This window comes from Dermacentor silvarum, chromosome 3 (assembly GCF_013339745.2).
Source record: "Dermacentor silvarum isolate Dsil-2018 chromosome 3, BIME_Dsil_1.4, whole genome shotgun sequence".
NCBI lineage: Eukaryota > Metazoa > Arthropoda > Arachnida > Ixodida > Ixodidae > Dermacentor > Dermacentor silvarum.
In genome coordinates, this window is record NC_051156.1 from 161,445,450 (window position 1) to 161,517,538 (window position 72,089).

The 72,089-nt window shown below is 45.9% G+C and overlaps 3 protein-coding genes and 1 long non-coding RNA gene across 4 annotated transcripts; 2 read left to right on the forward strand and 2 right to left on the reverse strand.

Moving 5' to 3' along the window:
• The first annotated feature begins 3,775 nt into the window (after nucleotides 1–3,775).
• LOC119444088 (uncharacterized) lies at nucleotides 3,776–6,024 on the forward strand. The gene is made up of 2 exons (XR_005190448.2): nucleotides 3,776–3,943; nucleotides 5,908–6,024. It is a non-coding gene; the product is annotated as an uncharacterized LOC119444088 (long non-coding RNA).
• Nucleotides 6,025–20,177: 14,153 nt separating this feature from the next.
• LOC119445988 (evasin-1-like) lies at nucleotides 20,178–44,765 on the forward strand. The gene is made up of 7 exons (XM_049663778.1): nucleotides 20,178–20,208; nucleotides 28,769–28,836; nucleotides 29,538–29,565; nucleotides 31,077–31,103; nucleotides 34,102–34,166; nucleotides 40,281–40,349; nucleotides 44,602–44,765. Exons 1-7 carry the CDS (start codon nucleotides 20,178–20,180, stop codon nucleotides 44,743–44,745), a joined length of 432 nt encoding a protein of 143 aa, XP_049519735.1. The 3' UTR covers nucleotides 44,746–44,765.
• A 6,529-nt stretch (nucleotides 44,766–51,294) lies between these two features.
• Nucleotides 51,295–53,207, reverse strand: LOC119444969 (CRISP/Allergen/PR-1). The gene has a single exon (XM_037709305.2). It carries the CDS (start codon nucleotides 52,598–52,600, stop codon nucleotides 51,689–51,691), a length of 912 nt encoding a protein of 303 aa, XP_037565233.1. The 5' UTR covers nucleotides 52,601–53,207; the 3' UTR covers nucleotides 51,295–51,688.
• Nucleotides 53,208–64,313: 11,106 nt separating this feature from the next.
• LOC125944040 (uncharacterized) lies at nucleotides 64,314–66,188 on the reverse strand. Its single transcript, XM_049663779.1, has 3 exons — nucleotides 66,108–66,188; nucleotides 65,953–66,033; nucleotides 64,314–65,485 (listed from the first exon to the last, which is right to left on the reverse strand). Exons 1-3 carry the CDS (start codon nucleotides 66,152–66,154, stop codon nucleotides 65,254–65,256), a joined length of 360 nt encoding a protein of 119 aa, XP_049519736.1. The 5' UTR covers nucleotides 66,155–66,188; the 3' UTR covers nucleotides 64,314–65,253.
• Nucleotides 66,189–72,089: the final 5,901 nt, after the last annotated feature.

The following is a 72,089-nucleotide window of genomic DNA, read 5'->3' on the forward strand; positions in this document are numbered from 1 at the left end:
GGAGCAAGACGTGCGTTTGTCCGCTTGTGCTTTTCAAACCGCTGCAGCGCAGCCTTTCGCCTCTGGAAGCTGCGCAGTTCCATTGTCACACAAATAATCTTCCGGGTTGTCCGCCATTTTAACGCTGGCATCACGTGATGCTGCAGCTACTTGCGCCTCCCGGGCGCGTCGCCGGCGCCGCCGCCTCCGACGCACGATGTACGGCACCTGGAAGCGCTGGTTGCACCTGCGGTCGGCCGTCGGGTGCGCGCCTCCGCAGATGGCGCACTTTGGGTCACACTGATGATCTTCTGGTGGGGAAACCATGCCGCAACCCCGGCATTTCCTTTTGTTGTCGCCGTTAGGGCAGACGTCTGCTCTATGGCCGAGCTCTCCACACATGTAGCAAACGTCTACTTGCGTGCGATACAGGGCGCAAGGCAACGGGACCGTCCCGCAGACCATGTGATTCGGCATCCTCTGTCCTTCAAAGAGCACAACGATCGTGGGGGTCTTCTTGATTCTGCGTACTTCCAATGCCTCGGGGTTTCGGTGGTTGACGATGAGCGCCTTTAGATCGGCGTCGCTTATCCCGGGGTCCACGCCCCGCACCACTCCCTTGCAGGTGTCATCCGATGCCGCAATGTATGCTGCCACGTCGAAGGGGCCCTCCTTCGTGTGGATCCTCTGGATCCTGGCGTAGGCGCGCGCATTTGCCTCATGCGGCTTGGAAAGAACTAGAATGTTCTGGATGCCATTGGGGCACACCGTGTCATCCCGCACTTGCTCCGGCGCCAGGGCCACCGCCATGGCCAGCGCCCGAGCGAGTTGGATCAAATCCGGCTTTTTCAAGTCCAGCCACCTCGAGGTCGGACGATGATCTTGAATTGCTCCCTCGGTAGTCTGGGGAGCCTCGAGGCGTCCACGATACGCTTCAACACGCTCCGTGGCGCGGCCGTGTAGTGGCAGCCTTTCTCGCCTTTTTGCTTCGCTTCGGGCCCCGGCATTCTTGGCTCACCCGGTCCGCTCTTCTTCTTCCTTTTGCCCAGCGCTGTTACCCAGGCTGAGCACTCCGCGTCCTCCGGGCTAATATCCATGCCTTCAACAATCACCACGCTTGGATTGGAGGCCATAGCACCACGTCTCGCCGCGACTCGCCGAGCGTCTCGAGCGAGCGTCTCGCCGAGCGGCCACCGCCCCGCCGCTATAGGCTGAGCGCGTTAGATTTAGCGGCGCGCCAGCGCGGTCCTCCAGAAAACAGCTCGGAGAAAAGTCACACAAGCACCCACCGGTGAAAGTTCGGTGTCCTCCGATTCCTTCCGACAAACCGGGTCGAATGATGGAAATGTGTAACGTGGCAGCCAAAGAATCTGCCGAAAACATTTAACAAAGCGGGAGCCGATATTCAGCCGTCCGCACTGGTCGGCTTCTTCTTCTTCTTCCAGTGTAGGAAGTTATCATTTTTTTACTTGTTGTAGAAAAGTGTAGCTCCACTGACTGCACGAGGCCATTTTTGATAACTGTAGCGTAGCATAAAAAAAACACAACATATCCACGAAGTGAATGATCATGAGTGGGCGAAGCACCGGGGGATCATTCGGGTAAACCACAGCTACGGACGAGAGATAAAGAGAGCGCGCGTCGGGAACGAGAGAGAAAATTACGCCTTCTTCCCTTAGGGGAACCCTGAGTAGTATGCGAAGCAGCCATGGGGTCGACTCAAGGTAGTTTTATCAGCTGTATAAACCTGGACATGCAGCAGCACCAGCAACGTGCAGAACTGTTGTCGACGCCGTCGGCGTTTTGCCCGCGTTCGCATCGAACGCGCGCAAAGTGGAACCGGAACCGGAAGTGGAACCGGAACCGGAAGTGGAAGCGGAACCGGAACGCCATGTAGTGAACACTTCAAAAACTACAGGTTGCTACGGACACACAGCGCCATCTATTTAGCAATTAATAAACTAGAGGTGGCTACATACTACTACTACTACTACTACTACTACTACTACTACTACTACTACTACTACTACTACTACTACTACATACTACTACTACTAACTACTACTACTACTACTACTACTACTACTACGACAGAGGAGGGAACGACCCACACCCGAAGGAGCTTCGCCCCTAAAACAAGATTTTCTACTCTGCGGTTTCGATGAGTGTAGGCACCAGACGACAAACAAACAGGCTGGCGTTGCAAACTAGTCGCGCCATTTTGTCTGTGATTTTCGGCGCTGGTATAGCGCGACGATATTGAATATTTACCGCAAGGACGTTAGCGAAGTGCTGGTGTGACTATGTGTCATGGAGGAAGGTGAGCTAATCTTTCAAGAAGAGAAAATCTTGGTGCTCACGGATGGTGCGCGCTGCTTCAGACTCCACGCTGTGTTATACGCATTGAGAAGATGTGTTCGTGCACTGCGCTTTCGCGATGTATTTCGCTCTAGTTTGCGTCGATTTGTTGGCGAAAGGAAACACGTACATTGGCGTTTAGTTTCAGGCAATGGCATATACGTAGCCAGTAAGTGCGAAGTCAGGTGAAATTGTGGCAGTCAGGCGCTTTTCGTCTGCTGATGCAGAATACGACAGCCTGCCCCGATTGGCTACAGTCCAGCTAGCCAATTGCGGGCCACGGCCGTCATAGCTCCTGCCCGGCACTAAACTCGTGGCCACGAGCCTGATGATGTGTAGGTAAACAAAATACTCCTTATACTAGTGTAAATGCAGAGGAACTTGTGAACGCGCATAATCGCTACCAGTTTCTTGAGGTGACCAAATCGAAACGCGCCAAGCGTCTGTACACGCTGGCTTGCCCGCGAGAAATTCTAGTGGTGTTTCATGCCCCTTGTCAATACATGCCTTCGTGGCGTAATGTTTTCAATAACGGGCTTCTGCTCTAAGTCATGAAGCCATAATAAAGTCAGAAAGACGAAGTTTAGGCAAATCCATGCAGTGGCCAACATTCCCATGCTGACTGAAGCACCCTGCTTGTGGCTATCGTGCACACTAGCGCCACATTTCCCTCTAGCAATTATTGTATGAAGCTCCATGCTTTGGGCTTTCGCCGGATTTGTGTCGGCACCTGGCGGCGTTCTGTCAAAATATTGTGTTGGCGGTTCGTACGCCCACAAGTACATAGCAGTAAGCGCACAGGAGTTTGTGCATTCGCAGGAATTAACCTATTCAATCCTAGATGGCACTGCGGGTTTTTCGAGACACGAAAAACGGAAGGACGAACGGAACGGAGTAGAAAATGAACCGGGCACCTATGAAACACGGCAGTTTGCCTCGATACGAGGAATCGCGCTTTTCCTGGAAATCGGCTGCGCCACGTAGGGGGTTTGTCTTTGTATTCCACTTTTGAGCGCGAAAGCAGTGTGCTGGTAGATTGATTTGACGTTGAATATCTTCGGACACATTCTGGTTACAGAATGGATACCAAGAGAAGGGAAGCGCAGTCGAGGTCGGCAGAAAACCAGATGGGATGATGAAGTTAGGAAATTTGCAGGGGCAAGTTGGAATACGCTAGCGCAAGACAGGGGTAATTGGATATCGCAGGGAGAGGCCTTCGTCCTGCAGTGGACATAAAATATAGGCTGCTGCTGATGATGATGATCTTCGGACCCATACGCTTTAACTAATACAGTGCTTTATAACCAATATGTATAGTTTAACTTTAAAGTAATTTTCTTGCTATCTTGTTTGCGCAAGTTCAAATGACAGCTGAAGAATAAACTTTTCTGGAGAGACCTGTTCGATGCTGCCTTATTTGCAAAGGAATAAATCGAACATTACCAGATAAGACTCCTTGCTAGTTTAACTTTAAAGTAATGTTCTTGCTATCTTGTTTGCGCAAGTTCAAATGACAGCTGAATGAACTTTTCTACAGAGACCTGTTGGATGCTGCCTTACTTGCACAGGATTAAATCGAACACTACCAGATAATACTCCTTGCTACGTGAGTAATCGAATATTTTTAATGCAACCACATTCTAATATTTCTAGCAACGGCCTCATAATGCTGACATCATAATACCTGTAGCAAACCTGTGGCTGTATTGGTATCTGTAGCGAGTAAAACAGGGGCGGTATTCTCGGCCGATCACTTTCGTAGATACTTTCATTTTCGCGAGATTTCACGCGACTCACGCGGACGCATAGGGGTATAAGTGTAACCGTACAGCCTTTGAGCGTTTATAAAAATGACACAACTAGTAATTTTTCCGCATTCTTAGCGACTGAAACCAGCTTTACGGTAAACAAGTAGCACGTACCATAAGATTCCTATCTCATTGCAACTCCAGTAATAATTTTATGCTGCATTGGTCAGGATGTTGTTAAATATGATTCCAATCTCTTTGTTCAGGCTTCAGAAATAAATAAACCATTTATTGGACCCCAACTGACACCTGCAGCTGGCTCATTACCTTTAGCGAATGAAAGCTGCCTGCCAATGAAAATTTTAGGCAAACCATCTTCGCATGCTCCACCAAAATAATACTTTCAAGCTATGTTCTCTACCTACTTGCTTGGGACGGGCAAATTCCACTAATGTAGTTTAAAGCAAAAACCATTGCTCCAGGAGTTAAGATCTTTGAATTGGCAGAAGCACTCAATTACCACATTTTTCAAAGAGATCTTGAGAGAATATTTTCAAGCAAGGCCGTTGCTCTATCTACAACAGTTTTCGCACCTCTGAAGCATGAAACATTATCAAGAATCTTACGCTTTTTCTACACAAATTATTAAATGTCTTTGTTGGCTTATTCTAGAAGAAAGTGCTCTTCTTATACAAATAATAGTGCTTGTATGATTCTATTTCTTCACGTATATAACGTCATAGCAATTATATGAACTTTGCAGGCAAATGTTTGGCTTCGCCATCGCGGTCCCCACGACGTTCAGTATATTCAAGGCCAAGTGGGATTACAATCAGCGCTCCGTGCGCAGTATGCTGTGGTTTAAAGGGCAAGCGTTCAAGTGTGATCTGAGAATGACGTGGTAGGCTCCCTAGGACGTGGGCTTGACTCGCGCCCTCTTCCAGCGCGCCCCACATGTGATCGAGCACGCGCTAAGGAAGCAGAGAGCGCGTCTTTTCATATACCCGGGCCGCGGTTGCGCAAGGCTGTCTGCGCGACTGAGCGCACACGCGGCACGCCCGCGGTAAGCATGAGAGAGCAGAGATGGCAGCATGTGTGCTGAGTTCTCGATACGCGAAGCAGTTCAAGTAGTGAAGCCAGCACCAGCGCGAAGCGTTCATTTCACGCTGCTGGCGCTCATCGCGCCTGCGTTGATGTAGCGATTGCTCACGGTCGACCAGTCACGACGGTTTATGCATATTATGCGCCCGTGAAATCAAGCTTGTTTAATTATTAAGCGAATGTTTACTGCAAGTTATGCGGCTTACAAAACTAGGAATCATAGTCTGTGTAATGGTCTAATACTTTGCTAAGGCTATGAGTTCATCTATTTATTGTTATAGACAAATAACAAATCATTCAAATTTTCGCAATAGCGTACAACTTTCAAATATGCTGTCATAATAACTGTCACAAGATATGCATGTACTCCCCTTAGGAAAAGTATACGGAGCAGGGGTTTCGATATAAAGCCGATTTCTTTTCCGCGGTTACATGTGTAATTTGAAATGAGTACTACAGTTCAAACTTGATACTGCAAACTTTCCAGTTAGTATTGCAATTTCAGTTTACGCACAACAATTGCGAGTGAATTCAATTTTCTTTCGGTAAGTCCATGGTCCGTATACTTTTGCTCATAAGTGTGCATAACACTATCCCCCAGTAGCGCTTTTTCCTGTAGCTACGCCCTCAAACATTAACAATCATGCCGAGAATAAATTAACTTGAAGGTAGGAGAAGCTATTTTGGAGCTGACAACTTACTTGTATTGTTTCCATTCAAGGCCCTCCGAACTGAAGACGCTAAAGCGATAAAACCATTCGCACAACGAAGTTGCCCCCTGGGACAGTGCGAAAAAGGGGTGTGTTCGCCAACCGGAGAATACGAGCTGTGTGGAAGTGCTCTTGGATGAAGTGTGACTTCGTCTCTATTTGTATACATTTCTTCAGGCTCACCAGATAACCAAACTTACCGATTGAATAAACATGTACAACGGCGGCGTTATTCTGTTCTCTTAGCTACGACGCCAGTTTTGCTGACGCAGTGAAGCAGGTATTTGTTTATGTAGACTTGGTGATTATTTGAAGCCACCGCGATTGAAAGCAATACAATTATCAGAAGTCATCATCATTATCATTATCAATAACAAGAAAGATGACCTGCTTTCTTTACAAGAACACTGAGAATTCATTCAGTTTCTTTTGTTTAATTCATTAGCAGGGAATATTCACACAAGCAAATAATCACACACAAAAGGAGGTCCGAGAGGATACGGATGTTATTTATAGTAGTAAAAAGGAATTCCGCACCGCTGCAGCCACATTACTGTTCATCTTTCAGTAGCAGAGATCTTGGTATTTGATCCTCTACCGGACTGCGAAAATGCTGCTATGCCTAGCTATTCACCCGCCTCAGTTTATTTATTTATTTTTAAATGTGAAGCATTTCTTGGTGAGCATTTGCCACTTTGACAGTATCTATCTACCTATCTAGCCGTATACGTCTTGGTGCTGTCATGGTCGTATCGTTAACTTGGTATTTACCAAAATCAGCATACTATGAGAAGAGTGTATGGCGAACATAAATGACAGGTCATGACATGAATACCATCACACGTGTGTGATGAAGGTCATGAAACAGCTGCCTACGTCTTGGTGCTCTCAGGGTCGTTTCGTTAACTTGGTAGTTACCGAAATTGGCATAGTATGACAATTTATAGTATAGTATAGTGTATAGTAGAGCATAGTTTAGTGTATGACGAACATGAATGATAGGTTATGACATAGATGTCATGACATGCGTGTCATGTAAGTCATAAGTGAGCCGCCTAATCAAGCATCAACAGCAGCAGCAGAAGCTGCTGCTGCTTCTGCAGAGAGGAGAAAACTGCGCTTTAATGCGTTCCATAAGCCTGGGAAAGTCGGCAGAACATCACTAGAAGACAACTGTTTGCGAAGTCCTCCTGAAAGATGGCTTGGACTAACGAAGCTGAAGTAGGGTTGGGGTCACAAGCACCCCAATAGAGAACAGTGGCTGCCGCGTCAGAAGTCTTTCAGATGACGATGGATATGGCGATTCTATTTGGCCCACACAGGAACACGATAAAGAAGCATTGGGACTCCAGCGAATGGTTGCGCAACGCACCGGCTTGTCACTTGCCCGAATTGCTGGTGTGCTTTGATAATGGTATCCACAGTAGAACAGATTCTGCTTATGAAGTTGAAAGCATTAACAGCAATATCCTTCAGTAAAAGTTTGTTTTGCATTGCGAAATTGTTTTTGCGCCAGCAGGCGCAGACATAAAGAAAGGGGTACAAAGCACACAAAGTGCTTCTTACTACTCGCTTATTTCGAGGAAGAACGTGCCCTAATATGCAAGACAATGTAAGCGAACTTTCAGTATGTACTATTCTGCACATATTCAATTTCTGTGTTGGATTGACAGGAAAGGCATTCTGCAGGTAATCCCTGCAACAAATGGCAATATGTCATTTACATGGGTATGCCGCCATAAACAGGCGGGGAAATGTTATGGGCGCCGAGAACAGCACTTTAAATCCTGCTTGTTACCCGAACTTCTTGCATTTTGTGACACACGTTAAATATAGGTCACAGCAACCACCTTCTGACTTCCCCTGTTAACAGGTTGCCTATCATTTTGAATACCAGCGCGGATGACGCTGATTCGTTTAAGCTTTCCCTTGAGCTCTGTCTATACTTCGAAAAGGAAATATCAAGCACATTATGACATGACTAATTGGGAGCGCTTGTGTTACACAAATTTTCAGTGGTGGGCTTCAGCAATTTGGAATGAGCTGTATGATAAGATTGGAGCCGCACAGCAGCTCTTGAGCGCTCTAGCATACGTGGTTATTAAAAAAATAAAGCTTATGATCAAAAAAGTTGATTGACTAATTGGCAGGTCATTCAAGCGTTATTTATAGAGACGTTAAAGCCTGCTTCAAAACAGGTAACACGTCAACTGCATTATTCTCAAAAGGGAGATATATATTTAAATAGATGGTGTGGTTCGAGAATCATGAATAATAATTATGCAGCTGGGACCTTTGTAAACCAAAATTCAACGAGTTCTTGTGCCAGCTCACAGGTCGCATTATTCGCGTAAAAAATGACGCTGCTCAACTGAACGTTGACGGAGTCCTACATCGCATTTGAAGAGTACATGCTGGCTCTGTTAGTTGAATACGACAGCAACATCACATACGCTGATCACACGTCTTCAAGCAAATTCTGAAATGAGTTCTGTGCTAGCATACAGGGACACAAGAAGAGGGTAAAGAACACACGAAGCGCTACTTACAACTAATTTATTCGGACAAAGAACAACCGCTAATATACAAGACATGGTATACGCACTTTCAGTGCACACTATTCTCCAGGTAATCAATTTCTGGTTGGATAGCGAAAAAAACGCATGCTTCCAGCATGCGTTTCTTTCAGCAGCCTTCAACCTTCGGTTCTGCAACAGTGGGTACGAATTACAGCAAAAGATCGAGTACTTTAATCGCGCTTAAGCGCCTTGTCCTGTCTTTGTGCCGTCACTGTTGCCGCTTCATCTTTAGAAAGCTATGCACCAACTAGCCCCACAACGTGTTTTAGCTGGAATACCTTAATCGAGAAAGTGTAAAAGTGGTGTTGAAGAGTAATATGCAGAAGACAAAGATAATGTGAAAAAGCCTGGCAAGGGAACAAGAATTCAGGATCGCCAGTAAGCCTCTAGAGTCTGTAAAAGAGTACGTTTATATAGGTCAATTACTTACAGGGGACCATGATCATGAGAAAGAAATTTACAGAAAAATGGCATTGGGCCGTCATTGCCAAATCGTGACTGGGAGCTTACCACTGTCGTTGAAGAGAAAAGTGTACAATCATTGCATTCTACCGGTGCTAACATGTGGGGCAGAAACTTGGAGGTCAACAAGGAAGCTCTAGAACAAGTTAAGGACAGCACAAAGAGCGATGGAACGAAAAATGTTAGGCCTAACGTTAAGAGACGGGAAGAGAGCGGTGTAGATAAGAGAACAAACGGGGATAGCTGATATTCTAGTTGACATTAAGTGGAAAAAATGGAACCGGGCAGGCCATGTAATGCGTAGGATGGATAACCGGTGGACCATTAGAGTTACAGAATGGGTACCAAGAGAAAGGAAGCGCAGTCGAGGACGGCAGAAAACATGGTGGGGTGATGAAGTTAGGAAATTTGCTGGCGCAAGTTGGAATCAGCTAGCGCAAGACAGGGGTAATTGGAGATCACAGGGAGATGCCTTAATCCTGCAGTGGGCATAAATATAGGCTGCTGATGATGAAGTAGTGCTTCGTGTATCCTTTACCCTCTTTTCGTGCCCCTGTGTGCTAGCACAAAACTCAATTCAGAATTTACTTGAAGACGTACTTTAACCCATCAACGTATGTGATGTTGCTGTCGTATTTAACTCACAGAGCCAGCATATACTCTTCATATGCGAAGTAGGACTCCGTCAACGTTCAGTTGAACGGCATCATTTTTCACGCGAATAATGCAGCCTGTGAACTGGCACAATAACTCTTGGAATTTCTGTTTAAAGGGTCACAGTTGCATAATTATTCTTCATGATTCTCGAAGCACACCATCGCTTTGCCTGTCAAGCGAGCGATCACGTTGGCTACCGTGACGGTGGGATACCACTGGTAGGGGGTACTCATGGGCTCAATACGTGCAACCAGTTTCGAACTTCAATGCCACCGGAGCTGTAGAACGTTCCTCGATGTCGATGGCGCACCAGGACAACTGATGGTGATGGTAAAGCAGAGGCCGTATCAATTATCAACGGGCAAAAACTGGAGCCAACTCCACTGCTTGCCTGTATTGTCAGCCGCAAATACATTTCACCTCCTACCATTTGCAACGGGAAGGCAGGAAGTGTACATGGTTTGTATGAACAGACTACATGGAGATAGAATCAGAATAACAGGACCAGTATGGCCGACCCAACATTAGCCCTTCTCGCAGCCCAAAGTGGCACTATTCCTAATTCAGGTGAACGCTTGCATAACCGCATCACTCTAAAACAATATTATTGTGCCGTATACGATTGACTCTATATATATGCTGGCGCTGCCATCAAAGAACCATTACGAAAGCTAAAATAATGTCAGTCGCAGCCCATTGTTGCACAGTCGAAAAGTAGAACAAGGAGAGTCGACTTTGCTGTGGGAGCGAACACACCACTGAATATGCAAGATAGTGCGCGTGCTGGAAGAGCGGATGGCGTAAAGCACGCAAGTGCAGATTAACAGGTATGTACAAGCGAGGGTGGGGATTTCATAACAACCGTTAGTTAACCCTTCAAGGGCCGTTGACAAGTGTTACTCTGTTATAATTTCGTTGAGCAGAAAGTCCATTGGACAGTCTGTCTCGTCGACGTGTTTTGAGCGCTCTAAGTGAGGTGTAACGGAAAGAACTTGCTCTATCGATTTTGACGTTGTGTCGAGTTACCTCTTTGGCTGCCAGGGGGCCTACATATTCCGTTCTTCCGCCGGATATGTTGAAATGGAGACTGCCAGTTGCGCGTTGCCGTGCCCATCGCGAAATCGCGGCCTAAATTTGATTGAATTATCAAGGTCGGAAGATGATTACAGCAGCCTCTGAGATGATTTCGGCAGGCAAAGAACGCCCAAGAAGGTGGTGCGTTGTCTGTTTAAACGTCGAAGTGACACTGGCAATAAAGTCCGCAACGCAACAGGCTTCTGGTGCAAGCATTGTGGTGTGGGACTTTGCCTCCTACCGTGTTGTGAGATATATCATATTACCATGGGGCAAAATCAGTGAAGCGTAGGTGTACTTACAGTGTATGTACTTGCAATTGCAGCAACGCTGGATACACAAGATGGCTGCCCGAACCGGCCTTCTTGCCAAATCGTCTCTGTTCATAGGCACAGCGTGCCCCACTGCTCTGTAACAGTAGGAAATCAATGCTTTAATCATGCATAGCCACTTTTCAAGAACTCCCTTTTCGCATTTGCAAGCCTGTCTAAACAAATGTTTGCTTGAAACATACATCAAGCATCGAGAGCTTGTGACGGAACTGAACTCCTGTCAAATCTAAAATTTCTAGTCAATGTACATGCTTCTTCTTATGGCGCATTTTCGGAAAAAAAGTTGTGAGTGTACTACTCGCGTGTTATATATATTTCGAATCTGCAAAACGTTTGCTGTCCAGATGTGCAAATAGAAATATAGACATTTTCTGAACGCTTTTTTGGATTCTTGGCTGGCACATGAAGGAATAGTAAGGCTACTCCAATCATGCAAATTTACAACAATAATTTGCCGTTTGCCGTAAGTACTGTGGTATTAAATGATAGCGTTGGGTCAGTTTTGATAAAAATTATTCGGTAAACATGAAGACACAGGTGTTTTTAACAAGCTGATGATTTTTTATAAGCCCGCGTGTAACTATGTTCCTGTGGCGGATAAAAACCGGAGAAATGAATGCTATTCAATTAGTATTATTATTACAAATGTTATTTTCTGTAGTAGTGGTCACGGACCGCCATTTGGATTCTAACCTTTCTATTTTTCTGTGTCACGCTGCTGAAAATTTTCATTCTTTTTTTCCTAGCTGGCCTTCTTAAAAGAGCAACATATGACACTCGGCATCGGAAAGTGGCAATTTATTGTTGCCAACAAAGGTCTATGTTATTATGATCATTAAATACCGCGGGAACCAAATAAAGTACATTCTTGTAAGGTATAGTTAATTCTGAGAAGGTGTCACTGACGTCTGCGATGCGATTAAATTTATAAAATCGCATTATTAATGTTTCATGATAAACTCTCCAATTCCAGCGCTATATTACGCTAAAATCACAAGGCAAACAAAAGTGAGAGCGAAGACTTAAAAGAGAACAATTCATTCCGAGAATCTTAAAAACCCAACGAAACGCGGTAGGCGCTAAGATTTTGCCCTGCTAATTTAATAAAAAACACAGGCAATGACAATAAGGCAATCGAAATATGCATACGTGTTTGTTTGACTCATCAACCTTTATGGTGACTAATTTATTTATTAACAAGCTTGTAGTAAAAATAGCCAATATTTATTACGTTGTAAGCCTGTTCGATAGTAGGCATGTGAATAAAAGAGTAATTACACTAAAAGTAGTAATTAGGCTAAAAAGCTTGAAAAAGAAAATAAAAAAAATAATGAGGCATTATGCAAGAAATTCCGTATGGACGTTCTTAGGAGACACGTTATAAATAAATGAATAGTTTTATTGCAACTACGGTCCGCAAAAGCACTGCTGAGTTACACTTGAAGACGACACAACACGTTATTCATTCAGCTATATGAAAAGCCAACAGAAGTGACTGTGTTATATGATCATATTCTAAAAATGACGGTTGCTGACATTGCCATCGTAGTTTTTGGTTCGGGAACTGTCGATGTGCTACATGTTTTTGCTTTAATCTATAGCTCCTTTAAGGATGGAAATCGCAAAAAAAAAAAATCCTGCGTTGCGGAAAGATTGCATAGCCTGCTGTGATAGCTTGGACGTGCACTGGTCAGTTCTAGCTGCGCCACTTCTGTGCGCTGTTTTAATGCGAGAGCAATTATAACGACACTCTGGGCGCATTTCTGCCATCGGCGTTGTCGTGAGGTTCCGTATAAAGTCTGAGGGCGATAAAATCGTCGGCGCGTGCCGTATGCTGTATGTGCGAGTGAAAGAGTGCGAGGGTGAGGCGGCGATCGCGGCTCAATCTCCCGCACGCAAGGGAAGGAAACGGGGAGGAAGCGCGCCGTCTTCCGTTGCGTGTAAGCCTCCAGGGGTAGAGTAGGAAGAGTGGTGGGGTGAGGGGGCGAGGGGCGTTCTACCCCGGGTGGCCTGAACGTTCCCTGTATCTTGAAAGCCATCTGCGACGGGGACAAAGTGCGCCCTGCGCTGTGTTTTTCCGCCTCTTAGTTAACGTTTATGAGAGCGGCAACTCGCAGGTCAATACGCTTGCTGCTGCTGCCCCGTTTCCTCTCTCCAGCGTTTTTACAGCGAGCTTCCACTGTTATCGAGTGAGATGTGTTCATGTTTGCTTGTGCGCACGTGACACCATGCCTGTCAGTTTAATTAGTGTGTCTATGTTTACAAGTATACGCGGCCGATAAAGCTACTATCCTTACTTCGTATAGTTGTCCACTAATTTGCTATTGCAATCGATGATTCGCCTTTCCGGCAGAACTGCGACTTTTTTCAGACCGCACCTGTGAAAGAAATGAGCTAATGCGCAGGTAGCAAAACCCACAAGAATGATCGGATGTTTGCCTGCGTGGTCCCTTTTTTCGACACATTCCACCATCCGTGACTCAGATGGAAGACCGTCGTCTGGTATCTTCCCTAGAAAAACATGCAAACGCCATTCCTCGAAATATAGAAGCAGCCTTTTAGACAACTGACCTAAGTACTCTGTAAATGTATAAAGTGACACTGCAAGCTCAGCGTTTAGCCGTAGCTCAACTTGATTACTGGGTAACATCACTTTCTGTTCATGCCTGCGTATGTTCCCAGAGAAGTACAAGAAAGGCAGCCGTAGTGCAAGCAAGTGCAGACAAACTTGACTCCCTAATCACTTTTCTATAATGCTCTTCGGTTCTTCATGGGCCGAGAATACGAAGCACTTTTACAGTTAAACGCTAATGCCAGTTCCAATCGAACTTTGTGCAACGGCGGTGAAGGCCGGTGTCAAATATCGATATATCGTGCACTGTAGTCGATATCAAACTTCAAAGAACAGCTGGCAATGAGCCTGCGATATACCCATGAATATGGTGAAAACATAATTAACGAGTGTTCTAATGTAAAAGTTGCCTTGCTTACCTGAATAGACTTCTTTGTGCGGTTTACATTAGCCAGTAATCCGTAAATTTTTTCCCTCACGTCTCATTCCGCGGCTCCACGTTAGAGGTCAGCTAGGAGGAGCCCAATTTGACAAAATTTTTTGGGGTATTGCACCTGGGCTTTATCGCTAAGACCAATTTTATCTAAACAAAATGTTTGCAATTACCAGTGAGCCGCGGTGGTCTGGGTTTTGCCGGACACTACAACATTCTCCAGAGTATTGGTGGCAAAGACATAGCTGCAACTTTTCGACGATCACCAATATGCTAGGAAGACGACTGCTGTTTTACTGAAGTAGCACCCAGAAGAAGGCCTTCGCAATTGAGCGCCTCCGCGCCTTAAACTCCCCTCGAAACCCTCGTGAGCCCAGAAAAAAGAAAGTTTGGGCCGCTCCCATGGCGCGCATTTCCCATGTGGCGTCCCAATGTACATATAGCTGAGGACGACCCCGGGTTGGGGACAAACTCTCCTTTCCAATAGTTTAGGCCTCATAATGGGCTGGGATAGCGCTTGTGCCTATTTCATTGGGAGGTACCCGGCGGCAGCTATAGTCTGCCTTGCATAGTCGCGGTGGGTGCTCTAGAACGAAGCCGTCTGTGACCGGCTAGGGGGCGGCCTTAATTACTGTTTTTTTAGAGAACGCTGCTTTCGGTCGGCTTACATGTTTCGAGGCCCAAAGCTGCGATGAGTGCTCGGACTGGTCATGTGTTCGACATTCGCAGTAGCTTGACACAGTGTGCGCCAGTACAAGAGTGCCATCTGAGCTGCACACATAGCGACACCACCTTTGATGTTCGAAACTAATCTCCCGAAGGGAACGGTAGGGTTAGCAAAGATTCTCCAAGCCCTGAGGAAAGGCGGGGCACCTGGTTGGGAGACGCTTATTTCGCCTGATTTGTATGCCGGTGGGTGTCCGGCGGTAACAAACAAACTATATTCCACAGTCGAACCCGACGCCCTTCTTTCCGGAGTTTTACGTGCCAAAACAAGTTCTGATTATGAGGCACGCCGTAGTGGAGGGCTCTGGGTTCATTTTGACCACCTGGGGATCTTTAACGTGCACTACAACGCAAGCACACGGGCGTTTTTGCATTTAGCCTCCATAGAAATGCGGCCACCAAGGCCGGGATTCGATCCCGCGACCTCGTGCTCAGCAGCGCAAGGCCTTAGCTAACTCAGCAACCGCGGCGGGTAGCCGACTGCCCTAGCCACTATGCCAAGGCTGCGGTGGATGTGGGTCACAGTGTAATCTAGCCTCGCGTGAGTAGTGTGGGTCGCCAGGTAAACGACTGTGCGTGTCATGCCGTCCTGTCTGGCAGGCACGTAATCGCCATTCTGCAATGCACGGTGCAGAAGGTCAACTCTTTCACAGCACCTAGTTACTCACTTCACATAGATACATCCTTATACAATGGATCTGTGTATTTCCTTTTTCGATAGGACCTTGCGTACTGTGGAGAGGGACATTGTACGTAGATGTCAGATTGCAGTTCACCAAATCAGGTCCGGTAGGCGCGGAGACGTGCTCCCTAAAGGGCTGCTCAAAATAGCGTCTCTTCCTCTCAGTTATCACTCTCTCTCTCTAAAATAATGTCGCTGGTCTGCTGTGACTTCCTTTGAGGTTCTTAGCAAGCAGCCCTCGAGGTTTAGATACAGGGCTCTCGAACTCTCGCTGTCGCTCGGGACGTAAGTGCAGTGGTGTTCCCCTTCGGTTCTCCCAAGTAGGCCAGGTCTAATACCCACCTCGTTATATATACGTTGTAACAGCTGTAAGTAAAATGGTCTTGTCGATGTTGTCCCATCTCCAATAAACAAGAGCAACAATGGTGGCAAGAACTGGGTTAAGTACTGTCATCCAGAAAGATGACAAACTCGCTTTCAAGAAGCAGCCGCCAGCACAAACGAATATAGCTTTATTGAGGAAACTGTTTTATCAATAACGATACTAATAATCGACAGTCCATTGCTCATGTGTAGTGTTTTGAATGAAAGTGTCCGGCGGTGAAGAACCATGTTCCACAGCAGGATTGAAAGTCGTCACCTTATTCCACCTCTCAAAGCTGACAAGTCACCTTCGGACATTTACTCATACCGTCCGATCGCATTTGCCAGCTGTGTCAGAAAAACAATGGAAAGAATGATTTTAACACGTCTGGAATGGTACTTAGAGTACTATGAAATCTACCCAGATGCTATGGCCGGATTCAGGCGCGGCCGTTCGTCAACAGACAACGTTGTTGACTTGGTAGCATTGACTTGGTACTTGGTACTTGTTGACTTGGTAGCAACACCAGAAGGTATGTAAACGACTATCTGTTGCTCTGCTTCTAGAACGTTAAAGGGGCTTACGATAATGTCACCCATGAAGCCATTCTTAGCACGTTAGAAGCAGTAGGACTTAGTGGCAAGACATATATGTGGGTGTGCAGCTGCTTACTGTGTGTGCAGTCGGCTCAAAAGATCCGGCTCGCTCCTGAGCGCTCAAAAGCGAGCCGGATCTTTTGAGCCTCTCTATTGAAGAGCCGGATCTTTCGAGATGCTCTTTTGAAGAGCGAGGGAGCCGTGGTTCAGTAAGTGAGAAGCAGTACTTTCGGAGAGAGGAAGGCGGCTCTCTCTCGTTCAGTGAGCCGTGAGGAACCGTTCCTAGAGAGCGCTCGGGAGCGAGCCCGTTCTTTTGACCCGCTCTTTTGAAGAGCGAATGAGCCGTGGTTCAGTAAGTGAGCGGCGGTTCTTTCGGAGTGAGGAAGCCGGTTCTCTCTCGTTGAATGAGCCGCGCCGAACCGTTCCGTCGGAGCCGGGTCTTCTGCTGGGTTTCGATTTCTGACCGACGAATGGTGGCTGGTATGGGCAGACTCGCGCTACTGGTACTCGCTCGCAGTGTGTGCGTGTGCGCAGCACTCTCTTCGGTTTTTTGTGCGTCCTATGGTGTGGCACCCGATGCCACCGAGGGGAGAAGTAAAGAAGCCTTAATTGGCAAAGGATGGTACCGTTCGTTGCCTGCTGCTGTTCGGACGATGTCTCACGACTCTCACCGATCGCACATCGTGCGCAGGTCCAAGAACACTTCGAAGACGGTCTTTCGTGTCCTATAGACAACAGGTGGACGTACAGTTTACGTCCTGGTCTTCATTTGTGCCAATTAGTGTAGTCATGAAAATGTCGCCCGTGACACCCACTTCAGTGTATTTTCTGAGCGTGTATCATTAGCACGTCATTAAAACGAGGCGAATGATCTGTTGTGTTGTAATAGAACTTCATTTCTTCTTTTTTCTTTTGTCCTAGCGCATGATGGCATGATCGCCAGTATCGCGCGTGCGCTCAAGAGGAAAAAAAAAAAAAAAAAAACGAGAACAGAAAATAAAAAAACGAAAGGTTCATGCGGCAGTGTGGATCTTTCGTATGATTTTTGTAATTGTACTTCAAGAAATGATTTCTACATTCATTTTGCATGGCGTTACAGCTTCACTCATATTAATAGTGAACGTACGTATGTGAATAAATGAATAAAGTTGAAAGATAATGCACAATAATTTTGTGTTCTTATTTTGACTGAAGTTGATTTTAAAGTACCACAAAAACAGACAAGCTTCTGTACTGACGATGAAGTAAGATATCTTTCTCTGAAAAAAGTACGTCACATTCTGCCTATTACAGTATCATAAGCATTTTATCCCCCAATATCAGAAAAGAAAGTTTCATTACAACTAAAAATTCACGCTTTTAATATGTGTAAAAATATTCTCTAAACATAGCCAAAATACCAATAACACGGTTATTAAATTATGCATATATCATTTTTTCAAAGCCAGATAACTTTAGAATATGCATAAAACAGGTTACACGTTTAAGTGAACCGGTGAGCCGTTCAAAAGAACCGGTTCATTTCAGTGAGCTGAGCCGTTCCGTGCCGCTCACTGAAGTGAGCCGTTTTGCCCATCTCTAATGCATACCGCGGCGGCCCGGGGAGGGGAGAAAACCGAGGAGGATTGAGGAGGAATGCGCGAGTGCGGAGGCGAGTGTCGCTACTTTCAGGACCAAGGGGCTTTACGTTTGCCTTGCGTTCAGCGCGTCGTAGGACCCAAAATCGGAAGTCGCGGCGTTGCGGTCACATCCAAAAGGAAAATTCAACTGCTCGTCACGGTGAAATATATAGAAGACGGAGCGTTGTGACCACGCCCCACTCCACCGTAGCCTTCGCAGTGCAAGACATTGAAGAAGGAACGGGAACACAGCGGGGGGCCGTGTTTGATTTCCAATAACTCCGCTTCTGGTGAGCGCATTGAAGTAATTTTTGCGGCAAAATATTTCTGAAGTATGTATAAGCTGCTGCTGCTTCTGATGATGATGATTTCTTAAGTAGCCTATTTTCACTTCAGATGCCTTTCTACACTTCAATAAAAAGTGGTTCAGGGCCTCTTTAAGATCGGGTCGCTCTTGCTTTCATCAAATGTTCAATATATGTGAAGACGCAGGTATTATTCCTCTTTTTTACAAGCTGATTAAAGTTTTCATATCTTAGTTGATTTTTCAACAAAAATGCAAGGAACTAATGTTATTCGTATAGTAAAACTATTTAGTCTGTTTTTGTGCATATCAGTGGTCCTGAACCGTCATGTGAATCCCGGCTTTTCCATTTTCTTTGTAGTCACGCTGCTGGAATTTTTCATTATTTTTCTTTGCTATCTTTCTTCAAAAGAGCGCAGCCTATTGCAATCGGCAACGGAAAATGGCAGTTTATTGCTGCCAAAATGTTTTTTTATCCCTAAATGTCACAAGAGTACCACGCAGTAAGGTTTTGCAAAGTATAAACAATTTTCTGAAGGTCTCACTGACGTCTGCGACACCTTTAAAGTACTAATGGCGCATCTTCATCGTTTCATCGAGATCTTTTTAAATTTTTGTAGTGCTCTACTATGAGAAAATTATAAAGGTATCTAAGTGACACTGAATAGCTTGAAAAGAAAAAAAATTGTTCTACAACATCTAAAAACTAGACGAAACACGATACGCAGTGATATTTCACGCTATAATGGTAATAAAAAATACTGCCAATAATAATTAAAACTTGAAATATGCACACATGTGGGTTTGTTTAGATCCTGATGTTTCATGTTGGCTCACTAAATTTTCTTCAAGCATACAGCAAGAAATCATAGATTTATATTGTGGAAACCACGTTTATAGCAAGCATGCCAACGAAATATTACTGTATGCCTCCGGCTGAAATATGAACACCTGGCTTATCACTGATTTATTAGGCACATGGAATGAGTAAATGCAAAAAGAAAAGCGTACCGCACAAGAAATTACTTGAGGCAGTTCTCGAGAGGCATCTTATTGGATATTTACATGCAGCGTCATAACGAAAGCTCTAATTATGGTGGCCACAGCCATAAGTAAACCCAAATCAACCGATGGCAACAATGGGCCGTTAACGCTCATGCTAAGTAAACAATGGCAGACGATAACAATTACATTAATATTGTTATAAAAACTGACAACGGGAGCGATTCTATAATTTGCGCAACTTCTCAGAATGGCAATTGCCCGCTTTACCCCTGCACTCTTTTTTTTTTTTTTATGAGCTGCTCATGTGCCGCGTGCTTTTGTCTATTACTATATAGGAGGGATCCTTGGCAGGCCATAAATTGCACAAAAAAGTTATTGCGCATTGTGCAAAGCGTGCATAGCCTGCTGTGATATCTCACTTGTGCACTGCTAAGGAGTAGCTGCACTATATCTATGTGCAGCTTTTCAGACCGCACAGGTGAGAAAAGTTGTCTAATGCGCAGGTTGCGACCCCACAACAACGTTAAATGTTTGCCTACGCGGTGCCTTTTGTCGACCTGTGGCACCAACCGTGACGCAGATAGAAGGCTGTCGTCCTTTACCTCTCCCCGAAAATGCATTCAAACGCCCTTCCTCTAAACCTACAAACAACATTTTAGACGACTCACGTGGGAATTTTTTGAGGCTATAAAACGGCACTGCAAGCTCGGTAAACGGCACTGTAAACGGCACCGCAAGTATACTCGGTAAGTAATTTTCCTTTCCGCTCACGCCAGCGTATGTTCACGAAAGAGTACAAAGATAGAAGCGGGAGTGCACGCAGTTTGAACGAAGTTGAGCCTGGAAGCCTTTCTCTGGAATGCCTGTTTGTTCTTGATGGACGCGCACAATATGAAGCCATTTACAAGTAAGCTGTTAAGCCGAGTTCCAAACAGATTTCTCGCGTAGGTGGTGGAGCGCGACGGGAAGTGAACGGTATGAATTGTCACAGCAACTCAAGCTGCGTCGCACCCCTGAAGGTGTTTGAAACGTCATTCTGGAGAATTCAGAAATAAGAGGTACCTTGCGTGTAGCTCATTCAAATATGCGACCTCTTAGTGAAGTTTTTCTTAGCCAGTAATCCGTATTTTTTATTTTTCACGTCGTGGTCCCCCGGCTCCACGATAGATGTCAGCCAGGATGAGCCCAAATCTTTGTTTTGGGCATATATTGTCAGCGCTTTAATATTGCTGAGATAATTTTCTAGTGTATGTTCGTGAGATATTAAATGAAAAAGGCTACGTCTCGATAGAAATATCGCATATAAGGAAGAATACGAAAAGGCTCCGGCTTGTCAAAGGAATTGCACCGGATATATTGGAGGCGTCTGCAAAGCCTTGATTAGATTTCGGGCAGTGGCAAAACACATACCTGGGACTTCCGAAGGGTGTGAGAAATTCCTTATACGGCGTCACTATCTTTGATGTATGATTTGCTAGGATTATCATACACATAACCCGCCGTAGTAGCTTAGTGGCTATGTTGTTCGGTTGCAAAGCGCGAGGTCGCGGGATAAAATATAGGCCACGGCGGTCGCAATTTGATGGGGTCGAAATGCGAAAACACCTGTGTACTTCGATTTAGTGCACATTAAAGAACTCCAGGCGGTCTAAAATATTCCGGAGTCCCCCAATACTGCCTGTCTCATAATGAGATCGTGGGTTTGGCAGTAACCCCCCATACTTTAATCATACAGCTGCGAAATGTTTTTTTGTGTTGATTAGGTATTCTACACGTCGTTCTCTCAATACATGCTTCTTCCTGGCCTCATCATTCATCTGCTATAATCACCATATTCTCTCACGCTTCCAGTAGAGACTAAGGCCAACATTTTTATTTAAAAGCAATGATACTTTTGAAGCGACTCCTACAGCACAGCACGTTGCTTTTTAACTTCTATAGCAAGCATGCAATAAGCAGCACAATTGGGCGCAGTCTAATGTTAATATGGGCGCTAAGGAACATATACCTATATATATGTATAGTTACTACAGTTGCTTAGGTATTGAAATGATGGCAATTTCAGCTAAGCCGGAACCTTAGAACAACACGGCACGTGTAGCAAAGTATGATTAGCATTTTTTTGTACTACATTGACCGCATTCTCGCTGTTTCGCTGTGGCCGGTGGCCGCACCGCGAGCTGATCCGTTGCCTAGCAACCGCCGCAGCTGGCAGCGTCGCTCGCCGCGCCATCTGACGTCGTCTGCTCGAGTTACCACGGCGCGGCGACGCGCCGCCGCCGCCGCTACAGTTGTGTTGCAAGCGTTCGCTCCTTGCATCTGGCATGACGTCAGACAGAGGAGGAGCCGGTGAAACCGCGTTGCAACAGAGGAGGAGCCGGCGTTGCATCGTATATAGTATATATATATATATATAGAAGGGGCAGCTCGGTGCGATTCGTCGGCAGATATGGAAAGTGAGTCGGAGAGACTGAAAGAAGCCAGGCTTCGTCGTCGGAACGAAAGAGGAGGCAGCGAGCCGAGGAGACGGAGGAAGAACGAGCCGCACGCCTCGAGAAGCGTCGTAAGTACGAAGAGGCCAGGCGAGTGGATTCAGACGAGGATAGCACCCGAAACGTGTTCAAGTCACTGGACGACAACCCCTTATCCTCCCGCCTCAACGACCATCGGGCCGTATTTGTGGCAATTGAGAAACAACAAGATAAAGACTTTCAAAATAAATGCGTTACGCTTTAAAAATATCTAGTCTTTAATTTAACCATAACTTAACGAGAGGTAGCATCCAAACCTAAACACTCAGACGTACGAAGCTAAACGATAAAGATGTAACCGTAGAGAGAACCAAGCTAAACAATAAGATTAACCGTACCTCTCGCTGCGCACACCCAGGCATAACTGAGTTAAGCCACAGCGAATTTTTTTCATCTGCCCAAAGTGTCAAGTGCACGCACACGACATGCACGACACTTTATGCTAGGGGGATTAAGCACACGAAAACATATTTATTTAAATGACGCAGGTGCTCTCTATAACGTACGTATTGCCAGTATTTTGACGTATTTGCATGAGATGGCACTCGATGATAGGTACCGAGCGCCACATGGAGACCGTTTTCTTTGGCAAATGGTACAGAAACACATATGCCTTGCTTTTCTTCGTACGTTTTATTAATCCACCTGATACATCAGTGTTTTTGCTTCAATATTAGGCTTAAATGACGTATTGTTACTTACCCGTTAGCCTAGGCTGTTTAAGGAACGCCATTTTGAAGGCCCTTACTTCGAAGCACTGCCTATATTTTACAGCAGAGGATCGATTTAATCTGACGTCATAGAAAGGAGAGCACCAGCTTGAGGTTGCAAAGAACGTACGTTAAGAACACGCGTTGAGAGAAGTTTCAGACAAATCGACTGTGACATGAAGATGGAATCACAAAATATGGTGGGTGGTAAGGTCAGCCTAGACAGGGTGTGCAGACAGCCACAGTAAACGGTATTTCCTTTACCATGTGAAGTGTCAAATATGTGCAAGTGCTAGAAAAAAAAAAGCTTTGAACAGGTACCTTACATAAATATTTATGGCTGAAAAGTTAGGTGCTAATTTCGCCGCATGCATCACATAGACAGCATTTTGAGCACTTAGATAGGGTTTGGTGGACAGCTGAGTGTCGCTTGCTGCACTTGAGAAATCTCTCCATCACGCTGTTAATAGCACCTGGCTTCAAATTGTCGATTTCTCTACATGTAAGAAGCAAAGCATTCAGAATAGTGAAGGAGTGAACAGCTATTGAGATACTAATGTGATTACGTTAGCAGTTCTGGGACGCGTCCAATAAACATGTTAAACACATTTAACAGCGATCTAATAAAACAGCAATCTTGGAAGCCAGGAAAATATTATGCAGGGGCATGCATTTTATCGTGTATTTTCACTCGGAGGCAAGTAATGTAATGAGATTTTCAAATTTATTTTTGTACTTATTTTTTTGTAACTGTGGACTCATTTGCACGTAGAAAATGAGTAGCACGATAGGGTGTTCGAAAGTTGAAAATTGTCAGGAGGCACACCCGAATAAAAAAAAATTGATAATATTAAATTTTAACCTGCAGCAGTAAGTTGCTTAGAGACATTGTACATAATTTTAAAGCGAACATTTTAAACATTGTATAGAAAGAACCACGGACTACACAGAAACAAAGTAAGAAAAATAAAGCAGTAAACAAAAAAAGAATCCAACCAGCTTAAAACTCCCGATGAAGTGCAATAAGTTGTATGTTAGCGATTAAACAGGTATTTTTTCTAAGGCGAATTTTCGGTGTAATCAATAACATAAATGCAATAACGAACATGATTACAGTTCACATGAGATGCTATTCCATTTTAATTTCCCAGAAAGACGGTGGTTTCCATCCAATACGTAGTTCTGCTTTTGACACTAGAAGGCTATGTTACTCTGCAAATCCCGTCTTCTTAGCATTGTTGAGATTTCCAGCAGTGAAACTTTCAGCGATACCTCTTTGGGTAGAGTATGAAAAACGAAGATTGATTGCCTATGAGAAAACAACTAATAGAGAGGAAGAAGTATGTTTCGGTTTCTATAAATCGGGGGAGATTGGCGCATTAATGGGTTGAATATGACAAGTCTTAGAGCCTAATTTTGAAAGCACTGAAGGAGTTTGAGGTGTGTGTTATATGAGTATCCCCAAGCTACCCCTGCAACCGTGTCGCATGTGTTCTCGACAGCCCAGACACAGCGGGAAGAAAGTTGTTCAAAGAAAACTGTAAGGAATCAACAGGTGCTGCTCACTGAAAACTTGGGCTTCAAGTTGGCCAGCTCCGCATGTTGGGTCCTTGTCATATTTTATCCCCGATATGTCTGAGGGTAGATCAGACAGCTCTGTTTTCCATTTGACTCTCCGGCATCACCAGAGAGAAGGGGCAGGTAACATGAGAGACACGGGGAGGGATGATATGATGATCAACTTTTTTATTCGACATGCTGGCAACAGGCAGTAGACGGGGCCACGACAGGCAAGGGAGAGGAGAGATGAATGACAGAGAGAGAGGAGGGCTGAGCCCCATGATGGAAAACTCTTGGAGTGGGGGGGGGGGGGGCTCAGTCCCCCCTGCTCCCCCCCCCCTCTCCTGGTTCTGGAGTCCTTGCATCAGTATAATGATGCCGCGCACTTAGTGCCAGGTGCCAGCGTCTCAACAAAAGCGAACTTTGAAAAAAAAAGAACAATGACTGTGCCCACCCTCCAAGCATTCAAGGAGGACAAAATGGTGTGTCGTTATGGTGGGCTGTAGTGCTTTGTACCTGCAGCAGCGACAATAATGGCCCGGCGCTGACATTAGCAGCGTGCCTCTTACATACTTCAGACAGCTGCTAACAAAATCCGGGAATCTGTAATGATCGATAAATTTCGTAACCCACGTTGCAAAATTATCAACCTGGTTTGGATTAATACAAATGCTGTAGCAACGAGTAAAGCTTTCTTACTGTTGTTTTCATTTATTCAAATAGTTTAGCGTTCTATTACACTGGGGTCCTTGCCCAATTTTGTCCCCGATATGTCTGAGGGCAGATCAGACATATATTTAGTCCATTTCACCCGCCGCCATCATCAGAGAGAAGTCAAGTCCCACGGTGATGTCATGAAAACCATGCCAATTTACCGGATGGTGTAGTCCGTGGTCACGTCTCTAACATAGGTCGCATAGTAATTGACTCATTGCGTCTTGCCGTCTTGCCGGACAGGAACGTCTCCGCTATTCTACAATACGTGGGACAGAATGCAAACGGTTTGATAGCATTTACTTAACGAATTTAAAAAACACATAGATATCTTCATGTAGGTTAGATCTGCATGACATTCTTTTAGTAGACTGTTTGTATTGTGTAGAGTAAAATTAGTACTTGAATGTCTGGTTGCAGTTCACAAAATGAGGTAACTAGTTTGCTATAATTGTCAGGCACAGGCTACACGCATGCTCTCCTGGCCGACCCGGCCTCCTTTTTTTTCATTAGCATCTTCAGAGGATTAGGAAGGAGCCATCGAGGTTTCAAAAGAAGCTCTTGAGTTTTCTAGGTTGTTCTGAACGGACTTATGGTGGTGTGCACGTTAGATCTTCCCGATCACGAAAGACTCAATGTCCGCGTCGTCAATCGTATGTAACTGCTTTTTTAAAGTGAACAATGACAATGTTGAAGTTAAAGCTGCTTTGGTACCCCATCTCTGTTGATCGGAAGGAAGATTGGCAGCAGAATCAGTAGGAAATACTTCTGCCCAGAAAGCTGACAAACTCGACTTCGAGGAGAGTCAAGCAGCATACGAATGCGAAAATTACAAGGGAATCTTTTTTAGCAATTGAAGATACCATAAATCGACCGCCAATTTCTCATCTTGAATTCCAGTGTGAAAATACATGGTTTGGCCGGATTTTTTTCGTCAATAGAAGGCGCTGCATATTACGCCTACAGGAAAACGTATACAGACGCACCAGTCATGAATGGAATAGCTGATGCCTCTAACGACGCGTGGTACCGCCACAAGAATATAGTAAAAAGCCTTGGTATGTACGTTGCCAGGAAGCTTCAACTTATCTAATGGAGCAAAGGGAAATCAACCATTCGCCAAAGATCACGAACAAACGCATTTGACTGCATTGTAATGCGTTACTGACGGAAGGAGCATATTTGTAGCGTTCAATTTGAATAAGCAACTTGCAAAAGCATGCAACGGACTGCACACAAGGAAAGGATGAACTACAAACAAAACGGCTGTGTGATGGGTGTAATCGTTATTTTGCTTATGTCCTGTACTTTGGAAGCTTAATTAACAATTTTGCTTAAGTTATGACCGTGTTGAATTTGTGTGGTTATCATTGCGCTCTGCACATGAAAAAAAAAATAACACTTTCACAGTCTTGCGCGGTGATCAGCCAGACCTCTAACGCACCCTTATGGCACAGACTATAGAAGCGACTGCTAATTCTTGCATCGCCAATTCATCTCACAGATTTCTACCTTGCTGTTCGCGTGCTTAACGTACACATGTATTTTTTCTTCACGGGATAGCCTATAGTATAGTGTACAGGAATAGGGCAGTGCGTTGTCCTGGCGGCAAAAACGAGGCTATTTTTCTATGACGGCCTGGGTTGCTGGAGCACTCTGATCTACTGTAGCGTCATCTGTCGCTGCAACCTGAAGTCATTGCTGGCAAGCGGAGCCTTAAGGGTGCAACACAAGGCCTCAGGGATCAACAGTTGCGGCTGTCGCGGAGGTCACGCATGTGCGTGCGGAGCTCTCCGATTGCTTGTTGCGGTTTTCCCTGCCACGTTTGCCCATGTTTTTATTTACACGGCAAGCGCTGGGCTTGTAAAAAAATTAAGGGGCCATCATGGTTCCTGCAGAATGATTATAAACATTACGGAATTAGCTGTATACATTGGCTGAATTCTTGCCCAACGGCCCCCCTTAGCAGAGCGAAATGTCCAGACGATGGTGGTAGCATTTCTCACAGAGCATTAGTTTTTCTTCAGCGAAACTTGCCAACCACTTTTCTGGCTGATGCAGCGTGATAGGAATCCAGTGCAATGCACCTGGCTCAGTGCAGGTGCTCCTTCCGGGAAGTCTCACCCTTGTGTGTTTGGAATACTTTGATAACAAAACGAAATGCAGCAGGTCTAATGAGTTCAATCTATATGCAGCGAAGCACGCACGCACGCACGCACACATATATACACACACACACACACACACACACACACACACACACACACACACACACACACACACACACACACACACACACACACACACACACACGCACACACACACGTACGCACGCACACACGCACACACACACGCACACACACACACACACACACACACACGCACGCACGCACGCACGCACGCACACACACACACACACACACACACACACACGCACGCACGCACTCACACACACACACACACGCACGCACGCACACACACACACGCGCACACACACACACACACACACACACACACACACACACACACACACACACACACACACACACACACACACACACACACACACACACACACACACACACACACACACACACACACATCCCCCCAAACCACACACGCAAGCGCGGCCGCACACAAATTATGCCGAGTCTTTTGCTGAACGGAGTTGCTGACTACTAGCGAATAGGACGGACGCCTTGAATACAACATCATGGTTTCAGAAGCATTATGTGCACGTGCACGTAGCGCAATTCGAATTCATTCTAACCACAAGAAGCGTTTACTCCCTCATTACCCTGCAACAGCGGATGTGAGGTGGTGAGCGACAATGGTGGTGGAAGGAAACCCACGGCGCGCGCGGTACACGTACTCTGTTTTGATTGGTTGGCCTATTCGGCAAGAGAACAGCCAGGCCGCATCACCTACGGTAACGGAACCCGGCAAGGTTCGCAAACCTTCGCTTTTAAAACATTCACGTAAATATTGAACGCAACGAGCAGGCGAGCGTTTGCCTTCTGCAACCTAAACACAGAGCAGACGACCATGAACCCTACATGGTCTGTGACTGGAATCGTGCAAGCTTAGACGGCGTTGTTGACGTATCCTAACAGTTTGCCGTATTTTTTTGCAAAGTTTAATAATTTCAATTGTGTCTTATTTAATAATTTCATGGGGTCTCAGCTGCAGACGCTGATGTCTGCACCTAATTCAACTCGGCTAACACGGAGCGCTTTGCTTTTAGACGGTGAGTAGTACGGTTATAGAAACCGGGAAGGAAACAAGCACCTTTGCCGAATCTGGCAAAACCCATCTTATGACGAATGTCGACCTTAATGTGACTAGCATTTTAGAATGCATCGACACGCCGTACTGCAACTGCCGAAACGCGTCATGCATGAGACACATACTAAGTGGTACATACCCAGTGACAGAAGTTCGGGTTAGAAATGGTAATTGAAGAGCGGCACATACCGTGCACGGTGCACAAATCAAGTGACCAAAATTGACATCCGAGACGTTCATTGAATTGCGGCACATAACAAGCTTCACATAAGAGGTGGCGTGAATAGGTTAATGGAAGAGCAGCACATAATTAAGTACTGACCAGCAACACGATTTACTGTGAAACGAGTTAACTGATCAGCAGCGCATACCCAATATCACATGTCAGTGACCCAAGTTGTCCTAACAAAGGGTCTCAAACGCAGTTTCCTCATCACAGCAGCCCGACGCTCTAACTATTGGACCGTTCACTACCCAGTGACCAATGATGGCGTGAAAACGGTTAGAGACAGACATAGACAGAGTGACATGCAGTCTCCCTAAAGTGCGTGAATTACCGTCAGAATGCTAATAGCATTAAAAGCGTATATGATTGAACGTGGAATACATACTGGCAAAAGAAGCTGTGAAAAGCACAGATCAGCAATTCATGTAACTTTCTTTACAGGTTTTATTAGGACCATGAACGCCTTTATCTACGCCACAGCGATATGTTTTGTACTTCTGGCGGCTTGCGGTAAGTACCGCTGTGTTGCATCACAATTGAATTTTCGTTTACCAAGATCAAATCGCCCACAAAGCTCACACACATACACACTGTGTGTGTATCGGTGTCAAGGCGTTGGACAGCCAGCTACTCCTCCAGGTCCGAGCGGGACATTTGTGCCTCCCACTGCTTCAGGTTTAGGATTTTCTGTATGATTAACTGTGTGTTAAATGTCTGTGACTTTTGTGTGCAGTCCCATGATACAGATAAGTTTTGTGTCTGCATTTTTGTCCGCCACAGTGCGCCCTTCAGTTGATAGTCGGCGTTTGTGTGGTCTAGTTCGCTTCTCTTGTGTCCGTGTCTGCACGCCTTACCTTCTTTCACGGTCAAAGGAATAGCCTGACCCCATAAGGCTTGTGTGAAGGGATAGGCAGTCTCCTCGGTTGACGCTGTAGCTATAAGTAATTAAATATTCTCAAACATTGACTAAATAAAAAGACGAACCACATGCTAAAAGCAGACACGTTCGTAAAGAAACCGTGGATTTACACAATATGCAATCGTGATGCCGGACAGAACAAAAATACATGTACCAGCAAAATTTGCATTTCGAATAGAAATGCTACGCATTTCAATACTTCCTGGGCTCATTCATATATAAAACCTAGAAAGTATTTACTGTGCTCATCATGAATTTTTTATTGTGAATAAAATACTTATATATTCCGCGGAACCACACCATGGAGCCTTCTCAAACGGTAAGCTAATACATGTTATTAAATACTGAGCACCTACAGAGCACATAAGTTAGTCACGTATATATACTATGTTATGCCTGCCACTATATATGCTTGTTGTGCGTAGTGATGTCGCACATGAAGCATACATTCATACCTAATGGGTTATAGCTGCATGTAATCCCTGGGTAATATAGGTTTAAAAAAGTGAAAATTTTCTACTCAGGGAAGGTGTGAGTCGAAGAGACGCAATCATTCAAATACTACTCAACGAAATGTTTACGATGATAGATTTAGAGAGTAAAGATGAAATAGTTAACAATTTTCCGTCCCCTGTGGCTTTGATAAAAATGTTAATTGTGCAGCACTATTGAATACGAAGGACCACGTTTTTAATGGAAGGAGAAAGCAAGGCCTATAGGCGCAGAAGCTTGCTCTCAGGTCTACTATTTTTCAAGCGAAGCTTGTATTGCCTGACTCGGGTCGGCGACGGTGTTGGTGTTGGCTTACGAAAAAACCAAGCTCGAATTAACTTCGCTCTACTTAACCCCAAATGTTACCTTACTTAACTCTATATTAATTAACTGTGCCTTAATTACCTTCGTGTTAAAACCAAAGGTCCTGGGTTCAACTGCCACATAAGCTCGAGGGTTCGAGTCCCACCGAAGGTCGTGGGTTCGAGTACCTGAATTAACCCTATCTTAATTAACTCTGCCTTTTATGGGCATGTTGAGCGGCATCGGAGCCAACTGCGGAAGAAGACAACGAACGCGAGAGCAGTGACACGAGCGCGAGGGGCAGTATGGGAAAGTTGGCATAATGAGCGGCCTCGGAGCCAGCTGTGGAAGAAGATGACGACGACGAACACGCGAGCAGAGGCACGAGCGCGTGTCTGCATGAGGAAAGCTCACATGACTTTCTGTACCACACGCCCCGTTTTCTTCAACGCCACCGTCGGATGATGCACTTAAGGCTCTCGCCTTAATAGTGTTCGCCGCACTTCTCAGTGCTCACACTCGCCAAGCATCCAGAATGCAACTTTCATTCATACCCTGGCTGCTTGCTGTCGACTTCTATTCTTGCCTTTTGTTACACAGCGTCACAAGACACCAAATGCAACGACAGCATCTTTGGGGCATTTATGCGGCACTGGAGCTCCATAAAGACAGGACTAGAGGGTAATAGCATTGGGGGAAGTGCGGTAAACAGTAGTGGGCAATTGGCTTGTGTGTGCGTGGCGAGACAGCTTGAAGCACCCGCAAGTGGAGGAAACAGGCAAATGAAGGTTCGATATGAATTTATAAAGTATTACAAGACTTGTCTGTTTTCTTATATATTTTTTTAATATACAATGTCGAATTTAATTTTCTCTGTAATGTTTACATTGCTTCGCAAATGAGGAAAAAGTCACTCTTGAGCGTGAGCAAACGTTAGTATGTAGCCGTTATTTTATGTAGCAAACCTAGAAAAAAAATAAGTTGTTTGCCATGAATATTTATTGTGCATAAAATATTTTTTTTGTTCTGCTGCAGAAGCGCATGACGAAAGCTCCTCGAGTGGTAAGTTGATAAATACGATTTTTTTTTGTATACACTGGGCGCCAAGAGGTTAGAAATTAGGCCACACGCATGTAATTGGTTATTTAGGGCATTACATACGCCGGTATTATGTACTCATGTCGCACATAAAGCATGCATGTATACTTAAGAAAGCTATGTACACGCAGTGGCTTGCTGCCACAGTTTTTCATAAGAAAAATTAAAAAAATATTCGTTAAATAAATTAGCGTAGCTTGCACTGGAGGCGCAATGCTAAAGAGACAGCGGAGCTGATGGGTACCTAGCTAGTCCTGGCTTTTCGGCTAGGCTAAGCACTACCAAGTCATCCACAAGGTCAGCGCATGCGCAGATCTCAACGCGGCGGTGGAAACCGGTTGCGCGCAGTGTCTCCGAGCTGCTACCGAGCTGCTGCCGACGCCGCCCGCGTTTCCCCGGCGCGAACGCGGGAAACGGGGAAACACGGGCGGCGTCGGCAGCAGCTCTGCGCGTTGCCTCGTTGGTGCTGCTACAATTTATTTCTCTATCTCGCTCTCATTCGCTCTTTCCCTCTCCAGAGCATTGCGCGCACTGCGCGCATGCTTTCCTTGTTGTTGCAAGCATTGATTGTTATAGCAAATGATTAAGCGGCTATACGATGTAACGTTAGCCGTTTTATTAGTTGCATAAACTGTAGCAAACACTCGCTTACTAAACTAACCAGCACATTGTTACGCCCGCACAAGCATAAAAGAACACATCTCACTCGATGACCGCAAGCACTCGCTGTCAGTACGCTCTCGTGATGAAGAGCAACAGCAGCGGTGACCGAATTCTTTGTCCCGCTTCTCGCTCCAACGCGAACTAAGTGCGCGAAAATACAGCGCAAGCGAAGCCGTCAGCTATCTCCCGTCGTCTACCCTTCGACCCAGAGCCGATCGCCTCCGAGATAGGATGCGCGCGGCCACGCTCAGCCGCCGCAGCTGGAGTAGAAAAGTAAATGCGCACCAGCCTGCCCCACGTTAGAAGACGGTGTGGTAGAAATGAGCGAAAGCTTGCGAGGGTGAGTCGACAAAGATGGTTCCTTGGTACGGAGGTGTCTTCTCGCTCTCGAAAGTGAGTAAGTGCGCGTGAGAAGAGGCCACGCGCCCTCCCTGCCTTTCTCCCTTGCGAGCGCGAAAAGACAACGCTGCATCAAGCCACCATCCTTCTCGGCTCACCTTCGCAAGCTTTCGCTCGCACCTGCAGCATAAGTGGTGTGGCCGGGATGTTATCGCACTCCGACTTCATACGGAACATCACGACGACGGCGAAAATTCGCCTGGAGTGTCCATATCATAGCTATCGCAAGAGAGGAAGAAACGGAACCAAAAAGACATGAAGCGCAGATGACCGTTAGAGTAGACCCTTTGCACGGCGACCCCGTGGGCGCCACCATGTTTGATCTCGTTGTGATGCGTCCATTTCTTGCCTCAGCTGCCTCTGTGTTTACAATGGATGTGCATGACGCCCCGGTGCGGCTCAGCACACCTCACCTCTGTTTCGGAGGATATCGCGGACGGTGACTGGATGAATGTCACGAAGCTTTGGTCACAGCTTCAGAGAACATGTAAGCGCTTTCTGAGCTCATTATGCCTTGTCCAAACGGCGCCAGCAACGTATACGTACTTGTACTTAAAGTTGCGCTTGAAATGTATTCGAAGCCAGCTGCCTAAGCGTGCCCCCCTATGAATTAAATCAGGATCAGTGAGTATTGGTATTAGTTCTTTATTAGACAAACCCTTTGAAGCAGCGGCTTATCACGTTCGTGACAAGGTGAATTTTCTCGGGGTGCTCACTGACTGCTTATTTTCTGCCTTATGTCCCGCGGGTGTGCTTAGTTGCGTATAATTGCTTTTGTTGCGCACAAGGGGCTTGGAACGTAGATGTCCTGTACTTTGTAATAGCGTTTAGCAAAAGCGTATTATTGCAAGCCACTCGCTTACTCTGTGGGCAATCACAAAACGTTCAGCTTCGAACATTTGTATGCTGTAGGTGTAGTCGCCATCACCCATGCTTCGACGCATTTATTAAATTGTGTGCGCACTCACTTATTGATGCGAAAATATCATATGGCACATTGACCGAAAAAGCAGGCGTCTGTAGCAGCATAAAAGTTCCTAAATTCCCATCGACTTCGATGCCACATCACGTGCGCGCCTCGACGGAGCGGAGCGAGCGAAACCGAAGACCTGCTGCCGCTTTAGCGCGCCAGGCGTTGCGTGAGGGTATAGCCGCGACGCCACGTCACCAAAGCACCTCGACGGAGCAGATCGATACGGTTACGCGACGCCGCAGGGCGAGACGGGTTGTCGTCGGTGAAGCGGTCGCGCCATCTCGCTCTCAGAGCCGGCGCGCTGTACGTATCGCTCTTCTTCACTCCCATTGGGCTTAGCTGCTGCGCGCACTTGTCGGCCTAGGTGGCCGCTGCTGCTTCTTCTGTTTCTCGTCGCGCAGGACGTCGGTGGCATGAGGCGTGCTTGATTTCTCAGCAATTTTTTCCAAATTATTCCGGTCTACAGCCGACATGCTAACGTAGGAACTGTGCAGAAAAATATGATAACCGGCACCGCGGACGTCATCTCCTACTCCCAATCCGAGTGACGTAGTGCATGTGTAGCGGCTAAAGTCTTACCACTCTTCCAGTGAACCGCAAACTTTGCAGCTGCAGTGACTGCGCTTAGTCAACCGGGGAGTGATGTTACATGGCGCTTGCGCACGAACGCAACAAAGATACCTTGAGCGCGAAGAATACCAGGTGACGAAGAAGTGTTGCACAATCTGTCAGTCGGCTCCGCTGCTCTATCCCATTGTATATATTGCGTAAATACACACTCTTGCTTTTAATGAACGTAAGCGTAATGGCCGTATGAGTATTAATGCGTTGGCACATTTTAGTGAGTTAACCAAGCCGGCTGCCGACATAAAGTTTTTGCAAACTTCCTATGGCTAGTTTTTATATACCGCTTTTTCTGTGTTTCAGATGAGGGTGATGATTACAGTGGCGGATGTCCATTTTATGTTGCTGAGAACAAGACTGGATTTGGGGTTAGTATTCAATGTCGAGTACGTTTTGGGAGACCCTGACCCCAAAGGGCCGGTTGCTATAAAACCGCAAGTATTGCTCTTGCGTTTATGTTGCACCGTGTGTAAAAGCAAATATTCATCCTCTTCTTGAATGCGCAGTTGGAAAGACGACGACAAAGTGTTTCTTGTGTGGATCCTTAATTTATTCGCGTCTCATGTTACGGGTATTTTTGCGTGTTTTCTGGGGGTGCCGCTCTCAGGACCTCCGGCGATGGAAGTTGAGTCCGCTAGCTGTATGTATGTGCGAGACATCAAAGTGTCTTAACAAGGTGGCTACCTGGGCTAGCTGGTGATCACACTGACAGTAAACAGGACGAAAACAAAGAAAGAAAAAACAAGGGGACGAATAGCAACCGGACGGGACAAGCGCTGACTTCCAACTGACGGTATTTGTGCGAATATGTACACATTCGCGAAAAGGTTTATATGGAACGAATTTGCAACGAGAAAGAAAAAGAACCTGTTTATCCTCTGATAAAAAAAATGCAACGATGGGTTGCAGCATTCATGAGCGACTCTAAACTGTTCTGAGCCTATATATTAGGATCACCTGAAGACAGCGGTGTGTTCCGTAATGTTTTGTTGGTTGCATATGATTACGCGGAAAGGGCGTTGTGTAGCGTCCAACTGAAACCACCAGCGCATGTGTGTCACTCGAGGCGTTGACCAGACACCTTGAGGACGGCAACCTCACTGTCTTCAGCGAGTCCGCCAGTTGTACAAGCACAACTGCGTGTACAAGCAGTGCGCAAAAGAAACTGCCAATTGCATGACTTGCGCGGCATACAGGGTCGGCATTGTTTGTTGCTCACTGCCGGGGATGTCATCACTTTGGCAAGATTTCAGGTGTAGTCTTGGGCGCATCTGCATGTCCAGGCGAGAGTGCTCCCGGCACTTTGCGAAGAGAGCGTTCTACTTCCGGAATGCAAACACCTTGGTAAAGTTTCGCGTGTAGCACCAGAATGCGTCGATGTCTAGCATAAGGTGGACAGCTTTCCTCCCTCACCGTGTTGACACTGTGGCGAACAACCAAACAGATCCCGTATCCTCTAATCCTGTGGACCACGCTGACCTCCCCTGCATGCGCCTGCAAATCATTCCCCTAAACTCCTTGCCGGGTGGCTGACAGAAGCCACTAGCGCCGATGACCAGCGGTACGTTTAAGAGTTTATCAGCGCTGCACCGAAGAATGCCGCAAGCGAGGCTCTGGACCAAGGTCCTTTCAACACTTCCACCCAGCATGAAAATAATGCTTTCTCTCTCTCTCTCTCCCACTGGACGAAAACAGCGTGCCGAGCATGCTGCTGCCGGTAGACGCCGACGCTTCTCCTGCCCGCCACTAGAAATATCGCGAAATGATATTGTACTGAAAAAAGTGCACGGCAACCGAGAATGTCGGCCTTGTAGGCCCCGAAATTTATGATGTGGTTTGTTTGCTTTTCGTAGGACTTCTAGTTGTACTTCATAGTAAATAAAAAATGACAATATTTTCTTTAAAAGGTCCTGAAACGCCATTTTCAGGTTTCCATTTTGCTCTAAGTTTATTCTACACCTGTCATAGAACGCAGAGCAAATGTATTTAACAAGATTGACCCACACAAACCCAAGTTATAAGTAACAGAAAATTTAAAAATAAGCGAAATAATCTACCCTCTACTAGAATTTTCGTGGCTTTTATGTGCACATTTCACTCTGCCATGACGTCAAATGGGGACGCCCTGTAGCAACAGGCCATTAGCAGAAGTCGGCGCTCCTTGGTTGCCAAGGATTTTGAGTCTGTTGGGGCCATTTAAAGGGCCTCGGTGATCGTTTGATGCGCGGTCTCATCTTTGAAGCCATGGCGTCACGTTTATTGGTTACAACAGCTTCCGCGAGGCCGCCTTTCGCGCGTCAAAGGGCTCGGCATGTGATGCACCGTTCGCGTTGTTGCAACACCTCGACCGTGGCTCTGCAATACCTAAAATTATTGTAAAACGTAATGCAGTAGCTTTTTTCGCAGTACTCGATATTCTGCGAACGTAAATTGCACATTACATTTTGATCTAACCATCATAGAGTCACTCATAAAGTCACGTCTTGTCTATGAAGTGCGTAAAATGATCGCGTCGAGGCGATACCAGCGGGGCCGCAGAACAAGCTTTCCCTGGCATGTTACGGGACACCTTTAATAAGAGCACTTTCTACGCTAATTCACTATGCAAAATACTGTACCGCTTGTCATATGACATTGTTTGCAGCACACTGTGTGCGTTTGCACGTGTGGTTGTATAGGGTGTGGCCAAGCGTAAAGTAATGTGTTTACGAGGACAGCTCCATCAACAACTGTAGCTATTTGTTTCTTCAGCGTCATTCATAGGCTATATCGCTATTTATGTTCGATTTTGAATAACCTTATACATTTCCGTTTTATTCTGGCACAATTTCATTGATGGCATTGATACAGCGAGCGTGTTCCTAGGAAAACAATTACAAAAAAGTCGCAGTTTCGCCCGAAAGGCGAAGCATCAATTGCAATAGAAAATTAGTAGCGAGCTATACGGAGTAAGGATAGTAGTTTTATCGGCTACATAAACTTGGACACATTCGCTGACTAACTGAATTAACAAGCATGGAGTCAGCTCGCACAGATCACACTCGATTACCGCAGACAACCAATGTCAAAACGCTGGCGTGAGCAATCGCGGCTGCAGCAGCGAACGAAGGTTCGTGCGGTCTATCGCTTCAACGGAAACTGAGCGGCCGAAAGCATGGCGCATACAAAGGTCAGAGCCGTGTTGAAGATCGCTTTCAAGATACGGTGCGCGCGACAGCCCGCAGCCGCACAAAGTACAAATACGCAGGTGGCAGAGTAGAAACCGCACCCCCTTCCTCCCGAGCTGATTTCCCGCTTTCCTCCCCTCACTTTTTTTTTTTGAGTCGCCAGATCCCCTTGCGCCAGGTCGCAAGACACGAATTTGGTGCCGCACCTAAACGTCGCCTCCCCTCCCTTCCTCCCATCCCCCCACGGCCTTTCGCATGACAGAAGAGGTCGCATTTGCTATCCGCCGTGCATTCGTTCTCTGTGAATGCTGTGCGTTCCTCGTGCGCTTTCACTCGCACATACAGCATTTGGCGCGCGGCGACGATGTTATCGCCCTTGGAGTTTATACGGAACCTCACGGTGACGGCGACGATGACGCTGGCGGCAGAAATCCGCGTGGAGTGTCCCTGTAATTGCTATCGCAATAAAAATGTGGAAAACGCTCATATCTTTACCGCGCCGGTAAAACCGAAACAGAAACCACCAGCAAAACGTCGAGACTAGTTGGCGTGCTAACATATGCACTATTACGGAAGTTCCACCCATGTACCTTTGTCTTCGCTGCCACAGGAAGTTGTCACCGCTTATAATGGTTTGTACTCAGCATGCCCATGAGATTTAGCGTTGTGTAATTTTGCATTTCTTTTTTCTTGGTGTGGGAGCTGAGATCAAGTAACAAGCCCTAATTCGAATTGAAACTGGCACTGCCAACTTGTTACGTAATCAAGGTTACCGGTGGCAACCGCCACAATTCGTGGTATGTGAGATGCATGTGCAGAGGGCATAAATATCACATATCACTGATACGCATCACGTATTATGCAAAACCTAAGGCTCTTCAATGCCTCCAATAATCACACCGTTACGTCAAATAGTGTATTCCGCGGCGCAATGCGATTGCCTTTGTACACCTCGTACCTTTGGTAGTGCTGAGAGTTGCGTGTGAGAAGGAGTATGCACGAACCAGTCTAAAACAAAAAGGAAAGAAAAGCATCCTCGCTGCTTCCTTGTCTTCAACCTAAAGGACGGAGATGACAAAGAATGGTGCTATGGCCCATACCATCCTCTTCATGCTCGGGACGCCGATCGACATACTGAATTGCATAAATATATATGTTTCACTATAGGCTATTTTATTCACCTTCTCACAGATGATATAAGGAACAGAGCAGCGTTGGATACAATGGCTATAGTTGATGTACACGGCACTATCAATGTCCGAATCATTATATCGAAAGTAGCGACACATCCTCAGGCGCGATTTATGATGTCGATGAGTTAATCATCGACAGAAAATGCCATTTTATACATGTACGTAGCCGAGGACAATCACGTTGTGTGAGGATCACATTTAAAGAAAAAAATGACTGCGGCTTAGCCCAGGTACCCTTGGATATGCCAAGCGAAAGCTTGCCTTAGCCTAGTTAAGTCCTGGTTTCAATTGGTTAACATCTGACTTAGCTGTAATAAATATACTTAGGTATACACTCATCGCTAATCCGGGTACACATTATAAGCCAACAAGTCGACGCGTTTTGCGAACCGAACGGCTGGCTCTTCCTCAGTCTCCGACGCAAGCTTCGCGTGCTTGGCATTCGGACCATTTCCAGCGAAGCAGCTCGCCGGGCGTATCCGCGGCGTGGTCAGACGCCGGCGGAGCTCGGCGGGGCGAGTCACATGATGCGTTCCCAAGGCTGCGGCGCAGCTGCGGTCAAATGAAGGTCAAATTGCTGGCGACGCCAAAACTCGGCTCGACTAGGTTAGTAAAGCTTTCGCTTTAATAACATTTTGTCACACACAAAAGTCGGATTTTTTCGTCATGCAGTGTGGCCTTTCATCCCGAGATGCCTGATATGCCGTAAGTGTTTAGTAAGTGGGCATATCAGTAGCATATGAAAAATTCCACCATGCGCCCAAAATGCTCTGAACAGCACAACGATGCCGATGAAGTCACAGTGATGAAGTACAACAATGAAGTCAACGAGGCCTCCATGAAGCCTCGTCGAAACACTGCCCCATTCAAAAGAAAGAGCTGAAAGTCTTCAAACAAATCGTGAAGACAACTCAACGCAAATACAGGCCGCTGCAAAAGTGTGACGTCGTGCCCACCAGACACCGTCTTACTCTACTGGGAATTCTAATCACATCGTAAGAGAGGCGCTTCGTTCTCCAGTTGGTGCTTCCATGCCCATCACCCGCACTGACATCATGGTGTCTGGTGATGCAGTGTATATGTCTGTTAGAAATTCGTTGCTTGCGATGCCGCCATTACACCCTCCCGCGGAATGATGGCAAACAGTGGACTACCGCGCGCACAAAAAACGGCTGAAATCGAGTGCAAGGACCAGACAATCAAGTAATCAAAATCATCAAGTCTCTGATGCAAGCCGTTCGTGTGTTGAAAACTGACATGCAAGCACACTCTTCTCAGGGTGTGTTGCGAGTATTGGATCCGGTTTTTGTAATACTCGTAACGCAAACAAGAGGCTGCGAATGTTCGTTGTTCCAGTAGGCTGCTTGAAAAACCACGAAAACACTTTACAGGAGCGTAGGGTTGACCTGCAGAGCGGAAGCATTTGCAGCTCTAGAAATTTTGACTCTGCATAGGTTTAGTGAATTTTAGGTAAACAGCATGGGTTTCGTCGAAACTTATACAGCAATTTTATTCATTAGGGCGATCTACATTGGAGCGAGCTGAAGCGCTAGTGAATACGACACATTTTATAGGGCGCCTATATTCTATATATAGATCTTAAATTGCAAGCACTGATGCGGAATGTACGCGTGAAAGAACCCATAGATATGACTTTCGGCCACTTATTCCCTTTAGGTTTTGGCGCCAGACAGTTCTTGAGAAATACCCAGCTTCATGCTGTTGTCATGTTGCATCATAAAAACTGAAATATTATGGACAGCGTTTTGGGTGTTTGCGCGTTCAAGTTATTTTTTTTTGAACTACAACCTGCTGTTTGCCCGTCGTGCAGCTTTTGATTTTATGCAGTTAGAATTCATATTTTTTTTATGGCGAAAGTGGAGTCTAATGTTTCCCAATTCAAGGTAGACAATCTGTAGTGTTGCATAACATTTGTATGAATCAGCCTTATGTAGATATTCGAGTGGGCATATAGCAAGGCCTTTAGGCTTAATGGATTCGTAAAATATTTGTTACTTCACCAAGAACACAGAATCGGCGCAGAAAATAACAGTGGTGAACGGTAAGATACTCTGTGTTTCCGGCAGCATTATATGTGTAACACCCATCTTTATTTGCACAGACGCCTGTTCAATGTGAGCATGAATGCCAGAATACTACCGAGACTCTAGAAAACAACACACGCTGCTATGTAAGTATTGATATCTTTCAAATTGACTTTTTTATCTGCTTGCTCCTTCGATATTTTCTTTTTACTGTGCCAGCGCATCCTGTAAACATAAACATCCTCTAAACATCCTGTACACACGAGCATGCGCGCTTTTCTGTAGACCTGCAAGAAACTAACACACAGGACATTTGGTCTAATTTCCTTCCTGTTACAATGCCGAGCCAGATGAAAACTGTTGTCTTAGCCTTACACCTTCACCATTATAGCTTATTTCAACCAGGGATGTGATACGGGAGCTATTTTCAGCGAACAAAGTACTTTGCAAGGCAATTTACAAAAATATGCAATTTCCCCTGTCATGAGAAACAGAAACGCGATAGCTAGCGCAATGTTATGCGGATAATGTCTTAGAAGTAGTACGGTAAAGATGGAAGTAAACATTCGAAATTGCGTTTGCGAAATTTCCTTTCGTCAGGAATGTTCAATTCATCGACGCTGGCAACACGAACAAATGCTCTAGTCCAGATAGTATCCGTTTCTTGAAGTGATCTTACCCAGAGAACCGCATTCAAAACCAGCAATTTCTTTCTTTACTTGCCCGGTTTTATGGTTCGGATATCTGGACTCGGAGTGCCACGCAAGCGCATCAAAGTTGATAAGACTCTGGGAGTCGCCAAAGCAGGCAACTGTGGCAAGAACAAACGAGAGAAATCACGGAGTAAGAAGCAATGTCATGCCATTGTCTCAATTGCGTCAACCTCACCTTCGCCGTAATGGCATGGACTGCTCTATTTTCGTCATGCTCTAATCCCCACGTCGTCGTACTGTTGTGGTTGTGTATCCTTTGCCGTCATTACGACGTCCTTATGCCATCTTCGTCAACCCATTGTTGTCGCGCCCTTGTCGAGCCGTTCTGGTCTGTGTGGTGGTTATGCAATTGTCACCGCTTTCAAGTTGCCGTAAACGTGTGGCAATTAGATATCTCGGCAGGTTTACCCCTGCAAAATATATTTTGACCAAGAAATTGAGCCCAAAAGGTTTCAGTCAACATTTTCTTCATAATTTTTACTTTGCATTTCACATCTCACTGCGGGCTTTTTGAAAAATTCGTTCACCTTAGCGCTGGTTTATGGCCAAGCAGCAGAAAACCTGGTGTACAGCTCCTCCTAACTCGTCAGCCAATCGCAGCAGTTAGCTGCACGACTTCCTTTTGGAGACGCTGTAATATTCTCTGCTGTAAAATAGGCAAAGAAAAAAAATTATTTGACTGAATGGTAACTTCTTTAGTGTTTCTTGATTACATATTTATAAGCATCTCACATGGCACTTTTGAGTGATTGCGTTAGTCGCTGGCAGAAATCAAAGTGATAGGAAAAACAGCTATATCGCTGTAATGTATAATTGAGGAAGCTTGGTGCACTGAGGGCAAGCCGTCATTGAACCTTCCTCGTGGGTACGGGTGTTCTGTGGCTTAACTGCCAACACGTAGCAGGTGAATGAATGCTGCAGGTTCATGACTTGGCGCCTAAAGGAGTTATTGCTGGAATCTGCCGGAGAGGCACTTGGGATAGTTAAGGTAGATCAACCGAGTGCAATTCGAAATCAATGAGCTGTATGATTCTTTTGCTCAGACTGCACTGGCTGCCCTCACTCTAATTTTTCGCTAGCAGTGACTCCTTGGTCAAAATAAATAGCGTTGCACGTCGTCTACTTTATCGGTTCTGCTCGACTGCACCACTAAGATTACGCCTCTGTTTGCATATTTCTTGTACACGCAGTCGACTTTCATGCAGAATTACTAGCTATGAATATTAATGGTAAGCTTTCGTTGCGTCTTCCACCCACTTTGAGGGTCAGTCAGTCAGTCAACAAACTTTGTTAAGGTCCTAAGGAACTACTTTGATGGTACTATGGTCATGTCGAGTAAACGCAAGCCGGCTAATCACTACGAACGGAAAAAAATAAATATGAGGTTGGAAACAGAAAGGCAAAGAAGCTGGGTACAGAAGCAGAGTGCAATGAGTTTGAATGAGACGAAGGCCTCACAGAAACGTCGGTCAGAAAGAGATTGTATCCGTTACATTGTGAAGTCTGATGGAGAATGGGTGCGTTTGCTGGCTCGTAAACGAAAACCGGAAGCACGACGTTTGGCTGCTATGTGCAAAGAGGAGCATTAGGAGTACCATGCGCAGAAACCTAAGCCGAAACGCCAGCAGGTCAATATATTAAATGGACGCTAACAGCAAACACTAAATTGATGTGGGCTGTTTAAGTACCATTCCATAAACCTCTAAATGCTTGTTTCATTACAAGAAATGACTTAGTTTACGAGAAAATTGCATCTGAAGGTTCCGAATACCTTTATCGCAATTCCAATCTCCCGCCACCTAAACGGGGAGTGGTGACGTTTATGCTAACGTTGATGGACGTATGTGACTGGGATCCTGGGTTTTCTTCGTCTCCATTGGAATTACGCATGCAAGACACACGCGAGTATTTTCCCTATAAATAAAAGCACGAAAGAAGTGTCAAAACAAAATGATGGACGTTAAGGCGCCTTCGAACAATGCGAAGCAAGTAGGGTTCACCTTAAGCGTTTCCTGGTAAAGATTACGGTTGCATTACGGTTGCGGTTGCCGTGAAGCGGTAACTGCAGCATATGAGCCAGGGAGTGAAGTCACTGCACTTTCATATGTAGAAGAAGAACCCGAGTAGCACCTCATCTCATTTGTGTTGCGATAACTCTATGGAAAGGCAACGCATATTTGGGACTCGCGAAGAGCAGCGTGAACATGATAAAGCGGTGACGTACGGGGACAGCAACGTCAGTATTCACAATAGCATCGTGCTCAGGCTATAGCAGGACGCAGCGGTTCCTGCCCGAATCAAGCCACACATAGTTAGGACGCCTGAAGAGCACCACGAATACGTTGAGCGACGAAAGGAACAGCAATGTCAGTATGCACAACGGTGTCGTGCTCAGGCTCGACAGAACTCAATTCAAGGCTATGTCACATTGGTCTATCGGATCAGGTGATACCACAGCTTCGCTAGTCTACCACCACACAGCGTTTTTTAAAACAAAAATTGACTTATATTTTTTAACCAGGTATAGCAGTACACAGATATTGATGAAGAAAACAAACAGCGGTTTATCTACAGCTTTGTAAAATAAATTATGTAAGTTGCTTAATGGTAGCTCTTGCACTAGATAAAGCCGAAGATAAAGAGCACCGTTAGCTATATCCCGTACCCAGTGCCAGAACATCAAATATATGCTTGCCTAAAACGTGCAACGGGCGAGTCGCCCCATGTCATCCTCAAGATCAGTGGGGGAAAAGTGGCTTACATACGTAGAAGCGCTTGTATAAAACGCAACCCAAGCCTCAGGTCCCCTCAAATGCGCCCAGGCAAAGCTGCAACAGGTACATAAAAACGTGCCATTTTCCAAATTTACGTGCTCTTTCATTCCCTCAAAAACGCATTCTTCGGCCACCAAAGTGTCGCCTGAGAGACAGCCATCACATCAAGCTCTACTGAGCCCATATACCCGCAGTGAGGAACACAAAAGATCCCGCGTCGTTGGTTATACTTCATTTCGGCGCTATACCATATTTTCTTTCAGCCGCGAGGCCTTTGATCACAATCTCGTAGAAAAGATGCCATTCCGAACACACTCAATTTTTGCCGCCGGGTGCTTGGGCAAGTTGGTGCGAAATTGTTTGACTGCTGTTTCATATTTTCTGACAGGCTTTTTCCCTTATATCATAACATAGTAAGTTAAAGGATTTGGCAAATTTTTCAACATATTCGAAAGACCATATGCACAGAAAATTTCATGGAACGTTTTTTATCAAAATAGCCCAGAACTTTCGGACATTGATATTAAGAGGCATAACCAGTCATTCATTTTATCCCCAGTTTCTCTAGAATTTTGGCCATTTGCTTTCTTCTTGTAGCCTTAATTATATAGAACTTTCCGCACTTGTAAACCGAAGGTTTCAACAGCACTCTGTAGTTTGTCGGTGCGCATAGCACTGATAAGAAGATTCGCAATTCTTTAGTTTGAGAACAAAATGAGGGCAACAATTGAAACTTTAACAATATCGTAGGCTGTAATTGAAACCTAGCAAACCCCCGAATTTAATGTCACAGAATTATCTGAAAGGACACACTCTCGAATTTCAGTTCAAATTATAATCCGCAAATAGAGAACCCTGTAGCACTGTTAGGTTCTTTACGTTTTCCTTTAATTGAGGCTCACATCTTTCAGGATATTGGCGATGATGTACTCTTTAGGATGACGCCAGACCTTCCATACGCATGCCCAATTGGAACCTGCAACAAGGGGATTTGCGTGCGAAACGGTAAAAACGAGACGTGCTATAGGAGAAATCGCCAAAATCATCATGAATAAAGTTTCCTTTGTAAAGAGTACGACCGCTCCACTTTATTTTGATGTTCTTTTTATCGCGGTGTGTTTTACACCTCATGTAACAAAAGAGGACGAATGTTCGGAATGCACAGGCCTTGGGGATCTCTTTGATTCGGCAAATCAACTGGTTCATCGAAAACAAGCTGCCTCTATTCAGAAAAGTTGTGAAATGTGATTTCCTGCATTAACTTCCTGCCAACGCTGATACCACAAAAAAGAAAAAAAAAGTTTAATAACCGATATCCAATAACGTCAACCAAGCATGCATACGAAAAGCAAAATGTCACGTTGTGGTTTTCCACTCACGTTTTACGTCAAAAACTGGCAGCTTATGATGCTTCGTAACAGCAACTATGAACCTGTAGCATTAGGAGATGTAATAACTAAATGTTCATTTTTCGACGTTCCCAAGAATTTCATTCTGCTCGTTAAGATCACCTGTGCAATTTTTATTAGCTTACAATGTACTGCTTCTTTCGGATAAATGTTCGTAGTAAGTAAGCTGTCTGTGTACGAACATTGTCTTTTATGGGAAATTTCTTCGACGAGAAGCAATATTGCTAGTGGTTCATTTAGGCTTTGCCTAAAAGATAGCATAGTCTGGCAAATACATATAGCATAGATAGATAGATAGATATAGATAGCATAGCAAATACAACTTAGCCTAAGTTGTGTCTAAGAAAGATCACGAGAATGATTTTGTCGCTGTACTGAAATTCTTCAACACGCTTTTCACCTCCTGAGCCGCGATGCCTTGCGCAGAGCAGCGAGCATTTACTCACTATTCTTCCACTTCTTCCAACTTCTGCCAACTTCGAAGCACTTGCCTTGAGTCGTCGGTGGGCAAGAACATCCGTGAGCACATTCTCCATACATGTGCGCTGAATGATCAACAGGCCTAATTTCGCTCAGATGTTGCTGCGAATATGCGACGCTGTTTTGCAAGCACGCACTCGAGCTATATATATATATATATATATATCTATCTATCTATCTATCTATATATATATACTTGTGGTTACTTGTGGTTATATGTGGTTGTGGTTATATATATATATATATATATATATATATATATATATATATATATATACTTGTGGTTACCCGCCGGGGTGGCTCAGTCAGCTAAGGCGTTGCTCTGCTGAGCACGAGGTCGCGGGATCGAATCCCGGCCCCGGCGGCCGCATTTCGATGGAGGCGAAATGCAAAAACGCCCATGTGCTTGCGTTGTAGTGCACGTTAAAGAACCCCAGGTGGTCAAAATTAATCCGGAGCCCTCCACTACGGCGTGCCTCATAATCAGAACTGGTTTTGGCACGTAAAACCCCAGAACGAAGACCTTTTATAGTTTGTGACCTATATATATATATATATATATATATATATATTTATATATAAACAGACATTTATGGTATGTTCGGATGTGCGGATTATTATTGCTTTAAGGACCTCTTAGACTTACAGTTTCACCCACAACCCAAAGGCAAAACAACGACGCGATAGCTTGCGAAGGATACAGCGCAGTGAGGCTTAGACTGCTTCGCGCGGTGTTTACTGGAGTGAACATTATAGCAGATGCGAGTGAGAAATATCCTTTAGAGGAGTAAAAGAAGCGTGAGTCGTATTTGTTTTTGGAAGCAGCGCCTCGCGTGAGTGAAGTAAAAAAGGATTCGGCGTTTCTATTCGAACTTTACCAAAGCTCGCTAACGCTAACAAACGTACTTAACGTATTGTACTTATTTATTTACTTGTAATCAAATACGTTCCTTGGTAATTTCGTAATTTACCGATTACTTCTTTGCGCGGTAACGGTCTGCGTAACTAAATTACATTCTTCAGTAATCAATTACATGTAACCAATTAAATTTATTGGCGATACTAGGTGTAAGAGGAGACGTTGCGTTTAGCACTTTATTTTCGCGGGAACTACAGCAAGACGCGGGAACTAGATGCCCTGGTCGTCCAATGCGGCAGCCTCACTGATGCGCAGACAGGCAAACCCGAGTTTTGCATACCTCTCTTCAAGGCGCATTTTATCGTCATCGTTAGGTGGTAAGAGTTTATACTGAATTATACGCTCATATAGACAAGTTTTTGGCCGTTAAACGTACAGTCGCGTGCAACTTGAGCTGTAACACGGGGCACGCGTTCACAAATGCCCCTGACTGCACGGCGGTGCTAACACACGAAACATTTGTGCAGAAAATACCAGTAATTGTAGATGTGCATAGTTCTCGAATCATTCGTATGTCGGCGCTACTCTGCAGCCTTGGGGTGCGTTCGAAGAGGTGCACCGAGTTTAAGCTCATATTTCACGCAACGGCGCATGTTTCAATCTGTCTCCGTGATACCAAACTCACATACGCTTACGTTATGGATGTGACACAAAGAGTATTTTGAGGGCTGACTGATGAACAGATATTTTATTTACATTAGAGATTTAGTCAGTGTTTTGAGTAACGTGAACTTCTGCTAGCGTACCTCACTGTTCTGCGGTTTAAGTTAAATGGCTAACGAATGAGGGGCCCGGCAAGTTCAACCGGCATATCTATGACTCTGCACAGATGCCCACTTCGGAAGTTGTTGCCAGCAAATCACCTACAAGCGGTATGTTTTGAGCTTTTCTCTACCACGGGCGTCTTCGAGCTCGAACAACAATGAAATGCTACGCTTTATAGAGGATCCAGGTGCGACAATTGTGGTATTTTGCAATCATGATCTTGTGCGCAAGGCTTTTACGCCCTACAACACCGCCATGTTTTTCCAGCGCGCACCTCGAGCGAGTTTTGGTACCACTGTTGATGTCCTTGGAAGAAAAATATAGAAGATGAGCGTTGAAAGTTAAAAAAAAAAATCACAGTGTCGCCTGACATGCAAAGCATTGAATGCAATAGAAAATGATTAGACAGCTATAAGATGCAAGGATAGTAGTTTTATTGCTGCATTAACTTGTACAAATTCGCTTACTAACAAAATTAACAAGTATAGTGTCATGCGCGCACAGACAAACTGAACACATTTCTCTCGACGACCGCGGACACCCGCTGTGATAACGCTGGCGTGAGGAAGAGCGGCAGCAGCAGCGAGCGAAGTGACCTCCGTGCTGCCTCTCGCTTCAACGCGAACTAGGCGGCGAGAACACACCGCACACGATACGTAAGCCCTCGGCCTACCTGGGCTTTGTACCGACTGTAGATCGCTTTCAAGATAGGGCCCCCATTGCCTTGCGCGCTATGGAAGACGGCGCGATTCCTCCCGGCTTTCCTCTGTTGCGAGCGAGAGATCGAGCCACCATCCTCGGCTCACCCTCGCAGGCTTTCACTCGCACCCACAGCATACAGCGCGCGGCCACGCTGTTATCGCACTTGCACTTTACACGGAACATCACGGCGACACCGACGGCGGAAATGCGCCTAGAAGAGTTCATATACTTGCTATCGCAGTAAAACAAAGGTTTATAAACTAAACAACGTGTGAATATAAGGACTGCAACTACACACTGAAAGAGCCAGGCCAGCTCGTTTTATATATTTACTGTATTCGTGCAATATTAAGAAATTTTGGAAGGAAAGTAAGGCAAAATTTATCGAATATTTTTTAGCAATAAACCAGTTAGTTTGGCGTGGCAGCAATTGGCCGCTGTAATAAATTAGATTTCTGATTAAAGTAGTTACAATTGTAATCGGTTACCTTTTTTCGGTAATGTGTACAATTATGATCTCCACTCAAATAACTCTTTGCATTGTTACTGCCTGTATACATTACTTTTCGCAAGTTTTATTTGGATTACCCTAATAAAAAGCCTCACGCTAACCTTGAACAATACAAAACGACCTTTGTGCCATCCAGTGAGCCTCAGAATGAGAATACGAATAAAGAAGCAGCAGACGCGCTCATGCAATCATTGCCATTACATGTAGAAGAAGAAAACCCAATTTAGGGACGGCCAACGCAACTGGGAAGGACTATGTGCTAGAACAGGAGCAGGTGCGGATGCAAAGTGCACAAAGGTGTTCCAATCCATTCAATGGCCGCTGCTGGTGCAATCGCGCACTCCAGGATTCTTATAGTCCACTGGTGTAGCATCGGAAGAGTGGCCGAAAGCGCGGCGAAGCCAACGTGCGTGGTGTTAGCGCACTCCGTCACGCAACTCATCTTATGAATGTTAGTAAAACTTAACATTCCGCACAATGTGTAAACGACTGGTCAAGAAGTCGGCTTCCTCACTTCCTGGTTGGAACAAGAGCATGCCGGAACTTAGTTCGAGGTTTGTTGAGGTAAATAATTACAGCGTTGCGTTCTGGTGTCCGATTTTCAAGCGAATACTTGTGCAATGAGAGAACAAAAAAATTAACTGGGGTCGAGTAGACGTGCGCAAAATCAATGACTTCGCGGCGTGCTGGAGTCGAATGTTCGAGGTGGCGTCGCCACCGTGCTTCGTTCCTGCGTCTTTCCCGGCTCAGCCAAGCCTCCTCTCTCCGCAAGAGTGGGTTTCCCGGTATTGTGGCAAGCTAATTTACTAATACAGATGAAAAATTTCTTTCTCCGTAGTGTCGCTTTCACTCGTTAATTTTTGTAAACTTGGTTAACCATGTCTCTTTTTATCGTTTGACGAAATATTCAGTTTGCTTTCCATTTGGAATGAAATATACTCACGTGTAGTAAGAAAAAAAAGAGAGAGAGAGAAAGATCTGAGGCCCGGTCTTGTGGTCAGCGCACTTGGCAGGCATACAGAGAGTTTCCAGGAGCAAATCATCTAACAGGATTTTTTATTTCTGTGCAGCTAGTATCACTTGCATTCGAGGCCTTATCTAGCAAAAGAGCGCTTAAAAGCTTTCGCTATAGAAATCCGTCCTCAACACAACGCTATTTATTTATTTATTTATTTATTTATTTATTTATTTATTTATTTATTTATTTATTTATTTATTTATTTATTTATTTATTTATTTATTTATTCGCGCTACATACACGACCTGGCGCGCTTGTCAGAATTCAAAGAATTCAATACATCCGAAAAATGTTCAATATAAAACCGTACAAATTGCAAGCTTTTATTAAACATAATCCCGAGAACAATTTAAAAGTAAATTATTCAAAAATACAGGTAGCAGATATATGTGCCCTAATGATGCCAATGTCCAGTTTAATGAAATTTAACGAAATATGGTCGCCGACCCCGAACATAAATAACAATAAGAAGACGTATCTTCTCTCGTGTGTTCACAATCAAAATTATGGATTGATTGATTGATTGATTGATCGGGAATAAGGCTCCCGTATGAGAGTCGAAAAGTCTTGCTATTATTATTTATGATCTTGTTCGACGTCCATCTTTCCTCTGACGGCGGACTAATGATTTCTAATTGTTCGAGCTCGATTGACATCGTTTTAAGCCGTCGTGTAAAGCGGTGAATGCGAATAATGCCAGTATGGCGCACGAAAAATTATAAAAATAAAATAAATTAATTAATATTTAGGTGTTGTGAGCGGATTTTTATAGCAATAGCTTTTAAGCGCTCTTTTCTTTCATAGCCCGCGAATACACGCAAAATTGCCGCGCGACTGGCCGATCAAGGCCCTTTGCGTGCATTCGCGGGCTTCTTTCGAGCTCGGAAAGACGCTTTTCTGTACCACATATGTAGCAACACAACGCTGTTTCGCGAGTTTTCATGTTGCTTTACAAATTTCTTATTGACACTTTTAATCTATTTATAATGTTTAAGAAGTTGATTAATTAAATCAGGAATAATTACGTAATTCGGCGGAATGCAACAATAATCTGAGTATCTCCAAGCGACGGCAAAAAAAGAAAACATTACCTTGGTTCTGTACAGCTAGCTACGTGGCATTTGCATATTTTTTAGTTTGGCTAAAATAACTCGGGACACCCTATACCCTGTATATAGGTTCGGCTTCTTGGTTCACTGCGTATAGTTCCCTAGAGAGCAGAGCCGGCTACCGGTACTTGTGTAGATGTAGTACAGGTGGGGCCACATAAAAATCCATTCGCAGCAGCAGCAGCAGCAGCCGCCATGGTCAGCAACAATATGCAAGAGGATGCGCCATGAAAGCTCCACCTTGAATGTGCGAAAGTACACACGTGCACTTCGACCCGCCGCGGTGGCATAGGCTGTGGTGTTGCACTGCAAAGCACCAGGTCGCGGGATCAAATCCCGACTGCGGTGGCCGCATTTCGGTGGGGGAGGAACGCCCGTGTCCAGTGCATTGGGGGCTCATTGAAGAACCCCACGTGGTCGAAGTCAATCGGGAGTCCCCCACAACGGCGTCCTCCATAATCAAATCCTGGTTTTGGCATGTTAAACCCCAGATCTGCGGCTTCGCAAGCGTGTCGCTGACGAATGACGTGATATTTTCCGTCGAGACGCCATTTTACAGCAAAACACGATAGTGTAGTTTGCGTGGCCGTTCTTTGCGAATCAATTCTCTGGGAACGTATACATAGTGCGACTTTTAGCACTATGCTTGTAAAAAAAAAATAAAAAAAATCTCCCACTCGTCGTAAAAAGTGTTGGCAAAACGTTGTAACAAAAGCACGCAGACATTTTTCCCCGATATGATGTATTTGCAAATAAAAGGTTATTAACGGGAATGATCGCAGCAGAATGAAGAAAGATACTTCGAGTATGGCGAAGCGAATGCAACGTGCGTACAATACAAAATAATACAAAGAAAAAAATGTGCCAAGGCTCGGCCGGAACTATCGGCGGCATCCGTGTGCGGTTTTCTATACAGCAAGCGCACGCGCATGTATGCCGCGTAGCGCCAGCTACTCGAAACGGCGCTCTTTCCTCCAGGCGCACCTGCGCACACACACTGCGAGAACAGCGCCACAGTTTGGAAGAAATGATAAAACAAAGTACAAGGTTCGCCGCCGCGGGCCATCGCGTTGGGTGGTCAGTCGTCAGGCGACCCCGTACCACCACCTGTGGACGGCCACCAAGGCTGCGGCGAGCGCAGGAGCGACCGCTACGGCGACCGCAGCGGGAGCCGAGTCGAGCGCTTCAGGAGGATGCCGTAAGACCGGTGGCGCGGACGTCGTGATCGGCGGCCTGTCCGCGCCCGGCTTGTCCCCCTGCAGCACGCAGAGCCCCGCGGACGAGTCGCACGCCGTGTCCTCCGGACAGAGCGAGCAGGGTGGGCCGGCCTGGTAGAGCGGCTCGCCGACCTCGCCACCCTGGGGTCCGTAGTTGCAGACGTAGAGGAACACCTTGCTCTCGGGCGCCAGAGCCGGGACCTCGTTGCGCGTGTAGCTGCACCCGATGGCGTAGGTGCGCGCCCAGGCTATCTGGGTGAAGGCATCGGTGCCTCGCGCCCAGTCGTGACTACCAACTTGGTTTACCGGGTAGTTGGTGTTCTGGTCGAACCAGTCCCGCACCACGTGTTCCCACGTAACGGCCGGTGTCGCCTGGTTACTGCGCTGGGTCAGCACGTTCTGGCCCACCAGGGGGAAGTCGGCCGTCCACCGCTGCTCGTAGTAGTCGGTGAACATCACCCCTGCGCTGCCGACGCAGCGGCGTCCACGCGCCTCGGCCACTTCGGCCAGGGTGTCGTCCCAGCGCAGCTGGAGCATGTTGGCGGCCGGCGGGAAGTTGGCCAGCTGTCCCAGCGCGATATGGCTGCGGTAGTGGTTGTGCACCCACAGGATGGTCACGTTCGAAAGCGCCGTCTCGCTGTAGTACGTGGTGCAGTTCTGGTACGGCTCCATGCACATGGTGTGCGTGGCGTTGTACGGAGGCGTGCAGTTCTTCGTACCCAGGACGACGGCGAGCAGCGAGAACCAGAGCCAGACAAGCGCCGGCGTAGCGCGTTCCATCTTCGTTCTCCTATAGCGCGTGCTGCTGGCTTGCGCTGGCACGAGAATGCGTGGCGCGAGCCCACTGATAAATGATGAGAATACCGACACCTAGGACACGCAAAAAAAAAAAGAAAAATAATTCTGGGGTCTTAGACGCCAATACCAACGTCTGATTATGAAGTGCACCGTAGTGGGGAGGGGTGGGGGCTCCGGATATATTTTGACCACTTGGGGTTCTTTAACGTGCGCCCCACGTTAATGCATGCATGTAACCCAAAACAACCGCACAGGCCAAGTGATGATTTCGCTGTGTGCTGGTGGAAGAAGACAACAAGGTGCAGGTCTATCGGAAAGGAGGAAACAGGTACCTTCACTCTTGTACATTTGCAACTGCTCCCTCACATGGACACTATTTACCTCAAGTTTTCTCCCTCGCCTCCCCCCCCCCCCCCCCTTTCTTAAGCTCCGGCTTCTTGGCCAATCGCCCGTAGAGGGCACGCGCCATATATATATGAAGAAAGCAGCTCATCAAGGTACCTTCGACCGTCCGTCTCACGTTTATTATTATTATGATTTATTTGTAAACGTATACACAGGAAAAAGAAAGCGAGGAGCAAGGCTGGCAACTGCCACCAGAAGGGGCATAACGCCTGCCAACTCTTCAGAAAGGAGGATACAAACATAGAAATGAAAGATAGGAAGGAGGGGAGGAAAGAGGAAAGAAAGAGCGAGATGACAAATCTCAAAGAAAAAAAGTACAACATGCAGTAGGGCCCGTCCCTGCAGGTCACGCTACTAAAGAATGTAAAATAAAACAAATAGTTGCAGGGTTATAAACGTGCCCCTAAGTTCGTTGCTTCTAGAAAAGTAAGAAGAGCGCGATGAGCTTGATCACGTCGAGACGCACCACCACTGGGGTATAAACATTCGTCTAGTGTCGTACGTCAAACGTAGTATTTGTGGCGCGCGGAAACGAGCTTAAAAGAATATTGTAAAATGTTTATTCAAGTGTTCTCGCAGCTTAACTTTTGTTTATTTTCTTTACGTGGCACCTACATTCACTTTTTTTTATGACATTACACTGGACGCTCAGCGGCATTCTTTGTTGCCATCGACGCACATCAAAGGACGCCAATCTCCGAGGCCGTGTAAATGAAGGTGTTGGTGGGTCGAATATGAATAACAGTGCACTAGATGCATCCTCATAAATTTAAATTAAATTAAGGGGTTTATACGTGCTAAAACAACGATCTGATTATGAGCCACACTGTTGTGGGCGACTCCGGAATAATTTAGAGCACCTGGAGCTCTTTAACGTGCGCCTAAATCCAAGTGCACGGTTGTTATCGCATTTCGCCCCCATCGAAACGCGGCCGTCTTGGCCGGGATTTGATACCGCGACCGCGTGCTCGACAGCCCAACACTATAGCCGCTAAGCGACCACGGCGAGTGAGATGCATCCTCGCAAGTGTTTTATTTTGGTTGTAATTCCGGGCAACCGCGGAGGCACTGTTAAATGACGTGATTGGGATGATCCAGAAAATGATATCGCATAGCGTTCGATTACGTGAGCCAAGGAGACGGAGAGATTTACTCCAACAAAATAATGACGTGTGGTTAACTTACCAGCCGAGGCAAGTATGCGAGAAATCGTGAGCTTCACTTTTCTTTTTTTAAACATTTTACTTGAATGGTTCAAGTGGCTACCAGAAACTTGGCTATAGACTAAGATCTCCAGGTGGGGGTGATGATGATGACGACGATGACGACGACGATGATGATGCAGTCACTGCCCTGCACTGTAAAAAAATGGTGCAGTAAATGACGGGAAAGATCTTCACACCTTTACTTCCAAGCATTAAACCATCAAAATGGCGGCAGGCCATCTTTTTGTTAAGCCTGTTTCACATGCAAGCGATTGAGCGAATGGAGCGAACAGCGGCGTGGCGTTGCGAAGCTTTTCGCGAGGTTTCGTTTCACATGCATTGCCGCCGCGCATTTTCCACCACTGCGAATATCGTGCTACGCGCAGGCTTTCCCGCACTAATCCTCCACGGGTCACGTGACGAGGTGGGCCGTCATTGGTTCGGAAGCGGTGCTGCCACGCTGCCGCCCCTGCCGCCGCGATGAAATTCTAACTTGCTTGAACTTCGCCGCTCCTGCCGCTAGTGCCGCCGCTCGAAACAGGTTTCTGCGCCGCGGCGGCAGAAATCGCGAGCGTTTTCGCTTGCATGTGAAACAGGCTCAAGGCGCACACCAGGACGCACTGCGCACGACAGCCGACTGAATCCCATTATCACGAGCAGTTTCACTTTCATTAAGCATGAAATGCTTTTAGCTCCCGTTGGTGGCGACCGTCAAGTGTTGACCCGATATCAATGACCTCAATATCATTGAAGCTGTAGCTTCTAGTACGCTGATGTTTCATTTGTCATTTCCCACAGCGACGTTCAAAAGGCTGATACAGGGCACCATACACTTCATTGTCATCTTTTGGCCCTGAGACAGGGTTGCCTGCGTTCTTTTCAACGCCAGCCGTCCGCGAGTTCCGCGGCGCGGGTTCTGCGCCTCCTCCTTCGAGAGATGGCACCACGCTGCATGTCCAGATCGGCATAAACCTTTAGGACGGCAGCGTCCGGCGCGCCGCGGATGGTTGTGTGGTGTGGTGAGTTACGGTGGGGTGTGACCTTGCGGACATGCAGTACACCCATTTTAAGATTGTGGCTATAGTATCATCTCCAAGCAATCTGCCTTGCCGGCAGCCATTTCATGCTTATTATTACTTTCAATTGCGGGAGAGTCAGCAGTTTTTTTTTTTCATGTGGTATGTTCGACTCTCTCCTTATCTCCTTGTTCAAAGTGTTATAAACGTATGGTCGGAATGACGCCGATGACTTGTCAAATACAATAAAATGACCCTTAACGTGACAGTTTTTTACGGTGTCTTCGTCCAAGCTTTCTACAGTTCCTCCAAGCTTTCTGTAAATGACGATTGGTACCACTCGGTACAGCGTTGGCGATAAAGGCTTTTGTGACGTTCCACAAAAATTCACCGATTTCACTGGCTCCGGATTATTTGGACCGCCCGGGGTTCTTTAACGTTCCTCTGAATCTAAGTACACCAACGTTTCTACATTTCGCACCCAACGAAATGCGGCGGTCACAGCCGGCTATCGTACCCGCGATATCATGCTGCCAAGGCCGATAAGGCACCGCGAAGGTTAACCTAAAGAACGCGTGCATTGTTAGCCTACCTGCAGAGCTTCTTTTCGAATGAAAGAAGCGAGAAGAGGAGAGGTAAACAGATACAGACACAAGCTTTCCTTGTTTGAAGATGATAGCCGAGTATCGATATACCTCTTAAGGGATACGACCGAAAACTTAGTATGTTTCAAAGTGAGAACAAGGCATTTACTATAAGTACGGCGCTCATGGTTTGCTTGATACTAGTATGAAGAATGGTCAATTTCATTCGTAGTCATTTTTTGTTAAACCCTATTGTATTCAATTTGCACACTGCATCGGCTGTTGTATTCAGTAAATCGCACTTCGTCGCGGTGGTTTCGTCAGTGACGTTACGATAGTGAAGGCGGTGATTGAACGCGAACGGTTCACACGTATCGGGGCGGGCGGGGCCATTGCGGCATCCAAATTGCTGCGCGAGACGGTGATTCTATAGGTCTTCTAATGTATAATTTATAATCGAATTATGCTTTCGCATTTATAAAGAATACCTCCCTCAGCAGTTGTAGTGGCGGTTTTCCACAGCTTCGCTGGTCCCTGGATACCCGCTTCACAGGGCTGGGATGGCGAGTAATTTTTTTTAATTTCATTCCGCCTCCTCCATCGCCTCTCCCTGCTCTCAACAGTTGACACCAAGAAGGGCGATCAAGATCACGGGCACAGAGAGCGATCACGAGCCGATCAAGGCATGCAACAATAATCAACTCAGTGCTTTGTTGCAGCGTAACAAAACAAATAAACTAAGCTATACAACATCCTTGATCTTATCTCTATAGCTCAGTTAACATTCCTTCCCATGTCATGGTCTTTATGCGGAAAACAACACCCGCCGTGGTTGCTCAGTGGCTATGGCGTTGGGCTGCTGAGCACGAGGTCGCGGGATCGAATCCCGGCCACGGCGGCCGCATTTCGATGGGGGCGAAATGCGAAAACACCCGTGTACTCAGATTTAAGTGCACGTTAAAGAACCCCAGGTGGACCAAATTTCCGGACTCCCCCACTACGGCGTGCCTCATAATCAGATCTTGGTTTTGGCACGTAAAACCCCACAATTTAATGCGGAAAACAACATCGCATAGGTTGAGTACGCCGACGAGACGAACTATTCGTGCACAAAATGAAAGCGGCTTCTCTGTACGCTCTCTGTACTGTATAAGACTACCATGTCGCGTGACCACACAGTGCCAAAATGTGAGATAAAAGACGAGCAGATAAGCTCGTGTAAGTAGAAAAACGAGAGAGAGAGAGAGTCGCTTTGCGCACTCTTGGTTCATTTTATTCAACGTAATCTATGTCATGCGTGGGTACATAGTGTGAATTGACATGGCGGCGTCATTGCGCAGAAATGCGATAAAAATGAATCCATCGCTGAGCGTCGTAATGAGTTTTATCTGCATGGCTGCACCGTGGCGAGCATGTATTAGTCCTGTATGACCCAGGGAAGGTATATAGTTGCGTTTTGACAAACCATACCCACAATCATCACTTTTACACGCACTCTTATACACTGAGCAGGAACACACGTAGACGTATGGCTACCAAGCCGTATTCTCGCAAATTAAAGCTGCAGGCGCGCATTTACGTCTTTGTATTCTTTGTGTTCCTGCGCCATTCCTTGTCTTTGCATTGCTTTGGAAGTTGTAACAATTGCTACAGTTGTTTAGCGTCTACCAAGAAGCGGCTAAGGTTTGCTTATGATGCACGCCTATGAAGTGCTTGAACACTATTCGACATGGCAGCATGCTTCTCATTCACAAACGCAATTCATATTGTCAGTCAGTCAACGCGTCATTTCCGGTATGCGCATATCCGTATAATGAAAGGAAATGAATAATTGCAAGCATGTAGTCTCCACAAACGAATATCAAAGAGTGCGTAACTTCAACGTGTGTATCTGAGAAATTTAGCTGATTCCAGAGAATTTTCACACCGATGCAAATCTTGAAGCAGCAGCACCGGTTCCAAAACCACTGACCGGACGGTATTTGACACTTGAGTAAGCACTTAAAGTGTTCTTAGCAGATATTGCAAAAAAAAACATATTTAAGGTGAAGATTCGAGCATTGGACTTTAAAACAGCGATGGGATAGGCTTGCCGTATTGCAGAATCACGGGGAATGAAGCAACGAGTTAGCAGGCTACTGCTTTCAGAATCGGTGTGCACAGTTCATTTGCTGTATAATATCGCGTAGCATAGTTCAAGCACACAGAAAATCAAGGAATTTGCAGCTTGTGGACAGTAAAGATACAATCGTACGGAAAAGAACTGCGGTACCAGTGCGGCCAGCCTGAAGCGTTCCTTACTCTCTTTCATTCGATTGACAATAAACATAAAAAAAGCGTACGTTATTACAAACAGAAAATACTTCAAGTTACTGAACTCATTGCGAAGGCGACGTATCTCGCACCAATGAATGAAGGCGTTCAATACGAATAGTGAATAAAACCGCGCACATAAACAGTCGATGTTATACAAGTCCCACAACGGAGTATCACAGGGTTGCCCTGTCAGCGTCAGTGGCGTTGCGGATAACGTAGATGGCTTGCGCTGTGGGTGGTTGGTCGCCTTGGAACATGAACAGGCCGATGGTGTTCATGGAGATGAAGACGACGACAACGGCGGCGCATTTGAGCAGAACGCCGTATGCCAGCTGCGGTTGAGAGCGTAAGCATTTTTAACAAATTGCGAATGAATTAATTGCTTGTTAATTTTGGTTATCTCTTGTTTAGCTGTCGAGTGAATAGTGATTCCTATTCGATGCAGCGAAAAAAAAGCTATCTTCCATGCAAGCACTTCCAATGCATTTTCGTTATCTTCGGATTACAATTCATGTAGGTTTTGCGGCGACCCAGTTTTCCTGTGAAATGCATCGACAGTTACATGACCGCAGGGTTTATGCATGGGCCAAAGTACGCTGTTCTCTCTACTCTTCAATACACTCGACCTTTTCTGCAGCACAGAAGCACGGTGCATTGCAATTGAACAAATGAAGAAAAGTAATCAAGAAGCAGATCGCTTTGCTTATGTCATGGTCTTTATGTAAAAATCAAAGTGGTTTTTACCTATGCAAGGAGAAAATACCGTTTGTGTAGTATAGAGTGCCGTACATGATACGCATGTCGGGCACTGGTGACACCGAAGTTATAGCATAGCGTCAAATAGGTACGTCAATGTCGGGGCGACGCCGTAAGTACGGGGAATAGCGCCTTATGTGGTCGCCGTCGCAAGAAGCGAGAAGGTAAAAGCATGTGCCCATCAGCGTCGAGCTCACCATCTGCGTGCACTTGGTTTGCAAGTATTCGCGCATGATCAGCACCGGGAGCGATACGGGCATCATGACGTTGATGGAAGCCAGCATGCTCACGGGTACCACGTAGAACGATACCGGGGTCTCCGTCACCACCGCCTGCGGCGTTGGGGCATATGCGGATGGTTTTCGTTATTGGCAGTTCGTACTCGTGGCCAATGATGTCGTAGAGATTTATTCCACCTATAAGTAGGCCTAAACAAAAAACCATGTTAGTTGAGAGCATTCACTGAAGGCCCGCGATGTCGTCCCTATGCCGTCTGTAGCTAACCCTACGAAGCCGTGGAGGCTTCGTAGGGTTAGGTCAAATCTGTGTAGGTTCACACGAAAACTGCTATAAACTTCATAAAGCGCCCAATGAACATATCAGTTATTTCCTGGTAATTGCCTGTTTCTCAGCTACGACATGAGAAATTTTCACAAGACAATCTTTGCGGCAAAACCACTGACCACATCAAGCAATATTGAATGTTTCAACACCCAAAAGGGAGTTTCTGTCTGATTTATTCTTGAATGCATTTCAGGACCAAAACCCTTTGCTTGTGCATGCACTTCCAATAAAGCGGCCACCTCCATTTTCCGTGAAAGTGTGTTTGCCGACGACTTCACCATCGGCGAAGACGGCAGTGTGAACTGATCATTGATCGGCAGAATGAGACATCGCTCGCTCATACTCACTAACACAACATTTCCGCAGTCTATGTACTCACCACACTCATGTGCACTTACACTCGTTGGCACTCAGTCACATTCGTATTAACGCCCGTTCATACTCACCGGCACTCACTCACACATACGTCCACTCCCGCTCGTGGACTGTCGCCAAGTTCATACATCACGTACTCACATTAACCGGCACTCACTCCTGTTCATGCTCAATTTCACGTAGCTAGAAAAGTCGGCACTGAATCCCATTGGTACTCGTACCACCTCGTCTCTGTAAAATCAGTGTGGAGTGATGACGAGTCAATGCAGTCGTGAGTATCTTAGCTGACTTATGGAACTTACGCAGTATAAATTCTCTTTGTAAGAGCTTGTCACACGATACGACTTTCATGCGGCTACATGTACAAGCAAAGTTGCCTTTTTATTTACTTATTTAGCTTTCTTTTAGACGCAGTGATGTCTTAAATACCAAGGCTAAAGACAGAGAGTAATCTGCCTGACATAGGTCCTGTCACCCGTACATTGTTCAACAGTGAAAATCATACATTCGTCATTTGCAGAAACTGCATGGGCTTTTCCAAGCAGCTTGCAGTTTCCATGCAGCTTGCAGTTTCTGCGGAAAGCTCAAGCGTCAGCCTAGTTTAGCTTGCAGACATTGAAACACAACACTACGCTGATCGCGTAGACTAGTGCATATAACAGATATGTGATCGAATTCACAATGATTTTTATTCGTAAGTGTTCTTTGTCATTGCCTAATATGTCAAGCATCACGGTTGGCTTGCCTTTCTTCTTACAAACTATTGAAACGTAAGAGCTTTTTGTGAATACAGGCATCGAATTCGAGACTGTGTTGAGGCTCGGGAAATATTCCTCTGCTTAGAACCAACATAACGTGAACTTTATACCATGTATGGGCTTTGGACAGTCTTATTGTCCGTTAAATGGGGCAGAACCGCGAAATGAAGAACGCGGCTTGCTCGCACGTGACAGCATAACGCCGTGATTACGGCTTTTAATCGCTACTACACAAGCACATTCTCTTTGTAAGAGAATTATCCCTCTTAGGCATCGCGATCAGCGACAGAAGAACACATAATCTTTGGTCATCTGTCAGAGCTTCCTTACTTTTAATGCGTAAGCATTCTTTGGCGGGCTCCCCAGCCCTGTCACGCGAAATGTGCAATGCCTTGTATCTCCACTAAAGTGCGTAATTTGCAAAGTCAAGACATTGAATCGTTATGATAGTGAAAATGTAGATGATTCAAGCTTTTAAGCGATTAAGAACAATTTAAAGCAAAAAAATAATAAAAAGCGAAAATCTATACAAATACATAGGGCTCCTTAGAAAATGCATGGGGAAGCTTATAGTAGAGGTTGGGTTAAGTTGAAATGTGAAGGTGGGCCAAATGAAATGTGGGTGTGGACCAACTTAAAATTTGGGAGTGGGCCAACTTGAATTTTGAGAGTAGCCTAACTTAAATTTAGGAGAGGGCCAGCCTGAGATTTTGGGGTGGGCCAACATAAATTTGTTGAAATTTGGGGTGGGCCAACTTGAAATGTGGGGGTTGGCCAAGTTAAATTTGGGGATGGGCCAACTTGAAATTTGGGGGTGGGCAACTTAAACTTGGGGATGGGCAAAGTGGAAATCTGGGGTGGGCCAACTTCAGATATTGGGGTGGCCCAATGTCAAATTCAACGCTGCTGAGCGTCCTTCCGAGTTCCGAATACCTCGCGGGCAAGCGAGCGCGTTGAGACGTTTGACGCGTGTTCATTAGCCTTTACCGAGGCGCAGTCAGAACGCAGGCGAGAGCTTGCATGGACAAGGAACGAGCGCATAACACAGCCTTGCGAAAGTGACAGCGAGGGTGGCATGGCTTCGATGCAATGCACTCTCTCCTCACGCAGCGCCTCATGCGCTACTGTGGCAGCTGGGCCCTTTCGACCGCTCTACTCCGCCCAGGGTTCCGGTCGAATCGGTATGATTACATTGAAGGGCCAGAGGCGGCGAGAAAATCTGACACTTGTCTACTAAAGCCTAAGCATTCATTGCCACCGGAAAGGTCATGGGTAGACGCGCATAAGCTAGGAAAAGCAAGTAAGGAAAACGAGAAAAACTAAGCAAGAACGAAGTTACAACCGAGCCAATCAATGCTTACGCATTAGTAGACCCTTCTCAGAATTTCTGAAGGTCTTGCTTCCAAGATATCTACAAGATGTTTAGAGTTACTTTTGCTTCCAACATGCAATTCTTGACAGATATGTTGTTGAAATCAGAGCTGATTGGTTGCTGGCCCTAAGAAAGATGGTTACAGTGCTAACGAAAACGAAGGCATGAGCAAAAAATACACCCGTGATGCGCGTGCTCCCATGTCCAGAGTCCTTCATGTGCACAAAGTACACAGGATGGCAACTGAGCATTGGCTGGCACTGGACTGGAAAAATACGCACGGGCGCATTTTGTATTCATGTCTTCGTCTTTATAACTCCTCGCCACGTTTGCCAGACAATGACATGCGATATGAATACCCATAAACTTAGTTTCAGCGGCTTAACTCTCTGCTGCCAGTCGGGCTTAACGTGGGCCTGCACTTAATATATACCTAGTTTCTCACCGAACATTTACTTTGTAGTGAGCACGCATATCCTGCTCTGCTCTTGCTCCGCACGTTTTTTTGTCGCTCTTTCATCATACGTCTCCACCAACTCACACAATTGGCCACTTTGTATTTGATCAGGTTAAGGGTCAATTATGAAGTCGACCATATAAGGTGCAAAAACGTATAGCTCACCACCCGAACCACCGTAGTCGCCATAGATCTGGCTAAAGAGTCACCGACCACGACTTCCGAGAGCACAGCTGCCACGCTGACCAGGATGAACTGGCTGGACTTAGCAGACCGCTGTGCCCAGAAGTGGTCGTCCAGCTTCGCCAGACCAACCTCCACCAGTCGGTACTTCTGCCGGACAAATATCGCACGAGTGCAAGAAACAAGTTTATAAGAAACTCTGAAAAATCGATACCTTGAGAAGTGTAGAAGTACAGGTCAGGTGGCGTAGCAGTTGCATATAATAAAACACCGATACACAGAACAGAGAACGAAACAGTGTTTTGCCATGATTTGCAGGACAGGGACTGGGTTTCCCAGTATATGCCGCTTGTTGCAGCTAACGTACGCCACTCCTTGAATCCACTTGTGCGTTACAAGAATGCAACCAACTTAGCAAAGTATTGCATTATTCGCAAAATCTTCAATGTAGAAGTTGTTGAGCTTACCGAGAAATACCCAGATAACTTATTTCTGGGTTGATAGCTGTTGTGGTTTTAATTGCTGCGGGTTTGAAAGAAAGCGCGTGACATTTCGAAACTACGACGTGGCTAGACGCTAGCACGAAGCGACATTAGCGCTCTCAAGCAATAAAGGTACGAATGAATGATCGATGCTGTACTAATACGGAAGGCGTGGACAAGCCTTGAGCAATGGAGCGGGATCCAGTACAATGCTCCTGACTTACACTTTTGCACTCTTGTTTTCTGATGCAATTAAGGAAATGGAGTCATTTGATATGGGATAAATAAGTCATGGCAATTCTTGAAGCTCTGTCAGCGTTATTTTGTGGACCGACAGCGTAAAGCGTGAGGGGGTTTTCCGGCGGATGGCGATATATCGGAGAGGACGGGTGTGACCATCCCATAAGATTTGTGCTTGCGGCCTATTCAGCCTGTTAATGTATTCGGTCGGCGAGCAGCTTCGATATTTTGTTGGTAGCATGCTTAAGGGCATTAGCGTCGCTGCGTGCCAAGTCGCATGATATTTTGTAAATCTCGCTCACTTTCTTTATGGCCTGAAAAAAATTAAAGCCACAGCAGCTATCATTATGGAAAGAAATTTAGATATTTCTGAATAGGCTCTGCAACTTCACCATTATAATTTTGCGTTTAAAGCAATAATTTAAAATGCTTAATTATTCATCGTAAGAAATTTACCTAAACTCATACTAAAAATACTTTGTGTTGGTCAAGTGCACAAATAACAATACTAACTTGGTTTCATTCTCGCAAAGCAGACGTAGATTTTCAAGGCTTCACATGCTATCTGCAGCGCCCCATATTTATTTGCAAGTTTTCGCTCATGTTGTTTGATGTAACTCTGTCCTGTGGGTTGAGCTGTTTGTTATCTTGACAACGTCATTTTGTTCATGCAACGAAAGCAATGCGATGATGTTTGATTACTATTCCCCGTAGCAAAAACAATGCAATGCGTTGGCTATTGCGTTATGATCTGCATTTTGATTAGGCTATGTTGAACGCATTCATAATACCCCGAGACCACAATAGTTAAGTTTTAGATAAGAAAAGACACCTGTGCAGATGCGTTCAAAGGATTTTTGTTTTTGTGAGACGTGCTTATTATATGCTGTTGTAGACTGGCCCGAGTTGATATAGACCGTGCCTACTGTACGGATCCCATCGCGTAGAGTATTAGCGCTTTTTTTGTTTTTTGCAATGAACATTCAAACAGAAATATTATTTGAAATACTGTCTAATAAAACAACCCGTTAATGGTTAACTATTCGTTTGTGCCATCCAAGAAGGTTTAAAAAACCTCCTTGATGCCATCTAACGCCCATTCAAAAGGCGTCGGTGTTCTAGCACGTGTCTAGCTGATATCTATGTATAACGCTACGCCTGTTGCAGCATTTGTGTTACACCCCTGCCGTGCACGTTTTGTGTTTGTATTACATAGTCGGGTTGCGTACCTAATGCCTATAACAGGTTCAATACGTACAACTTTCTCCGTTCAATTTCGATCCTATTGAGGTTGCTCTTACGCCTAAGAAATATAACGAAACGATAAAAACTAAACGGTTGCTGCATTAGAACGTGACGTGAAAGCACGTACTTTTCAAGAATGTCAACGAAAAATAAAGTCGAACCGAAGGGTGAAGTGTAAAAGCAACAGCGCGGTACGTATTGGAACATTACATGAAGTCAGCTTCAGAGTTTGATGGGCTGAAAACACTGGGCTGTAGTGCAGTAAGCAGTCGCATACTAAATAAAATGCCTGGTATCACGCACCCAAAGACACACATGACGAGAGTTCACTCGGTAACCAGGACCATTTTCGGTCACAGAGCCGGCAGCGGAGCGTGCGCGCGCTTGTCCCATAGTGAACGTTCCGTGGCCCCACTCTATTTTCCATTTGTCTGTGTCGCGCCTCTTAAATTCGACACATGACGTGACCTCCAACACTGAGTGCGCGGGTTCTGAAGCGCACACCAAGACACCAGTCTTCTTGGCTCAATTGCTTTTCCCTCGCACCTGCAGCGGATCAGGTGGCCTCCAACACTCGGCCGACGGGCCAGGCATACGCCGTCGCACTCCAATACGCGATGGCGTGAGCGCACCTGGAGTGTCTGGATAATTATTGCAGTTGCAATAAAAACCCGCATTTAATTCACAAGCTTCGACCAATGTAGACATGGGAAGCTGCAGCAATCGTTTACCTCGACCGTCCTGCTGAGCGCCATGACGGATCCGAGCATCAGGATGATATCCCACGGCATGCGAGAGCAGAGGTTCCGCCAGCACAGCAAGCGAAGGGACCAGCAGCGGCGCCACGCCGGTCCCGGCGCAGTGCTCAGCACCAGCAGCGTAAGACCCAAGAAAGGGCCTTCAAGGTACCTGCGCCGGCGAGTAGTTGCCAATCTTTCGGGAACCTCCCGACACTTCTACTGCAGAACGCCGACTATACCAATTTTGAGCAGTGTAGAAAGGACTGGCAGTTGGTTAATGATAGTCTTAAGCAACGTACGCCAGCACTTTGAGAGATGCCACCTATGGGAAGGCTCCAGATCCGTTTTTACCACCTCGGACACTTTTCACGTGAATCTATATATAAATAAACAAAAGCTTCGACACTTCAGCAACATGCGTGTGAGTTCGCCAACGCCGGGAATAAAACCGTGGCACCGTGCTCGAATGACCGCCGTGGCGGGGAAAGAGCGGAAGATAGGTGCGTTTGTAGAAACCATTTATCTCGACATGGGACATATCTGATAATCTTTATTGCGCGAATCACTTATGTCCTTATTGAAAATGTATTGGTGCTAGTATACGACTTATGGCGCTATCAAATTGCTGATACTAACCTTCCGGGGTGCTGGGCGGCATAAGCGCTGGAGGCGACAGGTATTCCGACCAGCCAGTAGAAGAGCAACGCCTCCCGAATGCTGTAAGAGCCAATTCGATGACAAGATGTTTATATGGTTCACGCGTGAAAAATAAGCTACGTGGCTCGACTCACGTGTGCTTCTTCATGTTCTGATGACGGACCTTGGCGCACTTGGACATGTCTCTGTGCGCTTGCTCGTCGATGCTGTTATCGCTAGTGTGGAAAGAGTACCAAAAGTTGCCTAGGTAAAACGGAAGGTACCACGGCTTCGGGACATTATCTGCATCTGCCAGCTCTACTTTTCGCCAGCCGCTTTATTTAGAAAAACCGAACTAATTACAAAAAATGGTGGTTGTAGTTACTTCTTAGTGGTCACCTAGATTTACTATCTTGTAGCATTGCACATGGTAACGGTATAGAGTTTGTACTATCCCAGACTCAATAAGGTAGTGACTGTTACTAATCGGTCTAAGCTAGCAATTCCAGACGCAATACCACCGGACACAATATTTCTAGCCTATAACATATATATAGTGTGGTCGGATATATGCATTGTACGGTATAAACTTTGTATCCCGTGGTGCTAACTGCATTTCTGATTGGTAGCTGAGGCCCGTTAGTAACAGTGACAACCTTTCTTAGTCACTAATGTTAGCTAACTTTACCGTTACCAATGAAAGTCTTACCGAGGTAGTAAAAGCGTGGCAACGAAGTACTAAATACAACGATCTTTTTTTAAGAGCGTACGAGTAACAAGCCTGCAAAAGTATTTCTCTAAGGGCACTCTGGTGACCGTGAAACGCTGCTGTTTTTCAAAAACTGTTTTTATGGTAGACTATTGGGCTCAGAACAAGCTACGCCTCCGTAGATACCGTCAACTACGAAATACGTGGCCGCTCTTTTTCGTGACCTAAAGAGATTACCGCTGTACAGCATAAAAAACTACGAAGGAACCAAGCGCTACTAGAGCGGATGTCTTGCCTAGCGTCACATGCGAACGTTTAAATTCAAGTTTTAGCGTCTTAGTTGAAAAACTGAAACGCCGTCTGCAGCATCAATTACATGCATTCGATGCGAAAAGGTGGCAGGTGTGCGCATGGCAACGTGTGAAATCGCACTGCAAATCATTGTCAGAATTATTTATCTAGCGTTAGGACACGTAGTTCCAGCGCACAATTGAACACGGACGAGAAGGACAACACGAACGCCGGACTTCAACTGAATTTTTTTTCTTCTTAGTTTCGTTCACTAGACGACACATTCGTCCCAGCTTTTCCGAGGCTGAAAGCACAACACGCACCCCGCACCTGTAGCCAACCTTCTTCAGGCGGCGATAAACCTGATGCCAGTAGGGCACTATACGACAGGGCGCTGTGGCGGGCGTGCGTATTTTTCCAGCCTGCGCCTCCCACCAAATTTTACCTCGCGAATCTGGCTCTCTGTCACCGAGGCCGCGATTTCTCCGTGGAAAATTTGGTGGGAGGCGCAGGCTGGAAAAAGACGCGCGCCCGTCACATCGCCCTGTCGTATAGTGCCCTACTGGCACCAGGTTTCTCGCCGCCTCAAGAAGGTTGGCTACAGGTTCGGGGTGCGTGTTGTGCTTTCAGCCTCGGAAAAGCTGGGACGAATGTGTCGCCTAGTGAACGAAACTAAGAAGAAAAAAAATTCAGTTGAAGTCCGGCGTTCGTGTTGTCCTTCTCTTCTCGTCCGTGTTCAATTGTGCGCTGGAACGACGTGTCATATTGCGAACCACAACCAACTTGCCCAGTTGTCCACACTTAGTAACTTATTTAGAATTCCTGCGCATCTCATCAAAAATTGCAATAGAAAGGTATATATAATTTGTCGTGGGAGCTGGTTGTGGTATTATTTCAACAGAAAAAAACCAATACCCATTCGGAAACGAACAATACCAGCGTACAAAGTAATAATAAAACGAACGGCTCGCAGAAGACGAACGAGGGAAAGCTCAGCTGGGACACAACGTTTCGACAATGGCACTTGTTTTCAGCAGGGCTCTGAAGACAAGACAGAACGCTTCTCCATGATGAATGTCCCTGATTAGAATTCCTGACAAAGGCACCGAGGATACCGAGGCGTTGTCCTCGGTGACACCGCGTATGCAAAAATTTTGTGGTATCAAACTTTAACTGTAAAAATAATACGTATGGCAGCAATATACCTTAACATTTACGACGTCAGCAACGAAACCTAACAAACATTATGTAATCGTGTGGTTACGAAGGTACACGAAAGTAAGAAGGATATCTAGCGAAATATTTGTCAATGTATATTAAAAAGTAAATGAAAGATAAGTTCTTTGGCTTAGTAATCACAACGTTTGTGACGCAAGTAAGTCATATTCAACTGGTCCCTTGCTTTGTCATGATTCCTTAGGAGCGTCGTGATTCAGGCAATTGTACTCTAATCAACTATAGTTCGTTTGCCTTCTTTAATCATGATTACTCATCAATGATTATGTGCAGTCAATCGCACAAAAAAGACCAACAATTAAGTAATCTGCTAAAAAAAAAAATCGGCGCTCACCAGCTGACGAGGCTGGTGTAGTAGATGGACGTCCATGAAATGGCGCAGCAGGTGACCACCACTGGTAGAGACACGGCCAGCCACCTGAACCAGCTCACCGGGCATTGATCATCACGGCTGCGAACACGTGGCGAAACACCAAGATCCGCGTTCGCTAAAGCAAGAGCGCAAAATTTATCCTACCCATCGTCATATCAAGCCTTCATAAAAGCGATCCGACTCGGCAAATTTCTCACGAGTTCTTATTATAGGCTTCCAATATTTCCACCAGCCCCCCTCAAAAGTTGGAGCAGCCACCTTTTTGATCTATCGGATAACGTATCGGACGCCTTCGACACAGCTGTCTTACCACCTGAAGCCTAAAACGATACCCCCTCCCCCTCACCTGGTAGTCCCAGGGGGGAGGGGGGGGGGCATGCGTACACAGACGTACGTATCAACCCACATTTTTGGCTGCAGTATCCCCGCGATCGGCCCGCGAAGGAGGCTAGAAACAAACCCGATACGGAAAAGTGGTGGTTACTCGCTAAGAAAGACTACTTCTTTAAAGATAACACAGTGACAAGTGCAGCACGCTACAAAGCGGCATAGGATTTGCTTGCTCTAGCAGTCATCTTGTATAGTTCATGCAGATTTTTTTTCTCAGAAGCAGGCGGTCATATTGCTATTCTTTGAGATATGATACAAGCCTTGATCGTCTTTTAGCGGGGGAGGGGGGAAAGTGCGGGTGATGACAACGAACGCATTTCCGAAGCATTTCGGAGGTAACGGTCATCCAACGTTGGGAGCCAATTTGACGCAGCGCAATCATTCATTCTAGAGCAAGAAGTGTGCTACGCAGCACCATCGGGCGACACCATTTAAGCGCATGAAGCGAACGTCCTCAAAAGGCCCCTTCACCAGGTCTGGCCATTTTGAGCTGACGAGCGCAGTGCATACAATGCGCGATAACGGCCCTGTCTGCTTAATATTACATCCCAACGCGCCGCGGAAAGAACTGCGATTTTAAACCAAACGCCGTCGAGGGCGCGCAGAGCTCCCAGATGAAGTTGACGTATGTTGACGTATATGGGGGGGGGGGGGGGGGGGGGGCAAAAGTGCGCTTACGTACATGTATGGGCTGTGATGTCACTCTCAGTGACGCGTGACTTGGAGAGTTATTGCAGGTGACAGCAGTTATTTGTGTGATCTGTTGCTTCCATAGACGAATAAAAGTTTAGTGACATAACAAAGCCTTCAAACTGAATATCTGCGGGTCTTTGTTTTACTTCGTACCGTAGCAAGAGAGATGTACAGCCTCCCGCATTTGTAGCTGTATCACGCGGCCACACTATAATATGGTCGTATGTTGTCTTGAAGGGAACATCGCAATAGACTACCCTTGCCCAGGAGAGTGCTTAGTGCACTTGAGAGTACTTCTGCCGGTCTGGCTGATTATCACCGCTTAAAGGCGCTAAAATGACGCGTGATGGACGCTCGCGCGATATAGCCAAAAATTCAGGAGGCTGTACTTCCGTTTCGCCTACCTGTTCCTACGTCATGCAGTGGCGCGCGCTGAGAGTGAAACTATGCCATTTTCTACCGTGTTCCAGCGCGCGACCATGCTGTGGGATCCGCTTGTGTCTGCCTCAGTGTTCGTGTAGCACTGACTTATTCTGCTAGGCTGGTATTCTTGTGCACAGTGCGCAAAATCATGCGCTGCGCGAAACGAGAGAAACGCAACAGTTCACCCACACGGCCGTCAGTGAAGGTGCGCCGCGCAGCAAGAAAAGCCAGACAGAAAAAAAGAAAAAAAAATGCGGGACCCATGACGTATGCGTCACGCGATCGTGCAGCTCCGATAGGGGAGAACACTGGGAAGGAATTTCGCCTGCAGAGGCTATGTGGGGCAAGTGGAGAGAGTGTCCGCGTTGGCGGTGACGCTCACCTCCCGGAATCATGGGTTTGCGGGAGTGCAATATTTCTACCTCGGCTATTAATGAACCAATTTAAAGGGGCACTGAACCACCCCTCGGGCTTTGTTAAATAACCTATAGTCCGCGGGTAGCGTATGCTGCTGTGAACATCTCGGCCAAGTTTTGCTGTCGCACGCGGTGCGTGGAGCTCGCAAGCGGAGCGCGAAGGCACTTTTCTCTCAAACGCTCTCGTTTCAACAGAGGCCATGATCCTCACTCTCTTCTGTGTGCTTTATTACGTTATAAAACAGATTCCAATACGCGTCTGCTATTGGTCGCTGCGGTCGGTTACACCGCGGCCACCGCTGGTTGCCGTCACGAGTCCACTGGCTAAGCGCACTACGGCTCGCTGAGGACAACCGCGTTTGGCTTATATGTTTAGCGCGTCGTAGGCAGCAAGGGCCAGATTCACAAAGCTTTTCTTTCGTAAGTTCGCTTTGCCATTGGCTGGCAGCCTTCGCTAATGATATGTCTGGCATCCGGATTCACTAAAATTCTTTCTTCCGAAACTTTCTAGCGTAAGAAGTTTTTGTGAATTCGGGCCCAATATCGGAAGTCGTGGCGCCTACGTTTACATCCAAAATAAAATTTGAACTACGCGCCACGGTGACGTTTCGAAGGTGGAGCGTTGTGGCCCCGCCTCATTCCGCCTTAGCCTTCGCAGTTCAAGGCGTTGAAGGAGGAAGGGGAACAGAGCGGAAGCCGTGTTTGATTGCAAATAACTCCGATTCTGCTAAAAAACATTGAAGTACTTTTTGCGGCAAAGTATTTATGAAATAGCGTATTTTCACCTCACATGTATTTCACCACTTCGATAAAAAGTGGTTCAGGGCCCATTGAAAATATTCTTGCTGTAGAACGCTCCCAAGAGGGCTCGTAACAACTTCCAGCGTATAACCAAAATTTACTACGTGGCCTAGTGAGGGGCCCTTTAACAAAACCGCCACCTCGCTCGCTACATGTTCACCTCACTGCGGGGCATAAGAATCTCCGTCACTAATTGGCGTTTCGGTTGCCTGAGGGAAACTGACCGCACTTTATAACGTACGCACGAGAAATTAGCTGTGTTGGTTTTGTGACACGTGTCAGAACAATGTAGCGCTCCTCGGATGAGTAGTTTCAAATATTACATTAAATTAGTTGTCTCACTCTGAGTTAAAACATATAATGAGTCTAATTTTCAGAATTGTTTATTCACTACCTCGACTCATTCTAAATACTGCGGTGGAAGTAATCACAAGGAGATTGCCAAATAATCAATCTTCACTACTGTCAAAGGACTTGGAAAACATCTGAAACACCCTGCATACGAGGTGCTTCAGCGAATACATTGAAAAATTTTAAATGTTGCCTGTGGCAGATAGCATAATTCTAGTTCATGAGCTGGTCTACTCGAAGAAGGGGTCATTAATTGCACTGAACAATGAAATGCATAATCGACTAATTAACAAACATTCACTAATTATGTTTTTATGTAACGGCCTTGCGATCCAGATTGTCATTTACAAATTCTAGCCGTGGCGTTCGCAAGGCGGATCAACTTGGAACGAATTCTCAGGATGACGCCTGTTTCGAGATATTAATTCCCGAACTTTGCGGAGAAATGCGTTGG

Excerpts from the sequence above, each read along its gene's own strand:
- LOC119445988 (XM_049663778.1), top strand. The coding sequence starts at position 20,178 with ATGGACGCGCACAATATGAAGCCATTTACAA. Across the intron at positions 28,837-29,537 it reads TTGTACTTCTGGCGGCTTGC|GAACCACACCATGGAGCCTT; the intron begins GGTAAGTACCGC and ends ATATATTCCGCG. Across the intron at positions 29,566-31,076 it reads CCATGGAGCCTTCTCAAACG|AAGCGCATGACGAAAGCTCC; the intron begins GTAAGCTAATAC and ends GTTCTGCTGCAG.
- LOC119444969 (XM_037709305.2), bottom strand. The coding sequence starts at position 52,600 with ATGGAACGCGCTACGCCGGCGCTTGTCTGGCTCTGGTTCTCGCTGCTC.
- LOC125944040 (XM_049663779.1), bottom strand. The coding sequence starts at position 66,154 with ATGTCCAAGTGCGCCAAGGTCCGTCATCAGAACATGAAGAAGCACAC. Across the intron at positions 66,034-66,107 it reads CAGAACATGAAGAAGCACAC|CATTCGGGAGGCGTTGCTCT; the intron begins GTGAGTCGAGCC and ends TGGCTCTTACAG. Across the intron at positions 65,486-65,952 it reads GCCGCCCAGCACCCCGGAAG|GTACCTTGAAGGCCCTTTCT; the intron begins GTTAGTATCAGC and ends TCGCCGGCGCAG.